Source organism: Bidens hawaiensis, unplaced genomic scaffold (assembly GCF_021521415.1).
Source record: "Bidens hawaiensis isolate Kalapana, Puna unplaced genomic scaffold, B.hawaiensis_p1.1 tig00005061_1, whole genome shotgun sequence".
Taxonomy (NCBI): Eukaryota; Viridiplantae; Streptophyta; class Magnoliopsida; order Asterales; family Asteraceae; genus Bidens; species Bidens hawaiensis.
Genome location: NW_027491322.1, coordinates 559644 through 631732, shown reverse-complemented (window position 1 = coordinate 631732; position 72089 = coordinate 559644). Strand labels below are relative to the sequence as shown.

The 72089-nt window shown below is 34.8% G+C and overlaps 5 protein-coding genes, 2 non-coding genes and 2 pseudogenes across 7 annotated transcripts; 5 read left to right on the top strand and 4 right to left on the bottom strand.

Annotated features, from left to right (window-relative positions):
• Window positions 1-625: 625 nt before the first annotated feature.
• On the bottom strand, window positions 626-698 carry TRNAE-CUC (transfer RNA glutamic acid (anticodon CUC)). Its single transcript has one exon. It is a non-coding gene; the product is annotated as a tRNA-Glu (tRNA).
• A 12179-nt stretch (window positions 699-12877) lies between these two features.
• Window positions 12878-15480, top strand: LOC143628675 (protein kinase PVPK-1-like). Its single transcript, XM_077098200.1, has 2 exons — window positions 12878-13662; window positions 14673-15480. The coding sequence occupies exons 1-2, from the start codon at window positions 12878-12880 to the stop codon at window positions 15475-15477; spliced, it is 1590 nt and encodes a 529-aa protein (XP_076954315.1). The 3' UTR covers window positions 15478-15480.
• A 2063-nt stretch (window positions 15481-17543) lies between these two features.
• LOC143628745 (putative pentatricopeptide repeat-containing protein At3g01580 pseudogene) lies at window positions 17544-19636 on the bottom strand (annotated as a pseudogene).
• A 4170-nt stretch (window positions 19637-23806) lies between these two features.
• Window positions 23807-28481, top strand: LOC143628674 (SUPPRESSOR OF GAMMA RESPONSE 1-like). The gene is made up of 6 exons (XM_077098199.1): window positions 23807-23821; window positions 25550-25682; window positions 25794-25980; window positions 26824-27317; window positions 28042-28341; window positions 28428-28481. Exons 1-6 carry the CDS (start codon window positions 23814-23816, stop codon window positions 28479-28481), a joined length of 1176 nt encoding a protein of 391 aa, XP_076954314.1. The 5' UTR covers window positions 23807-23813.
• A 653-nt stretch (window positions 28482-29134) lies between these two features.
• Window positions 29135-30332, bottom strand: LOC143628744 (uncharacterized). The gene has a single exon (XM_077098244.1). It carries the CDS (start codon window positions 30330-30332, stop codon window positions 29238-29240), a length of 1095 nt encoding a protein of 364 aa, XP_076954359.1. The 3' UTR covers window positions 29135-29237.
• Window positions 30333-41456: 11124 nt separating this feature from the next.
• LOC143628743 (uncharacterized) lies at window positions 41457-43324 on the bottom strand. The gene is made up of 2 exons (XM_077098243.1): window positions 42960-43324; window positions 41457-41830 (listed from the first exon to the last, which is right to left on the bottom strand). Exons 1-2 carry the CDS (start codon window positions 43317-43319, stop codon window positions 41669-41671), a joined length of 522 nt encoding a protein of 173 aa, XP_076954358.1. The 5' UTR covers window positions 43320-43324; the 3' UTR covers window positions 41457-41668.
• A 3270-nt stretch (window positions 43325-46594) lies between these two features.
• Window positions 46595-52354, top strand: LOC143628804 (protein SIEVE ELEMENT OCCLUSION B-like). Its single transcript, XM_077098289.1, has 7 exons — window positions 46595-47296; window positions 47902-48006; window positions 48100-48548; window positions 48617-48732; window positions 49977-50119; window positions 50243-50734; window positions 51707-52354. The coding sequence occupies exons 1-7, from the start codon at window positions 46622-46624 to the stop codon at window positions 52352-52354; spliced, it is 2628 nt and encodes an 875-aa protein (XP_076954404.1). The 5' UTR covers window positions 46595-46621.
• A 1146-nt stretch (window positions 52355-53500) lies between these two features.
• TRNAT-UGU (transfer RNA threonine (anticodon UGU)) lies at window positions 53501-53572 on the top strand. Its single transcript has one exon. It is a non-coding gene; the product is annotated as a tRNA-Thr (tRNA).
• An 11717-nt stretch (window positions 53573-65289) lies between these two features.
• LOC143628673 (protein LOW PHOTOSYNTHETIC EFFICIENCY 1, chloroplastic pseudogene) overlaps window positions 65290-72089 on the top strand; it is a 7079-nt pseudogene continuing 279 nt past the window's right edge.

Here is a 72089-nt window from a genome sequence, read left to right as displayed (position 1 = left end):
AATGAGAGAACACTGCATTTGTTATTTTTCTTTCGTGTTCATTTAGTTATTAAAGTTTTTGCCCCTGTCCATTTATTTAATAGTTCGTGTCCATTTATTTATTTTATGAACGAATATAATCAAACTTTTGGTATTTCTAAATGATTTTAGGGTGGTGTACGTGTATACAATTTTTTTTTTGTGAATATCTAAATGATTTTTGTATACAATTAAATTTACTTATTTATATTGCTAAATTATCAGGTTAATTTGTAGCTTGTTTATTACACTTTATTATGTATCATCAAATGGTTGTGACTACCAAATGAATCGTTTGGCTGTAAAAAAAATAAAAATAAAGAATATAAAGAAAATTAATTCCGTCAAAGGGACTTGAAGTGTTGAACCCGTCAAGGATCCTAACCAACTAGACTACAACGAAGTAGTTGAAATCAGGAACATTTTATATCAATTCCTGTAAAATTAATGGTGTGTTATTATTACTTTGATGAAAAGGAGGAACATTTTATATCAATTTCTGTAAAATTAATGGTGTGTTGTTATTACTTTGATGAGAAGGAGTAAATTCGATAATCACATAATATTCTACATAAGGTGTCTAAGTTGCCAATATCAAAAAAATTAATTCCGTTGCCGGGAGTCGAACCCGGGTCTCTAGAGTGAGAGCCGAGTATCCTAACCAACTAGACTACAACGGATTTGTAATTTAGACGTGAAGTAGCTTCTAATATCTAAGTTCTTGTATCAGGTTAACTACCTCATTAGGAAATCACAGTCCATCATATGTTACCTGTTTATAAAACACATTCACATGTTTCATGATTAGAAGCTTTACCAAACCCAAGCAAGAACCATGTGCTAATTATCGTCTAACATTCGTTTGCGTCATCATCGATAGACTCTGCACTTATAACATGTTCATCAAACTCGGTGGATGTCAAAACGGGTAGCAATCAAAAGCCAATTTTCGTTATAACCAACATACTAGAAAATACTACAAGTCAAAATACTAGAAAATTTTCAAACCATACATAATTACATATTATGTTTATAGTCACAGATTGCATTTATATTACTTTGAAATATAGTCCTTATAATATTTATACTCACATGTTGCATTTATGTTACTCTTGACTTTGATAAATGGCCTATGAGAAAAATAAAAATATGTATTACTATGATACATAACTTTCTCTTGTTGTTATGGTCACTTGACTGTGAACGCGTATATTACACATAAAATAATAAGGGCAACCGCTTAACCCGTAACTTTTTTACAAGCGTGACACTGATGCTGAATATGTAGTAGATCCGCCGTGGTACCATAATCAAGGCCGCACTCACAGACCATACTCAACTATGAGCAATGCACATCTGATTCCACCATAGTATCAAATTAATAACATACATTAAATTCTTACAGCACAACGTGCATAAAAGGTCAATCACCATGCCTTGACTAAAAGGATAATTCGACTCATTAAAGAGGCAATCAATACTTTGTAGCGAACTATAAACATCACTACAAATGTCATATATGGTGCTAACTCGGGTTTGTTTAAGTTCATTATAGAACTAAAGCAAGACTCTGGAAAGTTCTAAGAGCATGTTTGAAACTAAGTTTGAAAAATGTTTATTGGCTTATTGTTTTTTTCATAAAGCCATTTTGAAAAGCAAGGACTTTGAGCTTTTGGAAAACTCCTTTTTAACCTTTTCAAACAACTAAAATGAAAAAGATTTTTGTGATTACCAGACACATTTTAACTTATTGGTTTTTTGAAAACACCAATAAGCCAATAAGCATTTTTTAAACTCAATCCCAAACATGCTTAATGAAAAAGTAAACAAAAATGTCCATAATCAACTAAAAATAGTAAAATAATAATAATAATAATAGCAAATGACACGTAACATTCAAACTTATTTAAAAAGTAAATATGTCTAGTATGAGCTAAAATAAAAACTGACTTACCATCAATGGCGAAACTTGGACTAAGACACCGGGAGGACCGGACTTAAAATGTATACAAAAATTCACAAACAATGGGGGGCCGGACTCAAATTTTCGGCCAAAAACGCCTAAATTTACACTACGCATAAAAAATGTCGGACGAAAACGAATAAATTTACACTACTACGCGAAAAAACCGGGGGGGGGGGGGGGGGGGACCCCGGCCCTGACTAAGCTTCGTCATTGCGTACCATAAATGTTATTTTTTTTAATAGAAAATAAAGTGATGCAATTATAATAGAGAGACAGGTAAGCGTACAACAAGCTGCGTCACCACCCCTTTTGAATGACAAGTCCGATCCATACCATTAATCGCGCTATACAACCACGACCATAAACCGTCTGCAATAGAATCACAACAAGGTTAAATTATAAAAAGAGCTCGAAAGAGTCGAGCTCAAGCTCTCCCTCATAAAGTTAAAATGAGCTGAGCTCGAGTCTTGACGAAAAGTCTATGGTGAAATTATACAGTTTATGCGCTTATAAATTATTATTGTTCAACTGTAAGTTTGTTTATGTTCGTTGGTTAATGAACGAACACAAATAAAGATTTCCGCTCGATTAACTAAATGAGCGAAAGCAAGCATAGGTCATTTTAGTTAAATTTGTTCGTTAATGTTTATTTGTTTATGTTAGTTCACTAAAGGTTTTCAATATTAATTTTTAAAGATTTTCTAATCCTATCATATAGATTTAAGCAAATTCATTAGTTATGTAACAAAAATACACATGAATATTAAGTGATTAATTTATATGTAGATTAACAATTTGAATATGAATATGAATGTTAAAAGACACCAGCACAAACTTGGTAGCCATACTGAACCATTGACACCGAGTGTTCTTCATTAACCAAATCATATAAAGCATGGTTTGTGTTCGTTTGTGTCCCTTCGTTAGTGTTCACGAACAAGTTCATTTTCTTAATAAGCGAACACAAATAAAAAGAAATTCTTGGGGTGGGTGCCCGTCAATCATTCTCTTGTCTATTAAAAGTTAACGAACAAACATAATCAAGGCCTTGTTCGATTTGATTTGTTTATAGCCGTTGTATTTGTAATTTACTAATTTACGGCCCTCTTACTTTGCAATTGTATTTTTACTTGAGAGTTAAAATTTATTATTGGGCCGGTATTTAGGCTAAACCCAACAGGCTTGGATGCTGCAAAAGGGAGCTGGCTATGGGTCAATCGGGCCGATCTGCCAAAGACTATACTCCTTTTGAGCCCAATCTGGCCTGTTCCTGGCCCAGCCTTTAGTCGTAGACTCGTAGGTAAATTTAAACACTTTTACACTTGATATTGAAACAAGAGTTAGAGGTGCGTAAATCAGGTTTTTCAAATACTCGGATTCGGGTATGGAGTCGGGTTCAGGTATGGCTGGGCATTGGAAAATCGGGTATTGGCAATACCCGGGTCTGTGTCTAGGTATTGGCTCTAAAAACCATACCTTATGTATCCGGTTTGGGTCGGGTATTCTAAAATTGGGTATTTGAATACCCAATTTTCGGGTATTGAACAAACCCTATTTCGTTTTTTTTGTGAATGCGATTTTTATAATATATGGAGTGATTTAAAGTGTTACAAGTGAAAGAGAAAGATTTTCTACATATTTGAAAATTTTCTATAGCACCCATAAAATTTTTTTATATATATTTTGTGAGTGAATAAGAAAATGTAATGATAAGGGTAAAAAAAAGTATTATTTAATTGAAAGGAATATAGAAAATGCTTTGATTTTTAGTTTAGTTTTTTATATGAAGATAGAAGAAAGGATGAGAATGCTCTAAATAATAAATTTAGAGGGAGTCTTTTTATAACTTGAAAAACGGATATATTTTTTTTACAGTCAATGAATCCTCCAAAAAAGCTATTGGCTAAATTCACCACATCAAGATACATTCGTCTTTTAATTAGGGGGAAACTCTCACCAAAGGCCAACGCCCGTGACGCTCGCCCAAAGACACAACAGTGTAGTGAGATAGAACTCGTTCAATTCAATAGTCCAACTAATGAGCACCACTTACTCGCCTAGTCTCCCATCATCATCCTGCTGTCTCTGAAACTAAATGTTGGGGCAGGAATCGAATCTGGATCAAATGAAACACCAAGTCTCTTCCTTACTGCTCCACCACCAGCTCATTAGCGAAAAAACCAATACTAAGTACTTAGTGGTATGTATAATAATGATATAGTATTAATATGGATGTTTGTAGCAATGCAATTAGTATATATTGCTTGTATTATAAAATTTTATCATTATCGTGGGTTGAGTTAAAATAAGAAGTTAGGTTTTTGTAGGAATGATAAGAAGTATTTTGGCCCATTGATTTTGAATTTTGATGGTTGAGATTAGTTTGAGAGAAAATCAAGTATGAAATAAGGGGAAGGGTATAAAAGAAATAACACATATGTGTTGACTTTCTCTCTTCTCATGCAAAGCACATATCAATTTCCTCAATCATTTTAAAACGTTCATAACTTTTTATTACGACATTGTTTTTGAATTTTTTTTTCATAATAACGAGTGTTTTTTTATCTTTAATATGAGTACCATATTGTTATAAAAAAATAAAAAAAATTTAGTGGGTTTTTTATACATTGTGTTATATGCTTAGGTCATTGTATTTTACGAATTGTGTTTTAACATTGTGTTTTTTTATTCATTGTGTTTTTTTTATAAGTGTGTTATTTCATTGTGTTATAGTGTATGGCCATTGTGTTTTTTTATTCATTGTGTTATATGTTATGGTCATTGTGTTTTTCTTAATTGTGTTTTATCAAACTTGGGTTTTCTCGTTGTGTTTTTGGTAGCTTCTGCTCATTGTGTTTTAGCATAGCGTTGAGTTTTTTTTCTTGTAACCCGTTTTCAATTAATTAATTGTGTTTTAAAAAAAAAGCTGAAGTGTGTTTTTTATTTTTCTCTTCAGACTGTGTTTTTAACATAGATTGTTTTATTTCTATTCACTTTCAAAATGAGTGCGTCATTAATTCCATCAAAGGAGAATTGCACTATGTATTCCTCGTCCTTTGAAAAGGGAGCTCGTTAAAAAACAAAATAACATGAGTGAAAAACGTAATTTGTTGAAAAACACGAAGGTGGTTAGGTGTTGATGGGATAGCGGTGGCGGTGGAGTGGTGCCGGTGGGTTTCTTGAGATCTAGGGTTCTAAGACAAGAAGGTGGGTTTTTGAAAATCATGTGATATGACTAAAATACCCTCTCCTTAGCCTTCCTAGCAAAATGAAACTTCCTCTTTGAACTCAACCCTCGTTATCGTATCAAAATTATCTTATTGTTATAGTGATTCAAAAATTCTCTTATTATCATGTAATTGTATTGTTTTTTATGCAAAAGTTTTGTTTTAATAAAAGTTCGAAAAAAAATTATTATCTTTCTTGAAAAGGTGTCAGGTTGACGTGTTTTAAGGTTCAGTTAAAGCCAGAAAAAATTTGTAATGATATGCGATCGTTGAAAGTATAACATTATGCAATTAAGTCACGCATTTAATATTGAAACGTTTTAGTTGCAAACTTTCGGTTTACATATCAGTTCGAGCTCATATTCTAAAATTTTAATACAAATCTTTTTTTTTCTCAACAAACCCCATTAAAAACATTAAAATAGTTTTTTGAGACACGTAAAAATAGATCAAGGCATTTGGATTAAGAATCTAGTGGTTGAGACTAAACGTTTCTAAAAAGTGTGAGGTGTCTTTTTACATAGTCTAGTATCCTATTTTAATGATATGCCTTATTTTAAAGATTTTTCACACTTCTCACAATGTAACTAGCGACACTCCTAAGACTTAACACAAGTTAGGTGACAATACATACGACTATATTGTGTGTAAGCTATAAGGTATAGGTGACAATACACAAGTTAGGTCACATTCATGAATATTATGATGTCACAACCTGATATGTTTATATGTTATGATAAGATATGAAGTTATTTTTTGTCGTGATATGTTTTGTTGCTGTAAGAATAAATATAGTATTTATATATTTATTTATATGACTGTCATTATCATTTATATAATATTATATCAAAATATTAATTATATTTTATTATATATTAGTTTGGAAATTATTGATGGTCTATATTACCCGTAATTAACTAATAAAGGGTTTCCTCTTGTGTGTACATAAAGAGAGATAAAAATTAACATCATAACCTAATCACACAAGCATAACAACTTTGTGTGCCTCCGCTCCTAAAACCGGGTTCCTCTCAAGAACCCTAATCTTCATCCTTAACTATGCATCCTAAAGGGGAACTCGACCAAGCTGACAGCCATGCCCTCTACATCTTATCTCTGCTGCGATTATTATTCTCCCTGCTGTAACAGGTTCATAGGTTTAATATTTAACATGTTTTCTATTGCTTACATGAAAATATGATCAACGGTTGCGGCTGTTTAAATAGAACTCACTCGACGTAATTGACTTTTGACGTAATTGTTGGTATGCCAAAGCCAGTGAGGAGTGCATCAGCAGGCTATCCACGCTAGAGACTGGCATCCATTAAGAAGCTTTATGTTGAACCATTGTTATGTTTTAAAGACCTTGTGATATGATTAATCATTAATGTGTTACGACTTTGTATGTTTCCGTTGCTTATGTTTTAAATAAAAATTCTTTGGTTTAAGAACTATGTCTTATGAGTAAATTCAACCGTCGAAAAATATCTAGTTTTGGTGGTGTAGCTTTTGATAGCGTGAAAATAAATGGGTGTGGTGTAGCTACACCATAAACCTTACTATTAATGCAATTAGTTGTCACACAAAAGATTATATCATTTCATATTCAAAGTTTCAAACATTATATTATTCAATATAAAATGAAATTAGTTATCATATTCAAACATTATATTATTCAGATATAAACTTGACTGGCCCCTTGCACTTGACTGGCTGGTTGAACTTCAGTGCCAACATAAAGTTGACCACCATTCACAAAATATTCATTCGGTAAAACAACAGGTCCAGTCACATTAATTTGATCACTGACCAGGGGCGGACCCACATAGTGTGGATCGGGGTCCCGGGACACCAATGTTTTTTAAAAATTTATTAGAAGCGGTATATTAAATTTTTTGAGGACCCCATAAGATTTAATACTTGGAACCCATACTATTAATGTTGATGTGGTCTGGTGGAAATTCCCTTGTTTTATCTTTGAAAGGTCATGGGTTCAAGTCTTACAAGGCTCAGTTTTTGGTTTTTTGTGTTAATTTTTAGTGTTAATCAATCATTTGATTGCTAATGTTGCAATGATAACTTTGGAAACATTCAAACACCTCTAAAATACATATCATTGTTTTCAACTTTATGCATGGTTTTCTTTAGAAACATTCAAACACTTTAAAATATCAGTTTTATTTTTCACTAGTTTAAGTTAATGGTTTTCAACACATGCTTATGAAAGGGTGGATCTAGGTTCTATCTCAAAAATGTTTAAGAAAGGGAAAACAAAGTGTTTATGTGTCAACCCGACCCATTTTGACCCGTTCAGGTAGTGATGATTGAAAAGAAAGTTTTATTATGATATTGTTTTTTATTATGTTCTTCGCCTCGACCCGACCTGAACAACGACCGACCCGAAAAATTTGAACACCGAAAATATGGGACCCCATTGGCAAAAAATCCTGGGTCCGCCACTGTCACTGACAACATCCTTGGTGTTTTTCATTGTCATCTTCCACAAAATATTTACTAGGAAAGACAACAACAGGACCACAGGGACAACAATTGGACTAAAGATAACGAAAACCGGGGTAGATATAACCAGACTGGTTATTATACACACTAGGATGACCCCAGCCACCGGAAGCAGCGCTACGACGGTCACGATCTGTAATATTGATGGTTTTTGGACCAGGTTGGTGGAATGATCGTTTGTATGTTTGAAAGAGAGAATACTATTGATGATGAGAAATGAAGGTGTGAAGGGCTTTATATAGAAGTGTGGGACAAGTGTGTTAGAGAAATAATAAATTTAATTATGCATTTTTGGTATTTCAAGTTTTTTTTTAACTTAAATAAAAATGTTAGAGTTGTTAAAAGCAACATATAGTATTAAATTTTATAATTCACCACTTGTGGCCTGGTGATAGAAGCCTAGGAAGGCTTAGGTTCTTTAGTAGAGACTCAAGTTTGATTTTTATTTAGTATCACCTTTTTATGGATTATAATAATGAAGGATTTGAGCTAGGTCTTGTAAGGCTGTTAGTTTGAATCCCGAGCCTACCTAGGTTTTCGTCCCATCGTGTATTACGCAGAGAGTTATGCTCTTGTGGCGGCACAGCGACTATGGGTTTCGGTGGAACACCCAAGCCAAACTCTAAATCGGTATGGGCCCGGTTAAGACAACATAGTCTGGTCAGAATGGGACAATGAGGTTCTCCAATTTAGAGAGCGCGGTGACATAAACAAAGAAAGTCACCGTTTTAAAAAATGAAATTTAAATTTTATAGTTTCTTTTACATGAACATGAAGCTCCGAAAAATAGTGGCAAAGGATAATGGTCTCCCCGTGTTTTCTTTTTTGCTTAGTAGTGAAAATTTATGTATTTTCACCCGTGAATTTTTATACGTAATGTATATTAACTCCTTTTCATCTAAAAATTTGAGCCCCCCACCTCCCACGTTTTCGTTCAAGATTCGTCACTACCGAAAATATTAAGCAAAACACTAAACTAATTATTTTAACACTATAGTTTTTGAACGAGAGCAATTACACTAAACTAATTATTTTAACACTATAGTTAAAACATTTATAATGTAAGAATAATTACTCTAATGTTACTAATATTAACAGAAGAAAAGGATTAAATGAACTCAAGTCAATCAACCATTTGAGGTAAGCCGCTTTACATTTATTGCATTTTCTTTTTCGTACGTTAAAAGGTAAAATTAACCACCTCTCTTTTTAACTAATTTCTTTAAGCAACTTCATGCTCATAGAATTTTACAAGGGTTTAATGGGGAACTTAAGTGAAACTATTAAAGCATGTCTTTTTACATGTAAAAAAATAATATAAAACTTGATTTCACATGTAAAATATTAGTTTTAGTATAAACTTTTTTGGAGTTTTTGCTTATAAATACATGTAGAAGATATTCCAATAAAAAATTTTAATTTTGTAAAAAATATTGTTTTTTTTTACCTTTTTAAACTGTTTATAAAAAGGATTTCTACATGTGCTTTTATGTAAACACTCAAAAGATTATGTAAATTTGTTTTTACATGAAAATGATTTTTTTTTAAATGTAAAAGGCATGGTTTCTCAGTTTCTCACGTTTCTATGGTTTCCTTTTTAAATCTGCATCTAGAACCTTAATATTTTTTAATACATTACTTTTTTTAAATTATACTATAAAATACAGAAATTTTTAATCCTTGATTATAGTGCAATTTTTCTATTTTGAATAAAAATAACTGCAATACATAAACAATGTTATTTGTAGCATTTGGGTACTCATACCATCAATGTTGACTATTTGCATAGCCCATCCAGAAACTCACAACTTTATTTTTAGCTGACGTTGTGGAGACTTCACAAGAGATCACATATCCTAATCCCACATAAACACACCTAACTATGGAGTTTTCATATGCTCCACAACCAACTAAGCTCAAAACGTGTTGATAATTTGAGAGACGGGACATTTTTTTATGAATCAAAAACCTCTCCTATCCATGGTTAATGTAAAATTTGCCTATGGTGTTACATTTGGCCGTGTTAGTCTTCTATATGTTGTTACATTATTAATCATCCAAAATCCATAGATCAACGTGTTCATATTACATATGTGTGATATCTTATTACAGATATGTAATATTATGCCGTTACATTTGTCGAGTCACATGCTTAGGAAAACGTTAAAATATAAAAAAAGACAAAAATGAGATGTGCGAGAATGATTTGTGGAAAAAAAAACCTAAAAACGTTCAAGATAAATAATTTAAAAAACATAACTCAAAATATAAATAAAAACAAAAAAAGTAAAAAAGCAAAAACGTTTCCCTCGTCTTACTCGTTAAAAAAAAGACAGACAAAAAAAAAGACACGGTGACAAAACAAGCAAAAAGCACAATGATAAATAAAAAAGACACGATAGATCGCAAAAAATATAACACAATATTGAGTAATATAATGTAATATCAAGGAAAAAAATACAATGCCAAGTAAAAAAGACACAATCAGACAATCAGTGACGAAAAAAACGCATTGATAAATAAAAAGACGCAATGATATTTTTTTCCTCCACATTGTGTCGCTTTTTTTATCGAGGAAGACCGGGGGGGAGCATTTTACCTTTTTAATTTATGATTTTCAAGTTTTTAGAAGTTTTTATTATGACCACAAATTATTCTCATTTTTATCCCCATTTATAGAATAATTTGACCTTCCAATTACATATGCATATACATCTAATCTAATCTAACTATTATATTATCTAATCTAATCTAATTATTATATTAAAGCAACATGGTTTTCATATGACCTTTAATTAAGCTATCCACATAAGATTCTTTTTAAAATTATAATTTTACACCTAATAAATTATTTAATTTTAATCTACTTATTTATATTATTAAAACAAAATCATTCTTCCATAAGGTATGCTATTATGAATCCATAAGATAAAAATATGCTATATATATTAAACATATTTTTAGAATATAAATATATTTTAATATGTTTTGAGACGACAAGGTATGTTATTGCGTATATTATTAAATTTAACTTTTTTGTTGTATTTTTTTTAACCACCCGTGTATTGCATGAACTATATCCTAGTATACAATTATACATTAAAAGATCAATTTCTCGTATACATACACTCAAAATATCAAATTGAAAAAAAAAATCAAAACCTTACTGCTCAGTGCTCCATTTACATCTTAAAACCTAATAAATTTCAGATGACAAGCACAATTTTAAGTTCATGAAGAAACTATATTTAATTTCATACAACTCAAAATTTACAAATCAATCAATCAACCAACGTTGGTTACATGTTTGCTAACATGACCGGTCAACACATCAGACATTGGTTACGCATCCGGCGTCGGTCAACACATCAGGCAAACACCGTTGGTTTTGTGTTGCGTCAGATACTTATTATGCATACGGTGCTGGTAATGTGTTCGATGTTGGTTAACATGACCGGTAGGTTATGGTCGTCGTGATAAATCCCAGTTCTTCTCATAAATGTGAATCATTTCGAAAAATTCTATGAATCAAGCCTACTCTCAAGTTCAAAATCCCTTACAAATTCCAATTCTTTTAAATTCTACCCCTTTAGAGCATTCCCATCCAACTTAAAATCCATAATTACAATAAAAATCACTACATTTTATCTCTCATTTTCAATTAAACAAAAAATTTTTTATACTTTTATCATTGTCTTTACACTCTCATTCACTCATAACTACCCTCATATTATATTAAAAAAATTTATAGCATGCTACACGAATTTTTCAAATATACAGAAAAATCACTGTAATTTCTCTTTCATCCCACGACACCCAAAATCACTCCCTATATCAAAATCAACCCCTTTGAATAGCAAAACTGATCCTACTGAAAACAAAGTTATCGTTCTTTGGCATCATTGGTTACTGTGCACGACCCGCTAAACTCTTTTCAGAAACGTAATAGCATCGGGGGCAAGAGACCCAAATGTATCGAAAGTAAAAGGAATGAAGGCGTGTTGATTCTCAACACATGTCTTCTCGTGTTTAGCAATTTTTCTTGCTTCTGTCTTTAGCACGGCCTGCCTAGCAACAAACCCGGTGTCCTTAAGCCCGACAAGAGGGGACACCCCAGTAAGGCCCACACCCCTATATTATAAAAACCACACTCACAAAATATACGGGATGGATTGTGAATGCTCTTAAAAAAACTTAAAATTTTAAATCAAACGTACCATGTAAAGTTTTATAAAAACTTGAAACACTAGGGAGGCAATGTGTAAATATATATGAACAAAATCCGTCTTTTCATATTAAGCATTCCCATCTCTTCCCCGAACTTAAAATCCAAAATTACATTAAAAATTACTACCTTTTATCTCTCGATTTCAATTAAACAATAATACTTTTATACTTTTATCATCGTCTTTGCACTCTCATTCTCTCACAACCACCCTTAAAATATATTAAAAAATTTATAGGATACTACATAAACTTTTCAAATATACAGAAAAAATCAATCTACTTTCCCTTTCATCCCACACCACTCAAAATCACTCCTATGTCATAAAAACCACACTCACAAAATATACCGGATGGATCATGAATATGCTCTTAAAAAAACTTAAATTTCGAATAAACATACCATGCAAAGTTTTATAAAAACTTGAAACACTAGGGAGGCCATGTGTAAACATACATGAACAAAATCCGTCTTTCCATATTGCCTTTGCTTGTAAACTTGTAATACGCAAACTACTTGTATAGTGAGAATGAGAGTGAACCCACATTCTTTATACCTCTAATTACAAAACCCACAAATGATTCAATAAAATCACCCAAAATCCCTTCTGGGTCTTGATCTTCATCTTGTTTCCAAACACCCACAACCCATTACTCATCAAAATCACCCAATTTACTCACTTTCTTTAACTCCTCATGAATCTTTAATCAGGTACGCATTTTGAACCATATTAACAATAAATTCGTCATTTTGATTCGTTTTTCGTTAAAGATTTAATTGATCAATTGGACCCATGAATGTGCTTGATAAGAATTTGATAAGAATTTAAAGATTAATTGATCAATTGGACCCAAATTGACAATTAGGGTTTTGTTGCAGGGTGCATTTGTGCTTGATTCAATTGTGGTTGAAGTTGTTTAGATGGATTTTAATAATAATAATAATAAGTCTGCAACCCATTCTGTTTGCAGTTCAAGATTTTCATACAAAACCACTTTTGATTACACCCCGAAAGACGGTCCGGGCCCAGGTGAGGCCCGTGGGCCAGGTTACGGGTTCCATCTGAGTCCACAAAACAGTTTATATTCAAATACACATTTTACAGAAGCTAAAGAAAGTTTTAGTACAGAACTGACAGAAGTTAGTGAGTTTTCGAGTACGTTGGAGAAGAGCGTTGAAAACGGGCTAACTAGTGTGTCGGGTGAGGGTGATTATGATGGGAGTAATAAGACGAGTATATATCGGGAGAGTACGGGGAGTGATGTAAGCGATGATAGCAGCTCGAGTGGTTATAGTAGTGCGGTTTATAAGCCGCACAAGCAGAATGATACGCGGTGGGAAGCGATACGAGTTGTGAGGGCGAAAAGTGAAACGGGCTCGTTGGAAATGAGGCATTTTAGGCAGTTGAAGAGGTTGGGGTGTGGGGATATTGGAAGTGTGTATCTTTCTGAGTTGATCGGTACGGGGAGTTATTTTGCTATGAAAGTGATGGATAAAGCGGCTTTAGCAAGTAGGAATAAGCTTTTGCGGGCCCAGACCGAAAAGGAAATTTTGCAGTCGTTGGATCACCCGTTTTTGCCGACTTTGTATGCTCATTTTGACACCGAGAAGTTGTCTTGTTTGGTGATGGAGTATTGTAATGGTGGAGATTTGCATGCTCTCCGACAAAGGCAGCCCCGGAAGTATTTTTCCGAGCATGCAGCCAGGTTAGTGATCTTCCATTTGTGCTTTTGGTTGTAGTTTTTCTTGAACGGGTCAAAATGGGCCTGGTCGGGTTGGGTTTGGTTATAGGTGACTGATATGACCCATTTACTTGTAAATGGGCCGATTCTAGTTATGTTTTGTATAGTCAAACGGGATATATAGAAAAACGAATAGTTGAAAAGAAATGTGTCAAAACGGGCTGGGTTAGATAGAGGTGTCCACTATGACTCGTTTACATGTGAATGGGCCGGTTCTGGTTGTGTTTTAGATAGTCAAACGAGTAATATGGAAATGACATAGTCAAACAAGCAATATGGAAAAAGCAGAGTTAAAAAGAAACAGGTCAAAACGAGCTGGGTCGGGTTGGGTTAGAGGCGTCCATTTTGACCTTATGTTTTGCATAGTCAAATGGGTAATATAGAAAAATAATAGTAAAAAGAAATGGGTCAAAACGGGCAGGGTCGGGCTGGGTTAGAGATTTTTGTTATGACCCATTTACATGTGAGTGGGCTAATTCCAGTTATGTTCTGTATGGTCAAACATAAAATGTAGAAAAGTAATAGTTATAAGAAACGGGCCAATTCGGGCTGGGTTGGGTTCGGTTAGAGGTGTCCAGTATGACCTGTTTACATGTAAATGGGCCGATTTTAGCTATGCTTTATCTAGTCAAAACTCAAATGGGTAAATATAGAAAAAGAATAGCTAAAAAAGAAACGCGTCAAAACGGGCTGGGTCGATTGGGTTAGAGGTGCCCATTATGACCCATTTACATGTGAATGGGTCGATTCTAGTTATTTTTTTAATATTCGAACGGGTAATATAGAAAAAGAAACAGGTCAACACGGGCTGAGTTAGAGACTTAGAGGTGTTCGTTATGATCCATTTGAACGGGCCAATTCTAGTTATGTTTTATATAGACATACGGGCCAAAGTCTTAAAAGTTTTCTTCTGGCCCATTTTGCACTGCTGGTTTCCACATTAATGGTTTAATTGCGGTGAATTCTTTGTATAGGTTTTATGTAGCAGAAGTCCTCCTTGCTTTGGAGTATTTGCATATGCTGGGGATCATTTACCGAGACCTTAAACCTGAAAACGTGTTAGTCCGAGAAGACGGTCACATAATGCTCTCGGATTTTGATCTCTCTTTAAGATGCGTTGTGAACCCGAAACTGGTTAGATTCATGACCCCTACTGTGGAACCAAAAGCCTCAGGTTCATGCATCCAGCCCGCTTGTCTTGAGCCAGCCTGCCTGATCCAACCGTCATGTTTCGGTCCCCGGTTCACAAACAGTAAACCGAAGAAAGAAAGACTATACAAACCCAAGACCGAGGTTTACAACCAAATGATCCCACTTCCGGAACTCATAGCCGAACCAACAAGTGCACGGTCCATGTCGTTTGTCGGGACCCACGAGTATCTAGCTCCCGAAATAATAAAGGGCGAGGGGCACGGGAGTGCGGTTGATTGGTGGACATTTGGGGTGTTTCTTTACGAGCTTTTGTTCGGGAAAACACCGTTTAAAGGGGAGAGTGATCGGGCCACTTTGTTTAACGTTGTCGGGCACCCGTTGAAGTTTCCCGAAACGCCTTCGGTTAGCTTTGCGGCTCGGGATTTGATTCGGGGGTTGTTGGTTAAAGAACCGCAGCACCGGCTTGCTTACCGAAGAGGGGCGACGGAGATTAAACAGCACCCGTTTTTTCAGAGCGTGAATTGGGCGTTGATCCGGTGTACGACGCCACCGGATGTGCCGGTTGGGTTGGCAGGGGATGTGGAGGTGAAGTCTTCTGGTAGCTACTTAGAAGTTGATTTCTTTTAGGGTTAAAAAGGATTGAAATTTGTAAAGAATTTGGTGGGAAATTGCATCCAATGTGTCTGTGTTTTAGTGAAGTTTTTGTACATGCACACCTAATAGAACTTGTCATATCAATCGTTTCGACTTTTAAAATAACCGTTCAAGTTAAATGGGTCATTTAGTTTTGGCGTTTATAGTTAAACAACCTTTGGGTTTCACTTTTTAATTATTCGATCCGACTTAGCTGCGTCGAGACCGAATATATTTTTATATTATATAATCTTGAAAAATATGATAAATAGTATAACAAGCCCAACTTTGCACTTGGCTGGTAGCGGTTCTAACTAAAGGGGTATTTGTTTTTAACGGGCCGCGACTAACGAATGTTAACTCCGTTAGTGATTTGCTGACGTGGACCTTCTTCTCCGGCCGGAAACCTGCCGGAAACCCGCAACTCGCCTCCATTCTCCCTAATATCATCACACCGTCTCCCTCCCTCTTCAAAACACATCGGAAATTTGAAAATGAAGTACATTACGTCTTCTTCCATGGCCAATCCCTAGATACCAAACCCTATTTTATTTTCAAAAATTCGAAATCAATGTTACACGATCTACAAAATAAGCATAGGGCTTTTGTTAAGGGGGTCAAAACGAGTCGAATGAAGTGTCAATTACCTCGAATGACGCAAGATTGACGAGGATGGACTTTGCCGGAGACAACGGCGACACGTCGGTTAGGTTTCGTATGAGGGGAAAGATAGAGAGAGAGAAGGCGTAACAATATTAGGGAGAATGGAGGTGAGTTACAGGTTTCCGGCCGGAGAAGAAGGTCCACGTCAGCAAATCACTAACGAGGTTAACATCCGTTAGTCGCGGCCTGTTAAAAACAAATACCCCTTTAGTTAGGACCGCCACCAGCCATGTGCAAAGTTGGGTCTGTTATTTACCAATAGGTGATAGTTGGGATTATTTAGAACCAATTTTCCTATTAAAAACCAACTTGTAAAGTTTGTGTTCTTTAGACATTGGCCACAAAAGTTTTAACACCTTTACATGTTGGTCTTTTAAACTTTAGTTTTCTTTAAACTCTTATCACCGAAGTTTCACATATTTACCTGTTTGACCCTCAACGTATACGCTTTTACAATAAACTTAGACTTTCAAGTTTCTAACTCTTGACAAAAAGCTTTTAGATTTTCAACTTTGGTAACAATACTTTCATCAGTAATGAACCAAACCGATACCGATTGTATTCCCGTTGCAATGCACGGTGGCTTTCGAACATGTAATGTGTTTAACGCGCTCCGTTGCAACGCACTGGTAGAAATACTTGTTTAAAATTATTTACATGTCTATATACACAATACACAGTTACAATCTACCTAAACTACATTTTGGTACAGTTGACACTAGATTTTATTGCTAAACAATTGCACAACTTGATTACAATCTAGATCTTGTGGGCATGAAAGTATTTAATTTAGGTATATTGGTTTTTATTAATCCCAACTATTATATTTCGGTCACTACCGGTCCTAACTAACGGATTGGCTGATGACGGTCCTAACTTTTAACTTATTTGTTCCTAACGGTCCGCCTGACAAAATCCTAACGTCGTTAGTTTCAGGTACCGGAAAACGTATTTGGCCACTCAATTTTTTTCCTGAAAGCTCAACATTTTCGTCCCAAACATCTTGGTAACTTTGTATCGGACCTTTAGGAACCTTTTTCTAGTAAAAGCCCCAATTCCGGAAACCCTAGAACCATCGTCGGAATCCGTTGATGGTGCTCAAATGGTGGTAGTTGGTTGGCGGTGAGTCAATTGCTGGTGGTGGCGGTGTTCAGGTGGTGTTTTCCAGCAACAAATTTGACTTTTTCCGGCCAAAACGTTTTTCTAGCGACATGAAACTAATGGCGTTCGGATTTTGTTAGTCGCGGACCATTAGAAAAAAATACGTTAAAAGTTGGAACCGTCAGTAGCCAATTCATTAGTTGGGACCAACAATGACCAAAAGACAATAGTTGGGATTAATAAAAACCAACATACCTTTAATTTACAATATTAACAATACAAGTTTTTAATCACTTCTATCACCTATAAAAAAAATTTAAAAATCATACAAACAACCTTCTTCCTTTGTCATCACTTCCAATGATCTAAGCAGCCCATGAATGATATCAACTTGAGGGTGAAACCTATCATTTGCAGTAAAACTATGAACCTCATTATTAACCTCAATCACACTTTGACCATGCACTTTAGTCAAACTATTTCTTTCAATTCTATCTCTAACTTTCTCCAAATTATCCCACTCTTTATTCACAGCATGCATATTTGACAACAATATAAAGTACCCAACATCACTAGAATCACACAATAACAAATTACTTGCTGCAATCTCCCCTAGCTTTGTGTTACCATGAATCCTACACGCGCCCAATAGCGCCCCCCAAATATGCGCCCCGGGTCGTCCCGTCATGTTATTAATAACACCAATCGCGGTATCCAAATCCCCTGTTCGCCCGAACAAATCCACCATTATTCCATAATGATTCGACTCGGGCTTTAATTGATATTTATGTAACATAATGTTGTAAAGCTCTATACCTTCTTTTATCAAGCCTGCATGACTGCAAGCTGATAAAACCGAAAGAAACGTCACGTTATTCGGTTTTATGTTCGAAATATTCACCATGTGGTTAAATAGTTTTAAAGCTTCATTCTCTTTTCCATGAACTCCGTAACTTGAAATCATCGAGCTCCAAATGACAACATCTTTGTTTTTAGTAAATTCGAATACTTTAACCGCGTCACATAAGCTACCGCATTTTGAGTATGATTCGATAAGCGAAGACCTAATGAAACTATTATCTTCAAACACGCGTTTAACTACATAACCGTGAAGACATAAAGCCTGTTTAAGAATACCTAACGATGAACCAGCTGCGAATATTTTCACCGTAAGATTGACACATGGCGTGATTTGATTCGACAACATTTTGACAAAAAACTCAACTGATTCATCCATCATACCATTGTGTACACATCCAGTTATCAAAGCCATCCAAGAAACTGCATCTTTTTTAGGCGTTTTATCAAACAGTTTAATAGCTTCATTCGGTGAAGAACACATCATATACATATCAATCAACGATGTCGAAACCAACACATCCATCTCAAACCCTAATCTTGCAGCAATTTCATGTATTTTCATACCTTGTTCCAAGCTACAAGCGGATTCACACGCTTGAACTGCACTTATAACCGACGCTGAATTCGGTTCAACCGACTTACACATCATCTCATTAAAAACATTAATCGCGTCATCAGCAAGATCATTATGCGCATAGCAAGAAACCATAGAAGCCCATGAAATCACATCTTTATGTTCCATTTTTCTAAATATCATTTCAGCAGCATTAACATAACCGGATTTCGAATAAACGTTTAGTAAAGCGTTACACACCGTTAAATCACTATCAAATCCCATTTTAATCACAAATCCATGAACACATGCCATAGCATCCGGTAACCGAGCCGAAGCAGAAATAACGCTAACGAGTGTTACCGAATCCGGACTTACACGCGCATCCATTAACATACGTAAAAACAACCCTAACGCTAAATCCGAATCACCGTTTTTTCGGTACCTGGTTATAATATGTGTCCACATAACAACATCCGGTTTCGGGTACTCCTGGAAAACTCTTGACGCCTCATCGACTAGCCCGTTTTTCGAATACATGTCAATCAAAGCAGACCCAACAAACAAATTAACACCCATCTCATAACTCTTTTTCACAAGCCCATGAATCATTCTTCCATAAGTAACATCCAACAATCCCGAACACGCGTTTAACGCAATCGATATCGTGGCCTGATCAGGGTTTTGAAGAGGTATCATGTCATGAAACATTTGCAGAGTTTCTACATAAAGTTTTTGCCTATAATAACATTTCAGAATAGAGTTCCATACATATACTGTTCTTTGAGGCGTTTCGTCAAACACCTTGTGTGCGGTTTCGAATACGGCGTGTTTTGCATAGGAATTCCGCAATTTAGAGGCAATGAAGCTGTATTGAATAAACCCTGTTTTGATTATGAGAGAATGTACTTGTGTCACTGAGCTGTGATTGCTGCATAATCTGTAAAGATCAAGAATTAACTCCTTTGTTTTCATGAGAATAAGTGGAAAGTTTAAAAGCTACTAACTTGATTGGTGTAAGCGGGTAAGATTAATATTATTAAATATTAATCTATCAACATTACTACTATGAAATTGAATGCCTTTGATCGTTCATTGTTCATATATTTTGCAACTATTTTACGACGGGAAACTTTTTGTCATCAGCTTTACCGACCAAAGGTCAAAAAGCATGACCAAAATGTTGGCAAGCAAATCTATATATAGTGTTGACCGTTGACTTACAAAACAAATATCATTATTTAACGGCTAATGAAATCCTTCAAATGGACTATTAGCTAAATTCGTCACCACACAAAGATACATTCGCTTTCCGATCTGGGAAACCCTCACATAAGGTTAATGTCCGTGAACACTCGCCTGAAGACACGACAGTGCAGTGAGATAAAGTCTGTTCAATTCAAGGATCCAACTAGTGAACGCCTAGTCTTCCATCATCACCTGGTGCCAAAGAAACTAAACGATTGATCGAGGCCGGTTAATGCTTGAAATTTACATCATTTTTTAGATTTCCACAATCACCAACATGCCGTTTGAATCAACCCCCCCCCCCCCCCCCTATTTCTTTTTTCTCAACTTCATGGCCGCCCATAGTAAGATGTATCTTGAGGAGATATCGGACCTCGTAAGTGAACATCGAAGGGAGGCCACACCAAGTGCTCATAAATTACCATATAATGGATGCCTCATAGAAAATAATAATTTTCCACAAAATAGCTATTTTTTAAATAGTTTATGAAAATATATCTAATTGATATAAAAATTACATAATAAGTCACTCGGGGATAGATGTAATCACACTTCTCTTCACGTCTTACAAATAGCTTTGTTATTTATGTAATTTGTTGTGTCTGGTTGTTATACTGATTAGAATTAGACGCGGAACATCTAATATCAACCAATTTTCCTTTTCTATCAATTTTCCTTTTCTATCACTTTAATTAAAATTTAAATAAGTGTATTGTCTACAAGGACTTAAAACATTAAACCTATATAAAAAGTGTGTGTTTGAAAATCCAAATGATTTATCCAACTCAAACAATATTGCGGATTACCAAATTTGGTATTTGTATCGATTGGTACTGGTCAGTACCGAAATCAGTATGACGGTACCAAATCGGTACCAAAGTTTTGTGTTTTGGTATCGGTATGATACCTGTACGGTATCGGTATTTTCGAAATTTTACCTTCAATACTGGTTCTGTACCGTTATCGAACCGAATATTTTGGTATCGGTATAAAAATTTGCAATTTTCGAGATCAGCATTTTCGATACCATCGCTGCACAATATGTCATGTTTATTCTCTTCCACTTACACATGTAGTCCCACAAAATCTAAAGCCATTAGGCTGCGTACTATGGTGGGGGGCTTCGAAGCCCCTCCACAGCGCCACGTTGGCAGTGGGGGCATCGAAGCCCCAGGGCATAGTGCCTGTCTATGGTGAGGGGGCTTCAAAGCCCAACCTTTTTTATTTTATTTTTTTATATAAAACAAAAAAACCAATACAAATAAAAATAAAAAACATACAAATAAAAATAAAAACCCTACAAATAAAAATAGAAATGTTCGGGTTTGGGTTCGGTGTTGAGCTTCAACTCGTGTTCGGGTTCGGGTTCGAGTTAGGAATCATGATTTGGTGCGAAGATAAATGTTGTGAAGATGGTTAAATTTGGTGTGAATATAAAAGTTGTTTGAGTAAAATTGAGAAAAATGTTTGAATTTATATAAAAATGTTATTTTATTTTTTTTTAAACGGCTAGTAGACCGTTGGTGGTGGGCCCCCCACCTCACCCCCCACCCACCGCGCCCATCGTCCCCTCCACCCTTCCCCCCTCCGCGCCCCTCTATGATGTTTGGAGCCCATCGCGCCCCTCTCCCCACTCCTTTCGCGCCCATAATGCATAGTCCTAAGCTTAAATTCTGCTTCCATGTGTTTGCCTTTATAAAACCAGAAGTTAATATTTTGTCCTCTTTTAACAAGTTGTTTATGCAACAAAAAAAAATGGAATCCAAGAACAATCTAAAGGTTGTTTGTGTAATATGTTAAAAGGCTTTGTTGTGGCCAGGTTTCCATGTAAAATTACTTGGAGAACAAGGGTTATTGGTCCCTACAATTTCCCCTCCGTTCCTAACAATTGTAAGGTTCGGATTTAGGCTTGGAAATTTTAGTAATAGAATATTTAATTATTTAGTTTCTTTTTTTTTTATAATTTCTTTTTGTTTAAAATCTGGAAGCATGAGAAATAAATGTAATTACACATATTTCAGAATATGATCTTATAAAAATAAAAATCACTCAATTATTATTTTATATATAATAATTTTGAATTTTGGTGCCGCAAAGTCCCCATCCGTCCACTTCGCGGCATCTTATTGGTGGCATTTTGTTTTTTTAGTTTTGGTCCGTAACGTACGTCACAAACATCGATCGAAAACCAATTTTATTTTGTTTTAGTTATAATATCGTAATGAATGTGACGGAAACTAACCGAGTTCGCGTAAACTCAATGCATTTTGTTTTAGTTTTGGTACGTAACGAAAACCAACCGAATGCTGGTTTTGTTAGTTCCGGTACCGTAATGAACGTGACGGAAACCGACTAGATCCGCATAGATTGATCACCTCAACATCCAGGATCGATAATGGTTAGGTTTTACCAACGATCGATTTTAGTGACCGACGCCACCCCATTGGTCCACCTCAATATATATATTTTAGTTCCAATAAGATACGCAATTGAATTCGTGTCGACTTACTGTCTCAACACTCAAGACCGATAACGTTTGAGTTTTAGTATCGCCCGACCAACCTGTCCCGACGCAACGCACCGGATAAAACACTAGTTCCAAACAATTGAAAGATCAAGAGTTGATGGAGGTATAATCGAAAATAAATAATCAAATATGAATTAAAGATTTAAACGTCCTCAACTCCTTAAGAATGGAGCCCTTAAATATAAAGGGACCAGGCTTCAGGTTATTTTTTAAAGCGGAGCCACACCTGTCTCGATCTTCAATTTTTTTTTTAAATCAAGCTTAAATAATTTCATGAGTTTTACCAATTATTACTTTATAAAAACAAATATTATTATAAATATATATTCTTTCCTTCAAAATAATTTAGTAGCTACATTTCTCTGTATTTTTTTGGGAACGACAACGGTTTATGTTTATGCCACCGTATTTCTTAAATTGAAGAGCCCCGTTGCTCCACGCCAACTTCAAAGTTTGGCATGAGCATGCCCCCTGGAAACCCTACTGCTGGTTGACCTTTGACAGTCGTTGTGCCCAGGCCTGGCCCAAAGGGAGGGCGACGGACCTAGACTCACGCTTCTGAGAGGCCCATAATTGTTAAAAAATTAAATTTATGTTTTACATATAATTTTGTTTAACACAAAGGCCTATTAAATGACTCTTTGGTCGAATGAAAAATGTTCTAGACTATAGAAACAAAGGTCATGGGTTTAATTCCCATGATTAGTGTTCATTTTTTATTTATAGAAAAAAAAACTTTCATTTGTGTTTTATATGTCATTTTAGTAACCTGTTTATTATTATTTGTTTATTTTGGACATTTTGAAGACAACCTTATCGGTAAAATCGTTAGATTATCTATTACATAATGGAGAACGTGACTTTAGGAACCCATTTTTTCCCCCATCCCATGCCCCAAAATTTTAAGGGGTTCTCAAAAACGGCACTAGTTTTGCCACCACACAAGAGCTGAACCCTCTGACGTAATATCAGCCGGGAGGAAACCCGAGCTCGAGAGTCAAAATGACAACCTTACACAAACTCTACCTCCAATCCTTCGTTTTTCATAAAAGTCACAATAACTAATTTCTTTTAACTATTTACCAAAAAAAACTGAAAAAAAAAAAAAAATCCTAATTCTCAAAAAATATATGGAGTTCCTAGCCTGAGGCTCGGATGACATGCCTCTCGTAAATTTCCCGCTCATATCCGTGTTATTCCAGTTCCACGCGCATACAATAAACACGCGCTTACACTCTCTTCATCACTACATGTACATTACTTGCTTCTGTAGAGAAGAATAAGAAGAAGAAAGGAGGAAATTGCATTGTTTTTCACTCGTAATTAATTTATTATTAAATAATCTTCCTTCCTTCAATCGATCTTTACTTTCCAATAATGGCCAAGTAAGTTGTTGTTGTTGTTGTTATTATTATTATTATTATTAATGTTGTAAACCTTTCGATTTCTTTCCTTTCCGATCACCGTCAGCTGCGATGATGATTTTTACTTTTTTAGGGTTTCGTCTATTGATTTTAATCGTGTGTGTGTGTGTGATTGATTACATTAACCTAAATTGAGACTTTTGATCATTGGTGTATAATAATAATAATAACTAATTTTTTTATATGTTAGGGGTGTGTATGTGTCGGTTCGGTTTTGGTTTTCGACTAAAACCGAACCAAAAACTGAAATATTGTTTTTGAGTTTTTGAAAACAGTTCAGTTTCGGTTTTTTTTCTTAATAATAATAATAACTAATTTTTTATATGCTAGGGGTGTGTATGTGTCGGTTTGGTTTCAGTTTCAGTTTTGGGCTAAAACAGAACAAAAACCGAAATGCTGTTTTTGAGTTTTTGAAAACTGTTCGGTTTAGGTTTTTTTCTTAATAATAATAATAATAACTAATTTTTTATATGCTAGGGGTGTGTATGTGTCGGTTTGGTTTCAGTTTCAGTTTTGGGCTAAAACAGAACAAAAACCGAAATGCTGTTTTTGAGTTTTTGAAAACTGTTCGGTTTAGGTTTTTTTTCTTAATAATAATAATAATAAGAATAATAACAACTAATTTTTTATATGTTAGGGGCGTGCATGAGTTGGTTTGGTTTCAGTTTTGGGCTAAAACCGAACCAAAAACCGAAATGTTGTTTGAGTTTTTGAAAACTGTTCGGTTTTGGTTTTTGATGTTTGGGATTGAAAGTTTTGGCTTAAAGAAAAAGGTTGGGAAAAAGGTGATGAATTTGGGATAAAAATATTTGTTAGTTAATAATTAATTGATTATTATACATTTGGCCTGTAATATTTGGGTTAAAGTTTAAACTATATATTTATCAAGCTCGGCTCGAGCTAGTGTAGTAACTTACACGAGCCAAAGCACGGTCCCAGCTCAGCTGTGGAGTGTGAAATAATATATAGAATCCAAAAGAGGTTAAACATAAAAATGCATAAGGCTCGATGAGCCTAAACGGGCTTGTTCGAGCCTTTTATCATTCCAAGCTTGAGTAGCTCACGAGCAGGTTGGCTTATTGCAAGTTGCAACCCCTAACTGTTATAAATTACTTAAAATTTAAAATAAAAAATTAAAAACTATAAGTTTAGCTCTGCTTTTTCGGTCTTAGGGGGTGTTTGGGATTGCTTATTTTCACCAACTTATAACTTATTAACCTTGTGAAAGGTATAAGGTGTTTGGGATTGCTTTTGGTGTGAGGGAGGAAAGTTAATAAGTTACACTTTTGTAACTTATTGAAAAGTTATAGAGTTTTAAAAAGGAATCCCAAACACCCCCTAGTTACATGCAAAAGCGAAATCGAACTGATAGTTTGGTTTTTACGAAAACCTAAAACGAAACCGTTAGTTTTTTTCTTTTTTTTGGTTCGGTTATTTTGGTTTGGCTTTAACGGCTTCATGCACACCCCTAGTATATGTTAAGAGGCATTTGAGTTATAGACTAATAGTCAAATGGTTTACTGAACTAAGCATGTAACATCAAACTTTCCTTCTGATTATTTTTACTCTTTAGTGAGTATTGAGCACCAAATTATCATGCCAATTATTATTATATAATACATTTGGTGATATATTTAAGCTTTAGCTAGCATCATTCATATATAATCATCTATCTTTTAAATATTGTAGAAGCTGGATTGTTAATGGTAGAACTTTAGCAAGAAAGGTTAAAACACCTGGTCTTCGTATAACGCAACAGGTCAAAGACTGCGGTGCAAATAAAGAGTGCCCCAAATGCCATTACAAGATCGATAATAGTGATGTAAGAAAGCTTCCATCTTTTCGTAATCTGTTGCAGTTGCATACGCTTGATTTTATAAAATATAAATACAAAATTCATGTCTTGTATGCAACTATGCATTTTATATGACAGGTGACGGTTGAGTGGCCCGGGCTTCCAATGGGTGTGAAATTTGAACCAAGTGATGCTGAGCTTTTACAACATTTAGCAGCCAAATCTGGTGTCGGGAATGAAATGCCGCATCAATTCATTGATGAATTTATTCCTACACTTGATAAAGATGAAGGAATATGCTACAAACACCCTGAAAATCTTCCTGGTGAGCAGAGAAATTGTGATGTAGTGTTTTCAGTTTTTATTAGGGATGGAAATGTGGGTGGGTCGAATGGGTTGGGTAACGGGTCAAAAGTCAAAACTGGTTCGGGTCAGTGGTACTTTGTTTGCTGCAGGTCTGGTTGGGTTTACCGGTTCAAGATTTTTATACATATTTAGTGTTACAAAAAGTTCTGTTTTTATGCATGTTTAGTATCAAATATGATTACAGAAACTATATTATTTAATAATAATCTAATACTTGAATAAATTGATTTATGAGGTTTCATGCATTATAAAACACTTTGGGGGTGACTTTCGACTTTTGTGACCCATTTGATCTGTTTCTTTTTAAGCTAGTATTTACATAACTTGAATCAGCCTATTTATTAGGGATGTATGAAACTGAAAAACCTAACTAGTAACTGAAATAACTGAAGCCAAACAAAAATTCGACGGCTTGGCTTTATGCTGTCGTAAAAACTGAATCTTCAGTTAGGTTTCAACTTTGCGTGCAGTTAAAACAGAAAAAAACAAATCGATTTTATGGATTTTCATTTTTATCTTTGAATGCTAAGTAATTTATAAGAGTTTAATAAATAGTGTAACCTGGATATATTGGGCCCAAATGTATAATAATCAATTAATCATTAATTGACAAAAAGATTTGGTCCCAAATTCATTATTTTGGGCCAACTTTCTGGCCCAACAATTTTAAGTCCAAATGATAAAACCGAAACCGAATGGTTTTAAAAACTCAAGAACCAATTTTCTGTTTATCATTTGGCGTGTCATCGCGATTACTGAACTGAGAAACTTTCTTTTTTCTACTTTTGACTTAATATTGCAGGTGCTAGAAAAGACGGAAACAGTGTTCATTTCTTTTACAGGACCTCAAACGCATACACGACTGGTCAAAGAAAGCGTCGCAAGATCTGTCAAGAATCAAGTTTGACCAAGGATGTTCGCTGGCATAAAACCGGGAAGACAAAAGCTGTTATGCAGAATGGAGTCCAAATAGGCTGCAAGAAGATAATGGTCCTTTATGGGGTTGGTACTGGGGGTTCAAAACCTTATAAGTTGAACTGGGTCATGCATCAATATCATCTAGGAACCGTTGAAGATGAACAAGATGGTCAATTTGTAGTTGCAAAAATATTCTATCAGTCACAGAAAGATGCTGAGAAGGCAGATAATAATGTTGTAGTTGAAAAAGTAGATGCATGGATGAATTCAACGAGTCCAAAAACTCCAAAAATCGACACGCCTGATCCATGTAGGTCAGGAAAGTTGGTTTCTTGTGATGATGTTAACAATGATAATGCTGATCAGTCACCATTACAGGTTGGTATATGACTGTATTCATCTTACTTGTGGATTTCCACCCATTTAATTCATAGATAAATTGGTATATAAATGTTAGTTGATAAATAAGTTAGAAGAATATATATAAAAAATAAGAGTTAATTACACGGATGGTCTTTCTGGTATGGACATATTGCAAGTTGTTTATTAAGTTTGAAAAATTACACATATGGTAATTATTTCGAAAGCGTTACAAGGATGGTTCTTGGAATGGATGAACATTTGTTTTTCCAGTTAAGCGCATGTGAGATGACTAAAATACCCTTACTAATAAAAGACAAAAAAAAATAGTTATAGAATAATAGGTTATGTGACTTAAGTTATATACTATATTATTATTACTTAATGTTTTAGCAGTAGGGGTATTTTAGTCATGTCATACGTACTTGACTGGAGAAACTAACGTTCATTTCTAAGGATCATTCGTGTTATGCTTTCGAAATAGTTGGGACTTGGGACTAAACGTGTAATTGTTCAAACTTAAGGACCAAACTTGCAATATGGACATACTGCAGGGACCGTCTGACTATCCGAGTAATTAACTCAGACCATAAAACATGCTATATATTTCAGTGGCCCGTTTCGACCAGTTTCAACCCAAACGCATTAGGACCTACTCATCTTAGCACTTCTAGTTCTTGTTTTAATTAACTGGTGATTTTTGTGTGACAAGGCTGACTGTTTTTATTGTATGCCGAGTTAGGAATCTGTGTGGTGTATTGAGCAAACATACCTTCCTTCGGCTTCTAATGCTGTTAATAAGAATAATGTGGAGTTACTCATATGGGAAGATGATTCACAAGCGGATGATTTAGATGCATTCAATGACTCATTGTTCGGCAATGAGAATCTTGATACTAATGACTTTATTGGTGATTCAAGGCCGAATAACGCACCTCAATCAGGATCGAATGTCAATGCTGACTGTGCACCTGGTGCAAGTTCTCAATATGATGATCTTGAGAATCTGGACTTGGGTTCTTTACCAGATTTCAACCTTACTGTAAGCCCAAATAACCACTTCTTTTAACCTGATTTGAGACTTTAATCGTTATAAATGCTAATTTTGTATTTGTAACATGCATGCAGGACTTGCAGTTTTCATCACAAGACAGCATTTTTTGGTGTAGAGAATGGAAATGATTGGTCGATACGGAGATATTCATCTTGGTTATATTATTATTTAAAATCCTGAAAAGAAACTTAAGGTATGATATGATGATCCTATGGAACGAGGCTCTGATTTTGTGTATTGTGCAGTGTTGTAGAGCAAGTATGTAATGGTAACTAGCAACTCTTATGGTTTAATGGTTGTTTGTTTTGGCTTTATAACTCTCTTTTTAACTTATTGTGACAAGTACATTTGTGAATTTTGACCCGTTGACTTGTAAATTTGTTTGTTTCGGTTGTGTTTCAACTTTTAAGTCAAGGGCTCAAATGACAATTGATGCTTCGGGATATCGCTTTGGGTAAAACTAATTTATTTACATTTTAATAATGAGAGTTGAGTTGAATGAAACTTGAAATTTTGTAAATTAGTTGAGCCCTTACAAGATGTTGACCTGACTCAAGCTTGAGTTTGACTCAGTGTTGACTTTGACTCTATATAATAAGTTTTACATGTTTTGTTTTGGACCCGCCACTGGTTTTTACCATCCATGGTTTTATATTTGACCCGAACTCATTTTGACCCGTCAATCTTAACACGTATAATAACGCCGAAAAAAATTCAAAAACTAATAAACTTCATATAAAACTAACCAAAAAACCAACATTTAAAACTAGAGATGAATCAAATGTACGCAACTAAAACCGTCACAGCCCGAAGGAAGGCAAGAACCACAGTGGTAGCATGGCGGGACGTGGTGGCGGGTAACTAAAGCAGCCACGGTGGAACACTCAACCATCTTCCCGAACGCAATTTCCCGGCAAAAGATAAATATACTTATCAGCATTCTTCAACAAATGCGAAGGCAGATGAACCGCGGAATACGAATGGGGAATGGGGCCCATCTTCCCGATCAGCTCCCGAAACGTGTACTCCTCGGGAAGCATATCGTACAAGTCCGCCCCGTTACATATCACTTTCTGGATCCGTTTCGGGTCAAGGTAATGCGAAAACCGCACTCTATCAGTATGACTATAAGCTTTCATCTTGAACACAAAATCACTAACCTTCCTAAAGCAAAAACTACAATGCCAACCCGAATCCGCCAACAAATAATCGCTCTGTCGATAATGCATGTATCGAGTCGTCCCCTTTCGATACTGATGAACCGACGCCCTCCAACTCTTCCGATCCAAATTAAACTCGAATGAGTACAAATAATTATTCAAATTCAAATGCACAATCGGGGGCGGCCCGTCACACCACCGCAACAAATCAATCGTGCGACCACTCGGGATCTCATCGACATCCGACATTATCAACAAATCGTCGTCCTCAATACCCGCTATCCTCAAAAGATGATCCAACCCCACCCGTTGATACGCCTCTTCGACAAACGGGTTCTCACCTTTCTTGAACCGACCCCCGATCGTCCCGTAAGTCAATCTCGGCTCGATAAAGTCAAACTTATCGCGATTCATCCCAAAGTTTAACCGTTTCGGGATACCCGTGAACGTAGAATTCGATTCTAAAACCACAAACTGGGTAATGTAGGGGTATAACTCCCTCCATCGGATCGTAAGCATGTCGATTTCGTTGCTGAATAGGACGGCGTCGTACACGCGCCTCGGGTAGTCCCGGAGGGTCCAACCATGAAGGGTGCATAGAGATTGCATTGAAACGTTTGCATGGTAATAATGTGTGAGGTGAATAAAGGGTTTGGGTGGTGACTGCCATAGTGGCCGGAGGAAGTAGGTGACTTTTTGGCCGTGAAGGTATATTCCGGCGAATATTGTTGGAATCAAAATGAATAATATTATGAATGTTTTTAGTTCTAAACCTCGTATCATGCATAGGATTCTTGACATTCTGCTTGTCACCTGCATATTACAAAAACTTCAAAATAATAATAATAAGGAAAAATGTTTTTTATTGGTCCCAACTTTTTCATTTTTGCCGGCGCTGGTCCCAACTTTCATTTTGGCTGGCAACGGTCCCAACTTCAACATTCGTTGCTTCCACCAGTCCGCGACTGACGGAGCACTAACTCAGTTATGTTTTTGCTTACGTGTCAATCTGAGTTGTCAAAAACATATTACGTGGCAGCCACCGTGGATTATTGGTTTAGGAAAAATGGTTTTTATTGGTCCCAACTTTTTCATTTTTGCCGACGCTGGTCCCAACTTTCATTTTGGCTAGCAACGGTCCCAACTTCAACATTCGTTGCTCCCACCAGTCCGCGACTGACGGAGCACTAACTCCGTTATGTTTTTGCTTATGTGTCAATCTGAGTTGTCAAAAACATATTATGTGGCAGCCACCATGGATTATTGGTTTATTACGTGACAGCCACCAGAACCCTAACTCTTCAACGCTCACTCAAAACCACCGGATCCGCCCTCTCCGTCTTCGCTTCCGGCGAACCCCTCGCTGTCGCCGACCAAACTCCCGTCATCCTCCTCCCCACCCCTTCCTCCACCTCCACCAAACCCCCTTCATTCCACCGCCACCAACCCCCACCACCACCGCCAGCGCCATCGACCCGGTCTCCATCTGTTGCTAGCTCAAAACCCAGATCGGTTCCGGCAGCCGCCGTTAACCTCCATCAATGAACCTGTTTTAAATCAATGAACCTGTTTTAAATCGAATCTGATTTGAAGAGGAATTGGATGCGTACCGGTAAGACCAAGGGCGAATTTGGTGATGATGGTGCCGGTGATGGCGAATCTAACGAGGAGCGGCCAGTTTCGGTTGAACTCTCGCTTGAAGATTACAGGCCATGGATCGAACTTCGTCATTCTCTCTTTCTATGTGTGTTGTGTGGCGACTCAGTGGTGTTTGTGTATGAAGGGGGTTTGGTGGAGGTGGAGGAAGGGGTGGGGAGGAGGACGGCGGGAGTTTGGTCGGCGACAGCGAGGGGTTCGCCGGAAGCGAAGACGGAGATGGCGGATCCGGTGGTTTTGAGTGAGCGTTGAAGAGTTAGGGTTCTGGTGGCTGCCACGTAATAAACCAATAATCCACGGTGGCTGCCACGTAATATGTTTTTGACAACTCAGATTGACACGTAAGCAAAAACATAACGGAGTTAGTGCTCCGTTAGTCGCGGACTGGTGGAAGCAACGAATGTTGAAGTTGGGACCGTTGCCAGCCAAAATGAAAGTTGGGACCAGCGCCGGCAAAAATGAAAAAGTTGGGACCAATAAAAACCATTTTTCCTAAACCAATAATCCACGGTGCTGCCACGTAATATGTTTTTGACAACTCAGATTGACACGTAAGCAAAAACATAACGGAGTTAGTGCTCCGTCAGTCGCGGACTGGTGGAAGCAACGAATGTTGAAGTTGGGACTGTTGCCAGCCAAAATGAAAGTTGGGACCAGCGCCATCAAAAATGAAAAAGTTTAGACCAATAAAAACCATTTTTCCTAATAATAATAATAATATGACTCAAACACCTATTTATATAAATATGATACTAATACTTATCTAGACGTGTAACATTGTAACAATTCCATAATAAAACTAAAACAAACTTTATCTTCTACCTCTTGATTTATTTCAAATCCGATTAGGATTTAATCCTGTAGTCAGTGTCACGTATGCAGTGGACTTTAAGTAGCCCACCCCTCTCACGTCTTGTTCTTTTGTTATATTCTTGTATCTTCCTTGGGGTTCAAGTCACATTAGCCGACAGCCCGACACCACCTATCAAAATATTAGGTCTTTGGGCTTTTTTAGTTTAACGCCCTTTTATGCAGTGGACTTTAAGTAGCCACCCACCCACCCACCCTTAAAATCGGTTATTTCCTAATCATTGTTTTCGATTTTAATTTAAATGAATTCCTTTATTTAAAAATAATGACTTTAGATAAAGCAATACAAATAATCACTAACTTAGTCTAGTGATGAGACATGGGATGGATAAAATATATGAGAAAAAAAATAAAATTAGATGTTCAAAATAAAGAAAAATAGAAAAAATAATATGACTCAGAACACCTATTTATAAAAATATTAGACCTAAACTAAATACAGATAACTCGTTTAAATATGATTACTAATACTTATCTAAACTAACAATTCCATAATGAAACCAAAACAAACTTTATCTTCTATCTTTTTATTTATCTTGAACCCATCTCAAGCCAGATTAAGATTAAACCCTTTAGTCATTGTCACGTATGCAGTGGACTTTCCTAATCATTTTTTCCAGTTATGGTTTAAATAAAGCAGCACAAAAATAAATAGCAAAGATTTACTTTTACTAAACGATAAATCAAACTACTAAAAAATTACATTTATGTTACACCATCTATCCTTTTGTAAAAAGGAGCTATCGTGCGACTTTTAAACCCGAATAGGATTCACGTATGAGTGGACTTTAACTGGTTCACCTTGAAAATCAGTTATTTCCTAATTATTGTTTCCAATTTTAATTTAAATGAATTCCTCTATTTAAAAATAATAACTTTAGATAAATAACACAAATATCACAAATATAAATAACAAACCAAAATTTATTTTTGCTACATGATAAAACAAACTGCTAAAAAAAATTACATTTGTTTTTATATTGTTTCAAACGGTCAAGAGTCCGTTTTCGCCAGTTATGGGGCCGGCACCCTGATTTAATAGTCAAGGCGCTGTGCTCAGGGCGTTATACGCCTACATGTACAAGGGCTCTGGCCCACAACAACCGTCTTATTTTATTATTATTATTATTATTATTACTGAAATTTGACAAACCTTGCAACAGATTTCATCGTTCCTCTTGGAAGTCTCATAATCATCAACCTTCATGAGGGATCAAATCAAACAACACATAAAATTATTAAACCTTATAGAAATTGAAACCTTGATAAAACCCTGTGTTCATCCGACCAGATAGATCTTTAGGGGATCATTGTTCCTTAATCTAATCAAACTTCCAGATTATTATTATTATTATTATTATTATTATTATTATTATTATTATTATTATTATGTGATGCATTGTGTTTGCCTCTAAAGAATGGCCATTGAAATAAGAACAAACAATGAAATAGATATTTATTAGAGGTTATTGGTTGATAATAATAATAATAATAATAATAATAATAATAATAATAATAATAATAATAATAATAATAATAAGTATTGAATAGGTGATATTTGAAATGTATCTAAGGGCAGTTGATTAAGGGAAACCGTTATCTCATTATCCCCACGTTGAACAGGATAGGGTTGTTGGGGTCTAGTTTTTGGGGAATTTTTAAATATAAAAATTCAATTTAAATTTTTTTTGAACTCATATGTAAAAGATTTTGAATCTCTCATATATCCAACTTAATCTGCCTTTTATTTAAATAAAATAAAACATATCATTACTAGTAATAACAAATAAGAACTTTGATGTCGTAAAGTTATCATTGGGTTACTTTGCGGCACACTATCGGTTCTCGACATTTTGTTCTTTTATTTATTTTTGTTTCTTATTCTCGGTGGCGTAAAGAACGTAACGAAAACGACCGGATGCCATTTTTTTTGTTTTAGCTATCGCAACCTTTTGTTTTAGTTCGCCTAGACTTTTTGTCCTTCGTTTTAGTTCTGTCACCTAACGAAGGTAACGAAAACCGACTAAATGTCAATTTTGTTGATTTTTTTCTTTTTAGTACCGGTACCGTAACAAAAGTGTCGCAAACCAATTGAATTTGCGTAGATTCAACGCCTCAATGATCAGGATTGACAACGCTTGGGTTTTACCAACGTTCGAGTTTCACCGATAGATGTTACCTCATTGATCCACCTCAATTTTACTTTTTTTTTTTGTTTTATTTTAGGTTTTAGTTCCGGTACCATAATGCTTGTAACCGAAACCAACCAAATTCGATTCAATTTACTGCCTCAACGCCATATTGACAATGTTTGGATTTACCATCGCCCGAGTTTTACCGACTATGCCCGGCGCAACGCGCTGGGTAAAACTCTAGTTTATATGAATATAAAAACATCTGTGACGTGCACCGGAACTCGAAGTCTAAATGATGTGGAGGAGGGTCGGACAAGAGGAGATGGACTTGCTCGGGTTGTGGAGCTCAAGTCCGTGAGCTTGGTTTGTGACTACAGACAGACGGGGTGGGAGCGTGGGACACCACTCTCACATACACATATATATATATACATTGTATAAATACAGCTCAAGTTATTCAAGAGCTTAATGATGGATAGATATTAAGGGTTATTAACCATTTATCCACTTCTTTATTGTAATTTGATCCTTTTGTGTTAAAAAAAGTAAAAATAAAAAATTTAAGGATAGAGATCCTTAAGTGATATAATAAAAAAAAAATTATGAATGCTCAAGTGATGTTAACAAATTCACTCTACGTCGTCTCCCCCAACTCTCCAATAGAAAGTTTGCTCAACTAATAACGTCACTCTAATGTTGTAGAGATCACTGGTACACCAAACGTGTCACTAATTCAAAGACACTAATCACCTTGCAAACATTTCATCATCCAAGAAAATGAGCACCTCTTCAACCCACTATATCAAAATAGTGGTCTTTACAGTTCTTCAACACCTCATTATGTCAAGATAGTAAGATCTCTCAACTCAATATCAAACTATGTTAAGATCGTGTTTCCTCACAACTCAACTATACACTATGTCAAGATCGCGTTACCTCACAACTCAACATCACGCTAGATGACAAGAGCGAGTTTATCATTTGAGTTGATTTTGTGAGGGAAAAAAATGCAAAAAAATGGCTGTATTGAGTTGAAAGTCTTATAAAATGTATTTTTATGCATATACATTTTTTTAAATTTCAAAAAGCAAAAGGAAAAATCGACAAAAAGGTAAATTTGGAGTGAGAAATAGGGAAGTCGGTGTCGTCAATGAAGAGGCTGGGAGGGACGATATGGACAATTATAACTAAATGTGTGACATTTGAGCCAAAACAAGGTACACCTCAGTACGTAATTACCGATTAAGCAAATAAACGCCTTTTGCGTAACAAACGAACGATCAACCGAACGGGTCGGGTTATGACCTAGATATCTCGGGGGGCCATTTATAAGTGATATACGATCTATACAAGCTAAAATATTAGAAATATGATCTTAGTTTGATAGCAAACAAGTTAACCGAAAACATGCTCGTTTAACCACCCGCTATAGATTTAAACGCGAAAGATAGTTACAAACCAAACATTGTATCATCCGTTAAGCCGAAAAAGACTTACCAAACACTTATTTGAAATGTTTTAAGCGATCCGTGAAAATATTTTTGATTTTTACAAACATATAGTATGTTTTTATAATTTTACACAAAACTAGCCGAAAAACATTCGTTTTCGCGCTGTTTAACGCACCCGATAAGTTTTTCGCGCCAAAAACCGAACCCGAACTAAATTTGGACCGGGCTTTTCGTGTTTGGGCTTGAGAAATCAGAAACTTGGCCCAAAGTGGGCCCATGATGGTCCGATCGCAGCAGCAGCCCCCCCTTTTTATTCTCACATTTAAACTAGATACAAGATATTTTCAACATTATTTCTTGAAAATTCTGGACATAAACTTCTTCTCCAGCCAAAAACTCAAGAAACCCTAAGGTAAACAACTTAAATAAGCTACTTTTACACTTGTTTAAACTTGTTTAATACCATAAAAACATGTCTTGGTTACTAAAAATCATTCCTAACCGTGTAAAAATCCTAAAAATGGTCCATAAACATGTTTTGATCAGGAGGTCCGTTTGATATCCAAAAACTGCTCAGCAACAGTCGGACAAGTGGGGAATGTTGGGGTGAACCAGAAAAGTTTGGGTTGAGCCGGATCTAAGCGTTGGCTAGGTAAGCGCCCTGTAGTAAGAGGTGGAATAATCGAGAATCCCGAGTAACAGGCCAGGCCGCTAAAGTAGCTAAAGTAGTGATAAATCCTGTTAATAAAATGGGTCCAAAAAATTTCCAAGAATTAGAATTTAGAAATATAAATTGAAATTTTTTCTTCTTTCAAATTTCAAAAGCTGGTGTATTCGGCGGCTCCCTATTTAGTGCTATGCATGGTTCTTTGGTAACCTTTAGTTTGATCAGGGAAACCACAGAAAATGAATCTGCTATACACATGGTAAGGAACCTGTTTTGATAGTTTTTTTGGCCATAAACACGGATTAAAGGGTTGAAACGACGTTTTTACGGTTCAAAAGTTCGTTTTTGTGCACTAGCCGAAACCCTAAGTTAAGGGCTGTTATGTTGATGAAAAATTGCTTGGTTTGTGATATAGGACTTGTACCTAGCCTGCTTAGAAGCACAAGAACCTGAAAACTTGATTAAAAAGTCAGAAACGAGCCAAACCCGCTAAAGTAATGCCGAAACACTCGCTTACGGGCTATTTAGGTTAAGATTGTTATGTGCATATTGTTAGGACTTGAAATTTTGCAGGGACATCAGGGACCATGTCAATAAGTCCCTGTTTAATTTTGGTAATTTTTCGACCATCCGAGAATATTTGGCGAATTTATTACCGAATTGGGACGTTTATTTGAGAAAAATAGCTAAAATACTTCAAAAATTATGAAATTTTTCTGGGAACTCAGATTTGATGTATTTTGATTACATATGAATTTTGGGATCATTTGGAGAAGTTTAAAGGTATTTTGTTTATTTGCGTTCGTGTGAATTTTTACAGCCGAATTTGGGCCGAAAAGAATATCGCACGAGCTTTTTACATTCTGGAATTGATACATATTGATTTGGGACATGAATTGAGCATTCAGGAATTTTTGGTGAATTTTTGGAAATTTTTTGGAGTAAATGGACGATTTTCAGACGAAATATAGCTGATAAAATGAATTTTTATAAATTAATAAATCAGTAAATAAATTCCAGAAATATTTTTATAAAAATCTACATATTTTAATTGATAAGTGGTTAAATTTTCATAATTTAATGATTAACGGTTAATTAATTATGCTAATCTGAATATTAAACAAATTCAGTTTTTATAACAACCGGCAAGTTCATGACTAGTGAACCTGTGGGAATATCAAAACACCAAGACTGATCAAAAATCATATTTTTGGACTAATTAAGTGAAAATGAACTTTTCTATGGAAAACCTGGACAATCCAGATGGGTTGTGCGCGTTTCTTCTCAAATCAAACTGAATAAACGGAAACGGGCCCCGTGGCTAATCCGGGACCCTATTAGGTGATCCTTCCTTATAACTTAATCATTTTAGTAACCAATACATTTACCCAAGCTTATTTTCCCGTAACTATTTTCTGAACGTGTAAACGAACAACTTGGCCCAGCTGGGAAAACGAGAACCTGAGCCAAGTTCAGTTTTAAGTATTAGACATTGAACAACATCACAACCTAAGCCTATTGCCACTTTTTGGGCATTCCAACTATACCCAGATTAGTTATACAGCCCAGTTTAGTATTGAGATTATAATAATATTAAAATATTAATATTATTATAATATTGATTATAGGAACTACTGATAGCGGACCGAACAAACCACGAGCTGATACAGTACTGAATATCTACTAAACCGTGAGTTTCATGACCCCACTTTTAAACTGTTTTACGAGTTTTTGGGGTGAAAAGCATGTTTGCTTATATCTATATACTTATCTGAAACATGTGATGATGTGAATTATCTAAGTGCTAACACACGAAAGTCCCCACGATCACAGTGATTAACTTCGAGCCGGTGGCTTGTGAATAGTACTATTGGTTTGACAAACCCAAACGGAGCCGACACGGTTTTGCCGAGACACCAAACCGTTTGCACCTGACCATAATTTTTACGAACCAGCTATGTAGTGTTAGACATAGCTACCGGGGCATGTGGTGGGCGGAAAGGGACCACAGTGGTTGATTGAGCGTGGGAAATGGAGGCACGCAGCACGAACAGTCCAGGCTTCACTGTAGCTTAGCATAATTACATCACATACATCATTTACATACATACATACTTATTTCATGATTACAAGTGTTGACTTGTGAATACTCATTACTGATTTCTTGAAACTCGTGAAACTCACCAACTCTAGTAGTTGACCCGTTTTAAACTGCTTTTCAGGTGTACCTAAATTGGAATGATTTGGTGACCTGTTACTTGCCTGAGGTGTGTGATTGATGCTACGTGAATAGAAGCAAGGGCGATAGTAGTAAGAATGTATAGTTAACGAACTAGTTTTGGTTTGTATCGCCTAGACTGTAAAACAATGATAGAACGAAGAAATGTAATATATTGTAAATTAGTTTGTAATGTTTATTTATAAACAATGTGTTGATATCAGAGGTGTCTGTTACATTCCCGTTTTACGCTTCCGCATTGTGCTAGTCGGGGTGTGACAAAATGATACTTATAATTTTCACTTTTGTTACCGGTATCACTTGCATTCACATGAATAATTATGAGCGAAATAAAGAAACATACCTTCCCTAAGAGCAAAATCAGATGTAAATCAATGATGCTTATATAAGTGGGTTTTTGGAAAAGAAAGTAAAGAAGTAGTTGTTTGTGCGTCTTGGATGCATCAAAAGAAATTTTTTTAATTCCGTGACAGTTACAACAATGTCCGAGTGCAATATAGAGTTAATTACACAAATACTTAATGTGGTTTACCTATATTACAAATTATCAACTCTACACTATATTTTGAAACCAATTAAACTGGCCATCCACACTAGGCAATACTAGTGTTACCTGAAACAAACTGCTTGAATCATTCTTGTCATTTTAGAAAATTAATAACCAAACTTGCAATATAGCCGTTATGAAGTCGATATATCGGTGATATATTGGTTATCGGTCCCTTGGCGATATATAAGTCAGAATATCGGTACCGATAATATCAACGATATTGACCAATATAGGACTAGTATTTGACCGATATATCACCGATATTCCCGACATCAGTGTTTTAAGTCTTAATTATCAACTTTTAGGTGGTGTTTATTTTTTGTCTGAAGATCTTCCTGGCCTCTTATGTCTGCGCCGCGCAGACCACACGCAGACCTTTAGGCTCGCAGACTGTTTGTTTTTCTGAAGACATTTCATTAAAAAACGTCTTCACGCCCTCTTATCCTAAAAGACATTGACCTTCCTCTATTCAAGTCTTCTGCATCTTCTGTCTCATTCAAAACCCTAGCCCCCTTTTATTCTACCATCTCCTCCCCTTCATCTGCCACCTCCAGCCATAGCTGCCACCTCCACCACCGTCTACCATCTACCTTGACATGTTTATTTCTTCAAGATTTGATAGTCTATTCACCATTATTGTAATTGCTCTATTATTACTAGTTTACTGTTGAATAAAGTTTGTAGAATGTTTAGATTTATGAATGTGTTGTTGTTTGATTTTTTGTTAAACCGTACAATTATTACTAGTTTGTTGCTGAATAAAATTTGTAAAAGGTTTATGAATGTGTTGCTTGATTTTTGTTTTAAAAAATCGGTTTATTTAATTCTGTTTATTATAGCAGTGTGCAGACGTTAAAAAACAAACAGTTTTCTTATTCCAGACTGCAGAGATTTGGTCCACGTCTTCTGTTGCAGATGTTTGCAGATATGGTCCGCAGACTGCAGACATTTTACCTCTAAAAAAACAAATAGCAACTTAATGTTCATTGTTATTGTTTTAAGTCTTTATCAATTCTTATAGCATTCTTGCTATGATTGTTAGTGTTTTGCAATTTGCAGAATGTTAATTTGTTAATGGTAGAAGAATATACTAAATTATTAGAGTTAAATTGCTATATATGAATTTTACATGATATTAAAATTATCCATATATCCGACCGATATTTCACCACGATAACCGATATCTCAAATATCGGTCCTTGACCGATATCCAATATTTTTCCGTATTAACTGCTTAGATCTACACTATATTTTGATAAAGTTAAGCTGATATCAACACAACACTACACAATCTGAATCAATTTAAGAATTCAAAATCTGGCAACCAGCTAAAACCAACAATGAAATTTAAGCAAGATATCTTATGTAATACACCATTTTGGTCATCACTACAGGCAAATATGATTCCATAGTTCTTAAACAAATAATCGGAATAGCAAATATGATTGCTGGGGTTAAAACAATAATCTATGTTTTCCATTATTAAAAAATCGAAGATTTAATGGATTGAAATATATACTTTTGGAAGACTTCTTTCGTTTCGCCATTGCCTTTTTAGCTGGCATTTTTTATTTCACCTGTTTGACCCGTTTGATATCTAAACGCAATAATCAAACACTCGATGTTTGAAAACAAAAACCATCGCCAACTTATAATTACCATAATCCATTAAAATATCAAAGCTATGCAGTCGATATCGCTGATATATCAAGGATATATCGGTTATCGGTCCCTTGATAAAATATCGGTCAGAATATCAGTACCGATAATATCGGCGATATTGACCGATATTCCCGATATGAGTGTTTTAAGTTTTGATTATCAGTTTTTAGTGTTCAATGTAAGTGTTTTCTATCTTAATGGGTTCCTACTTGCTATGATTGTTAGTGTTTTACAAGTTACAAAAGGTTAATTTGTTAATGATAGGAGAGCATACTAAATTATTAGTGTTAAATTTCTATACATATATGAATTTTACATGATATTAAAATTACCGATATCCCAGTGATATCTCACCGTGATAACCGATCTCTCAGATATCGGTACTTGACCGATATCCAATATTTTTCAACATTAACTGCTTAATATCAAAGAAACCAAAAGCCATTGCTACACCAGCCCATTTTCCACTTACCATATCTTGCAAATACGACTCGTTTTGAAAGTCAACTGGTATCTTTGTCTGCAAAGTTGCTAAACAGGGGAACGAACCACTAAAGCGAAACTCATTCGTCATATTTACAGCTTAGATCCTTAACAAACTGTAAACATGACCGATGAACAAGAATCTCTAAATCAACAAATTTTTACAATATCTCAAATTACATTCATTTCAAACCACCCTTGAACAAGATCAACAAAGTTATTCTACCCTAATTCCTTACACGGGCTCAATCACGGTTGATATTCATATAGTTGGCAGTCAATGAATCTAACTATAGCCACTAAACAAAAATATATAACACAACAGATTCTTGGTTAACAGAGACTTACTCACTTTCTACATTGTGACCGGTTTCTTCTACAGAAAACGAATCCGAAACCTTTCTTCTAGCTCCAAGTTAGCCTACAGCCACGGTTAAAAACCTCAGTCTTCTAACAGCAATGTGATTAGCTCTCGTGGCGATGATTCCCATATTGGTAGGTCGATAAATGGCTGCTTCAACCGTTGTTCTTCTGCATCACATAAGGCTTCAACAGAATCGCATAATCTTGAAATTTCATTAATAGTGGCTTCCTGAGCTTCAACCTGCAAAGTAAACAAATTTCCCATAAATCACATACAAAGTTACAAACCCCTAAAGAAAGACACTGAATTTTCGGGGTGTGTGAGAAACCGAAAAAACCAAACCAGAACAAAAAACGACGGTTTGGTTTTATGTTTTTGAAAAAACCAAACTTACAGTTCGGTTTTGGTTTTGCATGTAATAAAATTCGAATATATAGATTTTCATAACGTATTTTTTACTTGTAGTTTATAAGAATTTAACAAATACGCAACTCAAATATTTTAGCCCAAATGTATATTAAGCATTAATCAAATAGTTATTATTTATTAATTAACAAAAGGATTTAGACCCAAATTCATTATTTTTGGCTTACCTTTTTTTTTTTGGTCCAAAATTTTCAAACTCAAATGCCTAAACCAAAAAAACCAAACCGAAATTACGGAATTTCAAATTTTAATTTTTATTTAAAACTTAATAGATTTGTAACTCAAATATTTTAGACAAAATGTATAACAAACAATAATTAACAAAATTATTTACACCCAAATTCATTATTTTTGGCCAAGTTTTTATTTTTTTCGGCTCAAGATGCTCAAGCTCAAACGGCAAAACCGAACCCAAGCCAAAAAACCAAAACAACTGAAACCGAGAACGATTTTCAAAATTTCGAAAACCGAAGTTTCGGTTTTGGTTCGCTTTTAGCCTAAAACTGACCCAAACCGAACGCAAACCAAAAAACCAAAACAACTGAAACCGAACGATTTTCAAAATTTCGAAAACCAAAGTTTCGGTTTTGGTTCGCTTTTAGCCTAAAACCGACCCAAACCGAACCCAAACCAAAAAACCAAAGCAACTGAAACCGAACGATTTTCAAAATTTCGAAAACCGAAGTTTCGGTTTTGGTTCGCTTTTAACCTAAAACCGACCAAACCGAACCGTGCACATCCCAACCGAATGCCCAATTCACAGCCCTAAACCCCCAAAAAAAAACCTAAATCCAAAATTGAATAAATTTCTAAATCTCAACAAAAAATCAACAACAATTACCGAAAACCAAGACACTAATTCTACAAACCCAGCTTCAAAACCCATTTACAAACTCCCAATTTCAAAACCCTAGGGCTAACAAAACCACAATAAACAATATACCTGAGCCAGCAGTGTACCAGCAAGCTCCTGATAACTATCACCCAACGAACCGCCATTCAAATTAGACACCGTGTCATCCACCACAGGCTGTACGGCAACCACCGGTTGATTTTGTGTCCGTTCTTGTAATGCACGCAAGGTGTTCGACAAAAGTTCCCAGTGAGCAATTTCTTGCTGGTACTTTGTTTTCAGCTTTAGTAACAAACCCTTCTTTCTTTCTGCTCGGGCTTTTGCTTCGGCTGCCGGATCCGGCGGTGGGTCGGCGGCGGCGACGGTGGATTCGGGTCGGAGTCGCTTCGGGCGACGGTAGATGAAGCCGTCGTCGTTGACGAGTTCCCAGTCGTCTTCGTTGATTTCCATTGAAGTTGAGAGTTTAATAATTTGGATTTGGATTTGGATTTGGATTTGGATTACAGGGAAAATGTGAATTTGGTGATAAATGTTTAAACCCCACTTTTGGATTTTGGATGTTACAAATTTGGGAGTTTTTCAAATGTTTCAAAAATTAAGATAATTTGTATCGTGATTTGTGGAAAACCCTCACATAAAACCGTTAGCGTTAATGAACACTCGCCTAGAGGTATGATAATACGGTGAGATAAAACATGTTCAGTTCAAGGATCCGATTATTAGACTTTATTTATTCACCTAGTCTACCATTATCTCCTGGTGTCGCCGAAACTAAATGATAGGAGCAGAGATCGAACATGGGTCGCATGGAGCACCTAGTCTCTTTTTTACGACTCCACCACCAGCTCATTGCTTCAACTAGGGGTGTTAAGGAAATCCGAAATCTGGAAAAAAAAAATAAAACCGAAACCCGAATAATCCGATCCGAAATCACTCCATTTGTTAATTTTAAGTAAGTTATCACTGGGAAAAATACAACGGATCTTACACTCAGTCATATCTGTCTTTGAATTAGGTCGGTAGGTAATGTCATGCAACTAATCCAAATAATAAATTCGTTAATGTTCAAATACAACCGTATTCGGATTTCAGGTCGGATCGATTCGAATACCCGAGTAACTAATTCAGATTTGGATTGGATTCAGATAGGGATTTAAAAAAACAATTCGGATAGTTTCAGATTATTCGGATATCCGAAGAATCTATTTTATGTTTTATAATTTACGGTCGATATTGTCGTTCCTGACCGAATCCGCATAGGTCCGCAGCCGAAACACACAAATTTTGGTTTTCATTAATATGTTAATTTCTTGTATATGAGTTATGGCAATTACTTTTTGGATTAGATTCGATGTTGTAACCCGATACCGACCGAATTCGTGTTAGTTCACTGCCGCAACATGCAAGTTTTGTTTTTCTAAATAAGTTTATTTGTTGTATTTGATCATTAACGAATTTATTATTTGGTTTAGTTGAAGGGAAATGGTTGTTAGGTTGACCCTTTAGCGATGACATGTCGTCAGAAAAGGTCGCCCTATAACGACGACAATTGTTAGTGTCAAAAGTGATGCGGATGAGACTTGTAGCGACGGCATGTTTGAAAAATGCTATACCGACTACATTTTGGTTAGTGTTAGCGCTAGTCGACGTATCATATAAAGATTCGGTATCTTGAGGATGTTGCTAATCAAAGTTCATCACAATCACGGACTTATGACTTATGAGTGTGAAAGAAGGTGAGAATATAAGGAGTAGAATATTTATACACACAAACTTCAAAGTCTCAAATGTAAAATAGTTAAAAGATAATAATTGCATAGTTTGTGATCAAGACATAAACCAATTATTTCATTTTCAAATTTCAAAAACAACATATTCTGTTAAGTTACGTCACGACAAAAATTCAGTCGTTAACTCGTTATCAGTTAGGTTCATAACGGTAACAACAATAAAGTGAAAAAAAGTAAACGATGATAATATTATTGAAACATGTATAGCTCATGATAAAGAAACATATTTAAAATGACGTGAAGTCAGTTGGTAAAACCCACGCAATGCTCTTGTAAAAGATCCAATAGTCCGATACATAATGAATACGAATACGCTTATTTTGCAAATGATTCATATAATCAAGTGCACCATTCCTTGATTGCAACAAGCACCAACATGTCTATAGTATCACCACTTGAATTGCTTTCTTTTCTAATTAATGTCCACCTATAGTCAAGTGTATCTTTTGGAGATCTCGTACTTAAAAAGCGAGCACCGGAGGAATACCACACCAGATATACATGAATTGTCATATAACTAAAGTCACATAACATGATATTAAAATGTGATCCGTCGATTCTGGTTTCTCTCCACATAATAGACACATGTTTTTTTTTTTGGTTAAATTATAAAATAAAAGTGGTAAAAATTAGTAAGAGAAGAATAAAAGAAAGAAAAGAAGAAAAAAAAAACTTACCATTTAATAATCTCGAGTGTCAACACTGCTAACAAAATTCAGTGTAAAGGCTCATACAAAAATAAATATAATAATAATAACACTAAAAACAAAAAAAATCATTTTGGATGTCACTACTTTTATGATTCCATTATATCCGAGTAAGCTTCATCCGAATCTAGAAATATCTTCCCCTACTCTTGGAATATAATATGTCAGTTTAGACTTTAGACTTAGTAATGATAATAATAATAATAATAATAATAGTATATTTTGATATTAATAATATTAATATTAATTAAGTAGTAAACCAATACCCTTTCTAATTATATTCCCAAACATTAATAAACCAGATGTTTGGATCACAAAAGGCTAACCTTATTTTACTATTAGGAGTCATATATTTAGTTAAAACCTTAAAGCTTTACCCTGCAATACTATATTAATACAATGAAAAAGTTGTGTCTACATAAAATACACATCTAGGCCTTTAAACGAATCGAATGAACACGAACAAGGGCGTGCTCATATTCGTACATTTAACTTTAAATGAACACAAACACTTAATCGGACAAATATTTGTGTTCATGTCCATTCGTTTAATTAAAAATGAAAATGTTCCGTGTTCGTATTCCTTTATGTTCGTTCATTTAAAATCTTAACGAATAGTTCACGAACATAAATGAACAGTAAATAAACATATATGAACATACGTAAACGAACACAAACAAACAAATATAAAACATATTAGGGTGATATAATTTGGAAAATACAATTATTTTCTATTAATATGTAAACAAACATAAACAAACGTTCACAATTATAAATGAACTAACGAAACATGTGTTCATGTCCGTTCATTTAATTAAATAACCACAAACTTTTTCATCATGTTCATTCGCTTATTAAATGAATGAACATAAGCGAACTTCCCGTCTAACGGTTCACAAACAGTTCACTGAACGTTTGGTTCAGTTACAGGCCTACACATCTTTAAAAGTGTAAACATGCTTATGCAATATGCCAAAATGGCTGCATGAAACACACCATTCATTCTTTCCAACTTGCTTACAGATTCTTGGACTCCAAATGATAAAAAGTGTAAAAAAAAATAGAGTCTAAACCACAAAAGTGACAATCTTGAAATTAACAATATGTTTTTTTGACCCCATTTGAAGCAAGGAAGTAGATTCAGTTATCAAAACCACTTTATTCGGTTTTTTAACAAGTATTTAAACCCTGCGACTAACTCATAGGATCACCACAACCAAGCTGCATATCATTAAACCAACTTTGTTGCATCAAAATGGACCAATCACTGTCCAATTACACCAACCAATCCTCACCGTCTTTGATCCCCGAGAAACGCCTCTTAACCGCCACCAACCCGTTAGCTACAACCACCAACCCGTTGGCGACAACAGCCAACCCGTTTACAACAACAGCCAACCCGTTAACAACCACCACCAACCCGTTTACTGGGGCTGTCAATTCAACAATGACACCGTTGCAGCCGCAACTACCAATCCAGCAGCACCAACAGCAGCCACTTGTGGGTCCCATGACTAACCCAGCATCACAACAGTTGATGGGGCTGGTGCAAAACCCAATGCACCAGCAACCATCACAACAGTTGCTGGGGCTGATGCAAAACTCAATGCACCAGCACCCGCAACAGCTGATGGGACCCAAAGGCAACCCGATGCTGAACTCGATGATTAATCCAATGCATGCCCCGAGGCACCATGAGATGACGGGTCCCATGCATATTAATCCAATGATGCACCAGCTGGACCGAGGTGAAAGAAACTCGATCTTTAGCGCTTCGGATGATAATGTTATCATGAAGCAAGTGCTTGATACTCATCTACCTGATGGCACTGAGGTTGATGTCAAGCCGCTTGTCCAAATTGTCGAAGAAATCCTTCGACATGCCACTATTAACGCTGGCATTACTCATGCAGATGCTTCTACTTCACTGGTAGTATTATTATTATTATTATTATTATTATTATTATTATTATTATTATTTTATTTTTTTCGTTACCATTATTATTATCAAGGTTGAAAAAGTCGCTAGCCGAACCCTAGGTGGCCGACTGAGGAGTTGGATGTACTCGGAGTACTGAGAGAGTACTTGGACATGACATATATAGAGAGAGAATTAATTTTTGGATATTATATATATGTCAAATATCAATATATATAAGAGAAATACATTTTTATTTACTAAATTATTCTAAAAATTGCTAATCATTAATTAAAAAATTGATATCGGTTCTTTAATATTATAGAAATACAAATATGTTTTATTCTTTTAAGTCAAAATCCACTCAAGTTGACCGACTAGATCTGATTCTGGCTAAGGTTGACCACATTTGATCGATTATTAGTAACTAGGTGGATTTAAAGAAATCACCTCGACGCCATACCTTATAGCGATTACTCGAGGAGTACTAGGCATTCTAAACCTACTTTTACAACATTATTAGTGTTATTATTATTGTTACTGTTACTGAGTTATGATTATTATTATTATTATTACTAATGTTACAACATGATTGTGGTTCTTCAAATTATTTTTAGGTTGCACACACTGATGTAGGCAAACTGGACAGCAAATCTCACCAAACCAACACAGTTGTGATGCTTAACATATTGTCACATGTGATTGACAGGCTTGCTTGTGAGGTTTGATCTCAAAACTATACATATATCAATCAATATTCTCATTAAACCAACACGCGATAAAAACAGATTTTATGAACCATTAATATGTTACAGATGTCATTCAAGTGCTTAACCGGCGGTGATGGACACTCTATCGCACTTTCGCTATTCCACACTGTCGGGAACTACCACTGGGACGCCAAGCTGGCGCTGATCCTTGCAGCATTTGCTCTAAACTTTGGTGAATTCTGGCTTCTAGCTCAAATCTATTCGTCAAACCAACTTGCAAAATCAATGGCTATTCTTAGACAAGTGCCTATGATCATGGAGCATTCGGCACCTCTTAAGCCGAGATTTGATGCACTCAACAAACTCATTCATTCGGTTATTGAGTTGACTCAGTGCATTATCCAGTTTAAGGAGCTTCCATCGATGTATGTTAGTTCTGAAGTACCGGCTATGGCTAGAGCATTGAATACCGTCCCAAAGGCGGTTTATTGGAATGTTAGAGGGCTTGTTGCTTGTGCTGCAATGATCACTAGCCTGACCAGCATGGGACATGAGTAAATATTAAATAATATTTTAATGTTCTAATAATAATAATTCATATTAACAAGTTTAATGACTTTAGGTATGGGATATCATCAACTGAGATGCAGTCATGGGAACTATCTTCCTTACTACTCAAGATCAACCATCTGCTTGACTTTCTCAAGAAACAACTCGAAGAATGTCACCGTATTATAGGTATGTTATCGATATATATATATATATATATATATATATATATTGGGGTGGGTTAAAATAAAAAGAGGTAGTTTTCTAGGAAGAGTAAGAACAAAACATAGCCACATGTTAATCAATGGTTGGGATTTAAATTTACCAAAAACCGACATATAGTTTCCTAGAATTACTCTTTCACTTTTATAACCGACGTAGTTTCCTATAATTATTCTTTTACCATAGATTATGATGCCACATGTCAAAAATCTATTGGTTCTTATCATTCTTAGGAAACTCCTTATTTTTATTTGAACCATTTTCTATATATATATATATATATATAGGCAAAGTATATAATGAAAACCCATTTGAGTTGTGAAAACCCACGAAAACCCTATGTAACATCGGTTTTTTTTTGTTACATGTAATATATGTTATAACATTTAATACAAAACATCGAAACATTAAAAAAAAATTGTTTTGCTATTTTTTATCATTTTTTTACTAATTTTTTTATATGTTTTTAGAAGAGAGAAAAAGTTATATATATATTAACATTTTTTATTAGCTTTAATTGTGGACCACACAATTTAATCTTTAATTAAAAACATGAGAATGAGTTTTTAGAGTTTTCACAACTCAAGTGGGTTTTTATTTTAACCTAACCCTATATATATATATATATATATAATAGGGTAAGGATCCTAAGAGAACCCTTTGCAAATTGAGAACTTTGAGAATCATTTTGGACCACTAAAGAAAACCTCTAAAAAATATTTAAAAAATGATAAAACAAAAAAAAAAGAAAATTTTAAAAAAGTAAATAAACCAAAATTCTTATATTTCATTCCGGTTTCATAAAAAAAGCGTATTATACCTATACGCATGTGTATAATTTCATTAAATCTCTAGTTACGTAATGTACACATATGTATATTATCATTTACCTTAAATAATACATATGTGTATAAAAAACATGTGTGCACATATATGTGCGTATTATACATATATGTATAATTTAGCTAAACCGAGATTTTTTTTATGAAAACGGGATGATAAATAAGAATTTTTGTTTTTTTTATTTTTTTTTATTTTTGTTTTATGATTTTTTTTTTATTTTTTTGGGTTTTTTGTGGTTCAAATGGTTGCCATTGTTCTTAATTTTCAAATAGTTCTCACGTGATCCTGATCATATATATATATATATATATATATATATATATTAATAAATGTAAAGATTAATATAGGCTCTTGTTTGATTGATGCAGAAGAGAGGAAGGAGCTTGATTTCAGAAACTCGTTTAGTCAGCTTTTTGATACGGTCCATATCGACAACATGAAGATCCTCAGGATCTTGCTTAACCCGAAGGACGACCCGCTACCACTTTTTGATGGGACTACTAAACAAAGGGTAAGAGAAATATTTAAAATTTACATATATATTTTTTTTATAAATATAAATGTACCTGGTATAATTCCATTTATAGCAGAGTTATTGGTTGAGGCGCTTTTAAATATTTTTTTTGTTAAATAGGTCAACCTTGAAGTTCTAAGGAAAAGGAATGTGTTGTTGTTGATATCCGGGCTAGACATGTCGCGCGATGAGCTGTCAATACTTGAGCAAATTTACAGTGAGTCACGTGTTCAAGGATCGAGGTTGGATGCTTTGTACGATGTGGTGTGGGTCCCGATCGTGGACCCATATGTCGATTACACGGATGCAATGCATGTCCAGTTTGAGGATATGAAGAATAGTATGCCGTGGTACTCGGTTAACCACCCTTCGAATATTGACCGGGCGGTTAAGAGGTCGATTGGAGACAGGTGGCACTTTCGGAACAAGCCTATCCTTGTGGTTTTGGACCCACAAGGTAGGGAGTTGAGCCCAAACGCGTTGCACATGATGTGGATTTGGGGAAGCACTGCCTTCCCATTTACCACCGCCAAAGAGGAAGCATTGTGGAAGGATGAAACTTGGAGGCTAGAGTTGCTAGTTAGTGGCATGGACCCTAACATACTCAACTGGGTAAGTTCTATTTAGTGGCGGTCTGGCGGACCCAAGAAAAAATTTCACAGGGATCACAATTTTATAGGGTCTATAGAAATTTTAACATATATATACCTTTTAAAAAGTAAAATTCACAAGAGTCGACTGAGCTCTATACTCAAAGTGTGGGTCCGCCAATGGTTCTATTTTTAACATTTTATCCTCCTATGATAGATACTAGAGGTGCATAAATGGGCCCGAGTAGAAGCTCGGTCCAAGCCCGTTCTTACGCTTTGCCCCATTCTAAGCATGGCCAGGTCCTCGACCTAGGTTGGTCCAAGACCTATCCAGGCCCGTTCTTAAGGTTAGCCTGCTCCTAGGACCGGCCCGGTCTTTGGCCGCTTAGGACCAGTCCTGGCATAGCCTGCTTAAGGTTGTGCCTAATTAGGTCTAAGCTTAGGAATGTGCATGAAACCAGACGGTAACCAGAATAACCAACGTATTCAAACTGAGATAACTAACCCCATAAAAAACCAACAGTTTGGTTTTATATTTTTTCTTATTTTCAAAAACTGATTTTTCAGTTTAGTTTAGGTTTTGCTATCAACCAGAAAAACTGAAACGAACAGGAAAAAAAAAGACTCAAAAAACTAGATTTTATGTGATTTATAAGAAATTAATAAATGCTGTAGTCCAAAAGTTCAGGTTCAAATGTGTAACAATCAATTCATCTTTTATAAACAAAAGAGTTAGACCCAAAGTTTCAGGCCCAAATTCATTATTTTGGATTTTTTTTTTACCAAAAATGTCAAGCCCGAATGGTAAAACCGCAACCAAACTGTACCCATTGTAAAAACTAAAAACCAAGAATTTAAATTCAAAACCGAAAGGTATTCAAAAACCCAAAAACAGAATTTTCGAATTTATGATTCGGTTTGAGTCTAAAACCGACTCATGCGCATCCCCACATGCGCGTTTTTAATAGTTTAGTGTATATACTTTATGCTTTAGGTAAGAGATGACAAATACATCTTCTTGTATGGAGGCGACGACATCAAGTGGATCCGCGAGTTCACAAGGGCCGCAAAGGCCATGGCGAACGCTGCAGGCATTTTGCTAGAGATGGCGTATGTTGGCAAAAGCAAAAAGCGAGAAAACGTTCGTAGAGCGATTTCCACCATCAATGTAGAAAAACTCAGTTACTGCTGGCAAGACACCACTCTCATATGGTTCTTCTGGACGCGGTTAGAAAGCATGTTGTTCTCCAAACTCCAACTTAAACGAGCCGATCATCACGACCAAGACCCCATAATGCTGCAAATCAAGAAACTCCTGAGCTATGACAAAGATGGCTCATGGGCTTTGCTCTGTAAAGGGTCACATGTGTTGACTAGTGGTCATGGGTCAACTATGTGGCAAACTCCTGCTGACTTTGACTTATGGAAGGACAATATTCCTTCAAGGGGTTTTGATTTGTCATTTAAGGAGTACCATGATAAGCTTCATGGTGAAGCGAATAACTGTTGTCGGTTTGAGTTTCCCTATGCGGCGGGTAGGATCCCTGATGACATGCGGTGTCCTGAGTGCCATCGCGTGATGGAGAAGCACGTTGCTTTCCTTTGTTGTCATGATCAAGCTGGCCTACTCGAACCTTATTGATCAATCAACCTCTGATTCTGGTTGTTATTATTATTATTATTATTATTATTATGAAAAATAAAAAGTGGCAAATGATTGTTGATGTGTTTAATTTGTGTTAAGAATAAGGTTATATATAGTGTGTGAAGAGTGTAAAAAATTTAGTGTAATATGATGGGTCTAAACTAATGTATGAGTTAGACCTTCTTTGATGTAATAAGATGTTTTATGAATATTAAATAAAGCTTGAATGCATGGGAGATAACTATGAACGTGTATGTTTCTTGCCAAGATAAATTAGATTAAACCTTATTATGTATAAATACATGTTTCAGGATCAAATAAAAATCATCTTAATATGAAAACAGTGAGAACCAATTTGGTGTTATTGTTAGGTTTGTTTTTATAAGTGTTTGATGTTAGTTTTTATTCGTATTTGCTGATTTCCGATTATGAGACGTTATAAATATTTGTTAATTTACATTTTGTCGTTATTATTTGGTTTTTTCTTTTGCTGTATAAGTATTTGTTGTTATTATTTTGTTGCTAATTTTGATTCTTTTGTTGTTATTGTTTGGTTTTTTCTTTGTTATTATAAAGCATTGATTATGTAGATTGGTATTGTAGTTTGTATTGTTTTTTACGTTCTCATTTTTTATAGATTGGTATTGTTTCCTAGGTTCTCATGTTAAGAATATTTTGCAGAACCTTCCCATAAACACATAATTCATTTTCAGTTTTTGATTAAAAATGAAAAACATTAAATCTAATAGTTGTTATCCACATTTTTCATCTTTTCAAAATGATCTTTACATCTCCGGTCGAAACATTTTTGAAGAACTCTTTCTCAATGTAATAAATGCCACAATCGTTCGTGTATTCATCACCAATTCGATTACACAATTTTGACTTCAGTACTTCACATGTTTTTTAAGCAAAACATCTCTCGACAGTACTAGTCATTGCAACCGGTAAGACTAATGCTAACTTCAGTAAATGATTAACCAACGAAAATGAAATATGTTTTTTGTTTCAACCACCATATTCACAAGATTAAATATACCATTTAAGCTGTCAAATCTTTTATCTCCTTTCAAAATGTTGGGGATGTTTCAGTTTCTAAATTTTATAGTTTATGAGTTATTATAACAAAACAGGTGCAACAAAGCCCCTATAGCTCAGTGGTAGAGCGCCAGTCTTGTAAACTGGAGGTCTGTAGTTCGATCCTGCATGGGGGCATTCTTTTATTTAAATCACTTCTTTAATTCAAAATCCTCTTCCGTCGAATTTTTGTTGCATTTGAATATTTTTTTTTATATACAGAATGTTCTGGATTATGAGATATGATATAACTTATTAAAAAAAATAGTGTTTACCTCAAAACAGAGGGCAAACAGGCAACAAGCTGCATCACAAGCTCTTCTGGATTTGATTTACGAAGTCATTTTGGGAGGTGAAGTATTTTGTTAATTTTAGTTTCATTTACTTCCATTTATGTAGCTTTTGTTAAGACAAAGTTTCATTTGATATTAAGTTGTTATACAATTGACATCTGAAGATCTGATCCATTGGCATATATAGAACACTAACACTGTGAGTTGAAACATCAAATTTAAATGAATTGGTTTTATTTAAATCCGAATTATGCGTATGGATTTAACGGTCTTTTGTATGATAAGTAAGTTATTTATGCTTTAAGTGCATATGCAATGGCAAATGGTGGAAACTGGAAACCAGTTGATTAATGATTTTGTTGGTTAACATGAATCGGAAGGGCTCAAATCTTTAAGGGTGGTCCAGCAGTAAGCATTTGGTTCCAATCCGGCAAATGTCTCAGGTTCGAATCTTGTTTTCACTGGTTTCCTACCATAAAGGGTATTGGTGGGTCCGGTTATGGGTTCTCATGGTTTACTCAAAAAATGTATGTGGAAGGCTCAATGATGCCAGTTTTGAAGTACTTTCATATGAATTGAAATATCATATTTTCTTGATATTCGTCCATTCTATTTAGTCTATTGATTTTAGGGCTCGTGTTCATGGCAAAAGAAGTATAACCGGGATTCATATCTGCAGACTATGATAAAAGCAGTAATTAGTTGATGAATCCTGTGGTTTGGCATGCTTTTAGAAGTGTGTATGTTTGAATTTCATGGCTATATGATTTCATATATTCTTTGTGATTAAAGAGGCTAGATTTTTGCTTATAGGCAATGGGTTGCAGTTGAATTATAAAAAAAGTTGCATGATAATAGTGTAGAAGAGACATAAGGCTGCTTATAATTTTAAGTCTTTATTCTTCGCGAGTCTTGACACGATAGATTCCCATTTTCCCAAATGATTCTTTGATTGCTGTATGTGATGCACATTAGCATAAATGCGTAACCATTAACCGATGCCCAAGTTTCTGATTTAGCAAGTGTTGCTCATATATACATATTGTTTTAATTGTGATACATAATATGGTTACGTAACTCACTCTCGTTACCTCTTGCATTATACAGTTCAACTCTAACTTGGGAATTTTGTGGTCAAACTATGGAAATGCATTCACATTCCTTCAATGGTGATTGACCAATTTATAAAGTCAATGAGTAGTCATATTGTCAACTTGCAATTGTTGAAAGGTAGTAAATCAAAGTCTTATTATTTATTACTTTCTTTTTGAGAGTTGTTTGTATGGATAAATTAAATCCCATATTTCTCTCCCTAGTTTATATCTACACCTCACACATTTCTCTTATTTCCTATCATTCATTATGTAAACAAGTTTAAATCATTTTCATCCACATTACATTATATGAATAATCACTCTTTAAGTCTTTATCATCCACATTTAAACTTTGAGAACTAATGCAATTTTCAAATATTCAAACAAAACATCTCATTTTCGCGCATAATGGCACGTCGAATGCTACTTCTCGCTCTCATTCCCATTGCAATCATCGGCTTTGTCACCGCAGCCGATACACCAACAAGCTCCCCGAAAGCATCACCACCAAGCGGTTCCCCAAAGGGCTCAACACCCTCACCATCCGCTCGTCCTAAACCAGCCAATGCCCCGTCTCCATCTAATGGTTCCCCGGCTAGTTCTCCACCCGCGTCTTCACCCACCAAAAGCAATGATGGTTCATCACCCAGCCCGTCTGCGGCTGAATCCACCGCTAGCCCCCCAGCACCTGATTCGGATGCTGGGGCAATAGAAGCGGCTGATGCTCCGGATTTTGAAGAAGCCGAAGCATCGGAGGGTGAGGATTTAGACGCCGAACTTGAAGAGGATACCGCACATGCCTTGAAGGCGTCTTTCGTGTCCGGTGCGGCTGCCATTGCTGGATTCTTCTTTTTCTAGATTATGATTTGATACAATGCATGTAAAAAAAAGGATTATGATCTTACAAATTTAGGGAACATGTGAAGTATGTAAATGGAAAATCAACATTGGAAGTTATTATAGTTTAATTCTTTTTATTCATGTTATAATGATTCAAAAGATTTTGGGATTTTGCATGCATGAAACTAAAAATGTACGTTAATCCGAATTTTGGATATCCGATAATGTGACATTTGTCAATTTCAGATTATTTCATACTTGTATTCTTAATGTAAACCCGACCCGTTTTGTATCCCGAACCTTTCGATATTATCAAAATGATGAATTTTATGTTACATATTTGTTTTATAGTTGTCGGGCATAAAAAAAACACCATTTTCGGTTCTTAAAATGCCCCGAAAACACTCAAAACAAATTCAAGGGACAAAAACTACCAAAATAGAGACTTGAATGACCCATTTGTAGTTTGTGCTTTCTTGGGTCTATAACCAACCCATTTTCATGTTAGCTTGATTGGATTACTTGAAAAAACTTATCATCTTGGCTTTAGAATATTAGAAAATGAAAGAACAAGTTATTTGTTTATCTATCTATTTGGCATTTTGTATGAACAATTGTTGTGTTATTTATGATAATATGGATTTAAATGAGTTGTTTAAATATTGTAACTTTATAGTGTCGTTGTGCAATGAGCAATCATGTCGCACCTCGACGTTTCCGCCTTCATTGCTCATTGCACAACGACACTATAAAGTTATTATTTAATATCTTATAAAAAATTTCCAAAAAACTTGAATTCTGAAAAAAAAAAATTATTATTTAATATCTTATAAAAAATTTCCAAAAAACTTGATATATGAGATAATAGTTCAGATATTTTCAAAAAATTACTTATTCATTTATGTTTTTCTTTATCAAGAAAATACAACTGTTCAAAAAATTTGGGACTAGCTCGGGAAAAGCTCGTCTAAAATCGGATCAAAGGAGTTGAGTCTGAACCCACGTAAGCACGCTCGTTGGCTCGCTCATTAGCTAACTCGTCTAAATTAAAGCATAAATTTTCATATTACGTAATAAAGCATGTCTTGTGCTAAGATGGCATTAAGAAAACTTATCCACGACATTTATCTTCGAGCCTAAGCACACTCTAGCTTGGCTTAAGGGCATCTGTAATGGCCCATTACAGATGCCCTTAAGCCAAGCTAGAGTGTGCTTAGGCTCGAAGATAAATGTCGTGGATAAGTTTTCTTAATGCCATCTTAGCACAAGACATGCTTTATTACGTAATATGAAAATTTATGCTTTAATTTAGACGAGTTAGCTAATGAGCGAGCCAACGAGCGTGCTTACGTGGGTTCAGACTCAACTCCTTTGATCCGATTTTAGACGAGCTTTTCCCGAGCTAGTCCCAAATTTTTTGAACAGTTGTATTTTCTTGATAAAGAAAAACATAAATGAATAAGTAATTTTTTGAAAATATCTGAACTATTATCTCATATATCAAGTTTTTTGGAAATTTTTTATAAGATATTAAATAATAATTTTTTTTTTCAGAATTCACATGTTGGCCTGAAAGTTATTATTTACTTTCAGGCCAACATGTGAATACTTTATTATATTTTAATTTAATAGTAGATGAAATGCGGTTTTCGTTCACGTGTTTTATCCAAATATGCAGTTTTAGTTCAACAGTTTTAAATTTGTGATTTTCGTTCCTATGGTTTCATTTCATTTGCAATTAAACATGGATTCACTAATCTCGTTAAGTCTGGTTGTTAAACCCATCAGCGTGTCCTTCACGTGAGGGGCAATTTTGTCCTTTTTTTTCAAAATACTCCCTAGTCCCTCACGTTAGGGGCTTGCGAATTAGGATTGAGGTTTATTTGGGGAAAAATGACAAAATTGTCCCTCACGTGAAGGACATGCTGATGGTTTAACGACCAGACTTAACGGGATTAGTGAATTCGGGTTTAATTGCAAGTGAAATGAAACCAAAGGGACGAAAATCGCAAATTTGGAACTATTGGTCTAAAACCATAGATTTGAACAAACCACAAGGACGAAAACCGTAGTTTACTCTTAATAGCATATATAAATTGAAGGCTTTAGTTTTAGCCTAGGTCATTCTTATAGTTTTAATTCTTAATGCATTTAGGCTATTCGATGTGGAGTCTTTTATCAAGCGCCATAGGCCAAGTCAACAACCAAAAAAGGCGCCAAGCCACACCACCTAGTTATTGTCATTGCCATCCGTTTTTACCTTTCTGCGCCATTCCTTTGGTGGCCCATCCCTTTTTGGTGAGTGAGGTCCACTTCAAACTCACCAATTATATGGAAACACACGCACATTTATTTACTTTTTATTGCCTTTCTTTTATTTTAAATATTAGTAACCAAGTTAACCCACAAACGCTTAAATTAATATATGGCGAGTTATTGCGCGCCCGAGCGTCTACGTGGCATTGATGAGGCGCGACAACTAGTCTTGCTAATTATTCCATAACGCATAGCCTAAAAGGGTTGTTTAGAGTAAGGTAGCTTGGTTTACTTTAGAGTTATGTCTGTTATCCATGATCCCCTAGTGACAGTGAACTGAAAAGACGTCGAACGGTCATTGTTCTATATATTGTGTGACAAAAAATGTCAAGTATTTTCTAACAATACTTGAAAAAGGTGTAAACTCTTATACTCAGCAGCGGGATTCTACTCTTTTTTAAAAAGATTACTAGATGGAGAATTTTCATCTAAGAGATCGATTCCCAATTAGGTTATTCATTTGCTCTTGATGACAAAGATTAAAGACTATTGTGTCAACAATCGGCAGTGGATAGATGACGGTTTGTGGGAATGGAGGCGATCCCATGGCCGGCTGGTCCTGCTACAAGAACAATGATTAGAAGTGAACAAGTGTAATCAAGTGTTTAGTTAATCGTCTCGTCTCTTGTAAAGAGAAATGGGACAAATAAAGAACCATATACAAAAACAAAGATTGTGAAATCAAACAAATGCTAGGTGGTTATGATTAAACATTTAAACCAACAAAGCCGCTAAACAAATGCCGTAGAATAATAAATGTACAACTAGTTTTTGTTAGAAAACAAATTAATGAGATGTGGTCCTACCATTCCAAAGAATTTGAAGAGGGATGTCAGATTACATGTGGCACTAAAAAATGACATCTAGAAGGATAAAATCGATGTTGCTTGTTTTCCGTTTTTCTTATGTATCGGAAAAGTTAAAATATAAAAAGGGACAAATTGAGAAATATGAGATAGATTTGTAGCCATACAAAAAGCCTCTAAAATAAAAAATTTGTAAAAAATAATAAAAAAATAATAACTCAAAATATAAATAAAAAACGAAAAAATTTAAAAAACCAAAATGTTTTCCCCGTCATTCTCGTTCAAAAAAAACGCCGAAAAGAGGCAATGCCGAGAAAAAAGACACAATGCCGAAAATGAGCAAACAACACAATGATAAATAAAAAAAGGCATAAATATGTCGCAAAATATAACATAATGACAAACAAAATATAATAAATGTTAAGTAATATATCACAATATCAAGAAAAATAAGACACAATCAATGACGAAAATAAACAAAAAACACAATGATAAATAGAAAGACACAATGATCTTTTTTCCTCAACTTTGTGTCTTTTTTTTTTAATGAGGAAGACGGTAGAAACATTTTTGTGTTTTTACATTTTCTATTTTTTATTAAGTTTTGAGTTATGATTTTTTTATTAATTTTTCACTATTTTTTGGCGGGGTTTCTTTTTTATGGCTGCAAATCCTATCATCCATCTCATTTTTGTTCTCCTTTATAGATTAACCTGACTCATTAAACACAACTTTTTAATCAAATATATACTAGTTCAAAAGCTTAATTTTGTTAATAGTGTTTTAGGTTAGACAACCAGGGTTGTTGATCCATATGCTATTGCTATATTAGCATGAATTTTTTTTTTTTGTTTTTAACAGAAAACTTTACACCGATTATCCTAAATTACTCCTCTCGCCTAAATCCAAGTATTCGTATCGATAATTTCATTTTAACTTCAAAATGTGTTGTTTATACCTTTTCATTTTCCTTTCTAATATGATTTTTAATATAATATACTGTGTAAATAAACAAATGAAAAGGCTTATTAATATCACGGTAAAAGTAGCATTGCTCTTTTATTTCGAGTGGTATACTATCATGAGACCCACTAGTTTGACTCTTGCCAACAAAAACGACTTTGTTTTTTTAATATGTCGGTGCTTTATTAAAGTTAACAGACATGTGAATAACAATAGTATATTTATATAGTAGGTTTTTTACATTGGCTAAATTTAAACATTAAAATTGGGAGAAGACAAATATATGTCGCCTATTTTATACCTTTATTGGGATAAGTAAGGTTTCCTGTTTAACATCCAAGAAAATAAAAATTACATTAAACGTTGATATGCACTTGCTGGCCTGAAACCTTGTTAGATCTGAATTTTTAAAAAAAAGAACTTATATGCATTTTTATTAAAACAATAAGTATATTTAGTGTTTAAACTCAATTATATAACCATTAGCTTAGTCTAGTGGTATTACTCATAACCAAAAGATTATGGGTTTTAGTCTCATTTGAGGCATGTTTAATCATATTTTTATACAAAAGTTTTTTGCACAACCTAAATTATAACCAAGTAAATCCATATTAAAATTAAATTGTTTAAACCCAATAAAATACTTCTTTTACTTAAGGCTCAAAAAAATTTTCGTCTTCAACCCAATTTTTTTTTTTCTTTTTCGGAGCCGGCATTGTGCACTTGCAATGGATTAAAGAACAATCTCACTAATTTCTTTTAGAAAAGTGTTTAAATCCAAGAAATCTCGTATCATTATGTTTTTACCACATATTAAACTATGAAGATAAGCACGTTCACTCAGGCCCGGCCCATAAAGTGGGGCAGGAAGGTCGACGACCCAAGGCCCAATATTTTTTAGGGCCCATAAATTTTTTCACATTTATATTATAATATTATATAATGTATAAACCTCTGTAAACTAATAAACATCAATTAGTTTAAGTGTATGTTTGGCAAAACTAGCTGGTGGCTATTAGCTGGAAGCTGTAGCTGGTAGCTGTAGCTTTTTAGATCTATTTAGGTGTCTGGCAGAGCAGCTGGAGCTTTTTAGATATATTTAGGTATTTGGCAGAGTAGCTGGAGCTTTTAATAAAACTAATTGGGTGCCAGCACGGTGCAACGGAGGTGCGCACGCAACCTGACATAAACCGCATAATCAGTGTTGGTACGTGATTCACTCGATATTAGTGCACGCATAACCCGAATGCAGACGTGTACTTCGTGCAAAGGCGGTAAGCGTGTAATCGGTGGCGAAAATCAAGAAACAAAGCTAAACTATACAGTAATTTCAAATAGATAATTTTTTAAACCAATCTCTTTTGATCTGAAACCCTTTCCGACCCGACATCGTTATAATCTAAAACATGTTTTAACCTGGCCACTTTCGACTCAAAACCGTACCAACATGAATCGAACTAAATTAACCATTTTTTATCGACTCGTTCCAACCGTAATTTGGTCTTACACATGACCCGATCTCGTCTGACTCGACTTGCTGCCAATTATAACCGGTAAAGAAGTATATCAATATCATACTCAAATTAAAGAGAATAAAATGCTCTTTTTTATGATGTAATTTATTTTAAAAAAAATATTAACGTGTGAAAAAGTTATGGACTTTTAAAGAGTCATGGGGGTAGTTAGTTTTGAATAAGGGTAAAATATGTAACTATTATATAAATTAACAAAAGTTGATGAAAGTTCAAGTACCAAACTTGTAAATTCAAATGTAAAAGCTAGGACTGAGTACGGTTCGGTTCGGTTATTAGGCAAAACCCAAACCGAAACCTAAGTAACCGGTTATTTGAATATGCAAACCTTTCGGTTTTTGATTTTTTAGTTTTTCGGTTAATTTCGGTTTCGGTTTGGTTATTTTCAGTTTTTTTACAATTACGTGTTGACATTGGAAAAAGAAAATAAAAAACAAAAAATAAAAATGCATATTTTAAGCTTGTATAAGAGCGTGTTGGAGTACCTCAGTCCACATATATATTGAATTCAAAAAACAAAAATAGGCACGTGTTACATGGAACTATACGAATACAAAGTTGCTAAATAGAGTTTAAAAATTAAAAAGCATTAAAACTTTAGTCCCGATCTTAATTCATCATCTTATATATTTATCTTAAAAGTTTAGTGTATTCCTCATCATCTTGATAATCTTTATCATCATAATCAATCGGTTTGGTTTGGTTTTTTTCGGTTTTTTAAAAATGGATAACCGAATCGAAACCGAAATTTTGATTTTTCAAAAAAACAAAAAATTAACCGTTGGTTAATGCTTTGGTTCGGTTTTTTCGGTGCGGTCTTTTCGGTTAATTTGGATTCGATTCGGTTAATTCGGTTTTCTAAGTATAAGCTTCTAGTTTTTTTCTCAAATGCCAGTAGTAGTAGCGTTTAAAAAATGAGCTTTTTCTCCAAAATTAAAAGCTTCTAGCTCCTTCAACCAAACAAAGCTTTTAATTAAGTTTGAAGCCCCTAAAAATTCCTAAAAGCTACTTTCCAAACATACCCTAAATGGTAAAAACCTGTTCCATTTATACAAAATTCTCAGTTTGTTCTCAGTTTGAAACTTATCGATAAAAGCCTATTCGTTTATAATTCCTCACGAGTTTTACTTTTAGTCGCATCGTTTTTTATTTTTTTATTATTTAAAGAACAAAAAGGCTTTTGATTTAAAAAAAAAGGTTATGAGATATATTTAATAGTTGGTTCCTATTTTGAAAATACATCAAACTATGTATTGCGTAGCGGAAGTATTTCTTGATTAAAATATCCATTTATAGAAAACTCGGGAATTAAACACCCGATGTTGTCTTACAAAAAGTTAAGGTGATAAACATTAATATAAATATTTTACATATTAAAAGAAACTGGGCAATCAGATGCGTCTAATGGCTATGTCCTCCCTCTTCTACTGCATCTTTCTACTGGTTACCTTACCTGTAAAACAATTTATAAAATACACCAGGGACAATTGCTGGTGAACAAGCTGACACTAAATCATTTATATAAGCTTTTAACTTCACTCGTAAGTCGTAACAAGTCAGCGGTCATGTGACCGACGTACCAAATATATCACATAATCAAACCCTAACGGCCCTATAGAACGGCTCAATGAGTAGGAACATGATGCTAAGCGTGACGGGCTTTGCCTACCCTTTGACCACATATGAATGGATCCAGACACACATATCTTGTCTGAGAGCTCGGGAATACTAAAGTTTTAGGGTTCTATAACCCATGTAAACTTTTGACTCATTTAAATAGTATAAAAGAGTTGGACATATTCACCTTTTGATGAGTTGCTCAATTAACAACTTCTCTGTATTTGATGAACGATTACCTTGAACCTATAGTTCGAGAATAATAGTTTAATAATTTATCTAGATTATATGATCTAGCTTCAGACCTTTAGTCTAGTTAAATAGCTTTAATTCTTGACAGAATATTTTTTTGTTAAAATGGTACTTTAGGCCTCTAGTGTATAAAATCATACCTTTTGATATTGGCGTTTCTTCCTATATAAGAAATCATCAAAATTCTATGATTTTTCATCTATAAGAAATTGTGTTCATAAAACTTCTATTTTTCCTCATTTAGAAAAAAGTCAATTGACAATAGCCTTTCTATGCAAAACTTTATAGTTCTTAATAGTAAAGAAACGCTTATTTTTGGAAAACTTTATATATATAAAAAAAAACTTATATATACACTTTCCAAGGTTAGACTATACCCTCTACTAAGATCTAAGTTATGAGTTGAAATATCTTAAACATAACCCTTACCTAAAAATGGGTATAACGCTTAAGGACAAACAAGTAGCGCTTTGAAGAAACGTAGGGTGTCGAGGTATGAAACTTCAGAACTCCGGAGTGGCGTCGGTATAGCATAGGAGAAAATGGGAGTGGTTTGGTGTTTGGGATAAATAGAAATGAACTCATAATTTTAGGAAACTTAATTGATAAGCACGATGTGTTACTTGAACTCGACATGTGTCATTTTTGTGATGACTCGTGTTATTATGTGATGACATGTGGCGACACATGTCATTCCCTTTGATTAATCGTCAATCATGTATCAATCCATCCGATTAGTCATCAGCTATGTGTCAATTTCATCCGATTAATCATCAACCATGTGTCCATTTCCTATATTTATTTTAGCTAAATAACTAACTGGTCCTTCAACTTTCAAAATTGTCAAAGTTGGTATCGAAATTTTTCTATATGTTACATAGATTTTTCCAGCTACCAAAACCTAAACCGTCAAACACTCGGGTGAAAATATGTGAAAAAAATGAAACTAAAATAGAAAAGAAATAAAAATAATGATATTATAAGAACCCTAGCTACAATTCTAACTCCTTAATCTCTAATATGTTATTTAACTAACTTTTTTTTCTTTTGCTAATGATACTTATTATTATTTTACCATTCATATAAAATGATATTAACTAGAATTCTAGAAACGAAATATATAAATTATGAACTCGTGATGAAGGTCAATTCCGAATTAGGTAACGTGGGATGGAAAATATATGGAGTAAATAAAAATGAAAATGAAGCCGATTATAAAATATGACATATATGAATACAAAGAAGTTGTCCGATTATGACTTATTTTTCGATTTTGCTATTATCATGTATAGAGAGAAAAATGTTGATGTACTTCTTGACGGTAGTTGCTAGTGTGAAATTTATTAAAGTATTTTGTTGGTACGTAAAAGAAATAGAGAAAAAAAGTTAAATAAAAATACTTTTTAAAGTATTCAAAAGTCGTTGATATATAGTTTTGTCATTTTCCTTAAAACCGTGCAACATAAACGGGTATTTATTTTATCTTGTTTCATTTCATCACCTCTTTTCATCGATGTGCAAACATTTCAAAATTTTATTTTCGACAGTGTCCATTTCATTATCATCATTCATGGAATTGACTACAGAAGCTCATTTCTCGGCAAATATGACACATCGGTTCGGTCTGTTACAATACTGGTACGGTACTCGTGATACATCCGTTCGCTAAAGCAACCAGTGACGAACCCAAAAAGTATTTTATCGTGAGAGTTAGAAATTTTTGAAAGTAGGTTGTCTTTCGCTATTATATAAAAAAATATTTCAATCGGGTTCGGGTCAAGTCTCGTAATTAACAGATAAAATTAAAATTTAAACAATCTAATAATAAAATTAGCAGCAAGTTTTAATATGCAAGTTAATATTAACATACATAGTAACATTTAAATACTCAAGTATTATACCAAATAACTAACAGATAAATCATATAGTCTAATCGACTAATAATAATATGATAATTCATCTAGCAAGTGATCAACTAATAAGGTAAAATTTAGAGAAAAAGTCAAAAAAAAAAAAAGGAATGACTGAATTAAGGATACGTTATCAATGAGCTTTCAGTAATTCAGTGCCACACAAATGCTTCTCGACTTCACAAGATTAGCAACGTTGTTCCAGTCTGGTAAAAAATTGAGAGAGTTCGTAATGACTAATGACGTGCGAGAGTACGGTGATGTGTAAGAAAGTTTAATGACTTAAATATAATTAATAGATAATAGAAATTGAAGGACTAGTCTTGCAATACTTGTAAGTTGTAATTAGTCAGAGTCATTCTTGTAATTAGATAACGAACTGTTGGTTGGTTGTTGTACTTAACCCAGTGGCGGATCCAGGAATTTTTTTTAGGTGGTTCCCTCTTAATTTATAAGGTGGTTCCTACGCGTCTTCTATATATCCGTACACTATTATTTCGAAACTCGGGTGGTTCCGGGGAACCACCCGTTTGTATGCTGGATCCGCCAATGACTTAACCACCGGTTGAACTAATAAACGCTACGCTAAAGTTTGGATATTTTCTCTCTGTTTTCTCTATTCTCACTTTTACCTATCATAACGGAATTTTGGATGTTAATGAGCTTTCTTCAGTTTACCACTTTCGAATTCACAAATTTCATGTCCAATTTTGACTTTTATGCTTGTTTGGTAACAACTAATGTTAAGTGTTTTTCAAAATTCTTTGACAATTGATTAATTTCCATTACCCCCAAATTATGGTGGTTTTATTTGACTTTGAATTAAGAGTGTATTGTATAACCTTTCACTTTCAATCCGGTGCACTTTTTCTACAATTCTTTTTCTTTTGTTTTGTGATGCATCAATCAGGGATTCATACTTTGGTAATTACATCAACCATATTGTCAAATTAAACATATTTATATAACAAGGTCAAATTATTTTATAAATTAGGACACAAATATAAGAAGGATTTATAGCAAAAAAAAAAAAAACCCTAAAAAATAATAAAAAACTAATAAAAAAAATAATAACCCAAAATTTTAATAAAAAACGAAAAATGTAAAAACACAAAAATGTTCCACCGCCTTTCTCGTTCTCACAAACAAAAAAAGTCACAATTTTGAGTGAAAAAGATCATTGTGTCTTTTTGTTTATCATTGTGTTTTGGGTTTATTTTTGTCATTGATTGTGTCTTTTTTTCTTGATATCGTGTTATATTACTCGACATTATGTCATATTCTGTTCGTCATTGTGTTATATTTTGCGATCTATTGCGTTTTTTTTTTGTTTATCATTGTGTTTGTTCATTCTCAGCATTGTGTTTATTCGTCATTTTTTTTTGGAACGGGAATGACGGGGGAAACATTTTGGTTTTTTTTAATGTTTTTCGTTTTTTATTTATATATTGAGTTATGATTTTCTTATTATTATTATTTTTTTTAATTTTCTTCTGATATGTTTTTTTTATGTGAGTACAAATACTTCTCACACTTCTTATTTTTTTTATTTTGGTCTCCCTTTACATTTTAACTTTACCCTAATATAACATAGATTCCAACAATTATAGTTGGAAACGTCATATTTAAAATATCCAATTGATCACTTATTTTCATGGTAAACTTGATTGTAGTTGATTATCATAAATTATAAGGTAACTATAAAACTAATAACCAATATTATTAACATATGATTAGATGTTGCCCTTATTAGGGCTGGTCATTAAACCCCTAGGAGGGGTTATGTATCCCATACATTGTATACATATGTTTACATATACGCATTTAGATTTATAACGATCATTCTTGGCTTGATCATTTGACGGTAGTCCCTAGGGCATACGTCTTGAGATCTCATCTAATATTTTGCTGTGGGGCCCGCATATTGCCAAAGTATCACAAGCGCGGAGAAGCGGAGCATATCCTTAACTCCTTTAATACATTAATACTGAGACTAGTATCTTACTATGATCATCTTCGTGTCAACTTGTGAATGAAATTAAATAAGATAAATTTAATAAGTTTTAAAGAGTTAATTACATGGATGCTCCCTGTGTATTGCACGGATTTCATGTTTTGTTCCTAACTTTGAAAAATTACATGCATGTTCCCTGATATTTTGATGCGGGTAACACTTGTGGTCATTTAACTAGATGACATTAAGTTTTTTTGAGTTTGTAAATTAGGATATTGGTAGATAGTCAGCTCAGGTTTCCGGCTTTCGCCGAAGTTCTCATTTTTCTGGTTAAATACGCCACCTACATTTCTAGAGATGTTGCAACAGAACTTTGTGAGGTTAGTTGTGACTATGATTATGAATTCCTAATTTGATTACTCTAAATTGTAATGGGTTTACATAATGGAGATGGTCACCGCCGGTTTGATTACCGAAAAAGATGAAAGTGTAAACAGTTGAGTGGCTGAGCCTAAGGTCTATTTATTATTTAATGTTTTATTTGTTTATTATTTAATACTGAGGGTATAAAAGTAATTTTATACACCCTTAACTAGAAAAACTAACGATCATCCACACTAGGAAGCATTGATATTACCTGCATTAAAGTATCAGGAAGCATGCATATAATTTTTCAAAGTTAAAACTAAATGTGAAATCCGTACAAACCACTGGGAACAACAATGCAATTAACTCGTCGTAAATTTCCTCAACATTTGACCCACGACTCTACCAAGATTTGAAAAGAAAGAGAGCCCACTTTGTTAATGGGTCAATCAAGTTGCAGTATTACTGGCCCAATCCAATTCACAGTCCTTAAAAGCTAATTAACTTATTTGATATACGAGGTAAAAATAGTAAATGATAAAACTAGCTTTTAAACTCGTGTTTTACATTGGATTTGTCAAATAAAAAAAAATAAAGTTTATTATTTAAAATAAAGATATAAAATTCAAGGTAAAAAATAAAATATGTAGTATAAACAATAAGAATGCTAGAATCTCAAATTTACATTCATGTGGGAAATAAAGAGACGGGCTAAATATTGATTATATGATAGGTGTTTATGAAGTAAAAAAAAAGGAATTAACGGTTTTCAAAAAAAGTAAACAACTCGGATTTATAATTTTTCAGCAAAAAACATGAATTGTATGACTCCAAATTTTTTAGGTTTTTAACTAATCATGGTTTTAATGTTTAAAAGTTATTTTAGAATGATTATGTTTAGAATATTAAATTTAAGATTCAAAATTAAATAATCACATAATTGAAATTTTAAAGTAAATAGCATAATTAAAACTTTATAAATATATGAAGTGAGAAGCATTGCATAATTCAAACTGAATTCACGAGTCAATATTGTTAAAAATGTTGATTTCTTTAATAAAAACTAAGGTATACATTCAGCATAATTATATTTTAGATATTAAATTGATATAAATGGTCATTAATGTGTGCATAATATTTTCAAATATATTGAAAATGTGGTAATTCGTGGGTCAAACTATTTTCACCCATGACCTATGAATAACATGGATTAAATATAAGATAGATTAGAAAATTTATGCTAAGATTGAATGTGGTTAGAACAATTAAGAATAATTATTTTTATTTATTAGTATGTTGAGATCATTGCTAGTGAGTCATAATGCCTTAATTTGAAACAAAAAATAAAAGGTTTGGAGTTACTACCGGCGTTAAGGTGGTTGTGTGGTATTTGAAGGTGATTTGTGTTCATAAACTTGACCAGAAAATTCCATTGTGAACTAATTAGGTTCTCTTACGAACAAAAATACCATGTGCTAGTTAAAGTGTCATATCATTATAATGTGGCAGTAGAGTTTTAACTAGCTCGCCGGTCAAGTTGGACGTTGCAAATTAACTAGCTGGTTATAAAGTGGAGAAAATAAAGAAAAAGAAAGATTGATTGGTTGACGGGTGATTCCATCTCTTTCTCTCTATTTAACTAGCTCACACTCTCATTATTGACATTGACTCTTTAAAAACACCTCCACATTTAACACCGAGATGCGGTGTAACCGGTGTTAATGTGCTTGTGTGGCATTAAAACCCCCCTTAGGCATTGCTAGACAACGCATGGCCTCATATAAATCATCTTTTACATCTTAATTTTATTAACTATTTTTGTAGATTTGTTTAAAAGACTAAAATATCCTCAATCATATTTTACGTCCTAATTTTATTAACTATTTAGTAGATATGGTTAAAAGACTAAAATATCCTCAAATGTATTGCTAATAACTAAAGTTAGTGACGAATTTAACGTTCATGATGATCTGACCCACTCACCTTGGAGGAAACTCATAACTGGAGAGCAAGACCGGCTCTTGAGGTGTGCGAGCCGCACCATCGGCCGAGGCACGTTTCTTTGGGGGGCAAAATTTTGTTTATATATTTAAAAAAATAAACCTTATATAATATGATTGGATTTTGATCATTTTAAAATTATCAGGCCCAAAATTTTTTTTATTCATAATCTATTTGATAAAGTTTAGTTTTAGACCCAAACCAAAATCAGAATGCCACGAGAACTTCACGAATCATCAATTAGCCATTAGCTATTACCGTATATGATTTTATTACTATTTTTGCTATATGTATTGTTATAACGTCAATTTCTTTAAAAAAATAACTTATATATATTTTATTACTTGTTAGAGCCTGCAAGCCCTTCTATTTCAGCTCAACCTACATATAAAAATTCTAAAAAACGACCCTGCTTGAAAAACCCTTACTCAACCCAAAACAAATTACTCCAAATAAAACTCAAATCTACACCCTCCCAAAATAAAAACAAGGACACACCAATTCACTTTTTGTTAAATTAATCTAAACTAACAATACAATTTTTTTTCTTTTTTTTTTCTTCCAAATAAACCCATATTATCTTTCTATTAAAAAAATAAAAACAACTTCCATTCAAATTTAACAAATTTTGTCTACTGCCCATTTGAAAGGCTGTAAAGTGGCCAGCAAACACCACACCATACCAACTACAACTAAACTACATCACTAACGATCCAACATCAAACTGAATCCTCTTTTAACACTTTCAATATTATTATCATCTGCTCAATCTCAAGGTACTTCAAACCCTAATCTTTATATTAAACCATGATATCAATAAATTTGTAAAAAAAAAATATGCAAACTTTAAGTGTATCCCCATCAAAAACTTGTTTATCAAATTACAAATCCACCCCTCATTTAAGTAGAAATCATAAGGTTTTTAGGGGTTTTAGAGGTTTTAGAACTCAATATGTTTACAAATGCTCTAAGGTTAGTATTTATCCGATTCGGGGGTCGAATCGGACCCGTTTGATTTGTCGGGTGTCCCGTTAGCTTTAGCATTTGAAGAGCAAGTAGTTGTGAGTAAAACTGAGTTGAAATCAGATGGGGTTGTTGATAATATTGTTTCCGTTGAACCGAACAAAAGTAACGGTGAAAATAGGGAGAAACGAGTCGATACACGCGCGTTAGCGGTGTGTTTACGGGCTGCAACGACCGCAGACGATGTGGAAACCGTGCTCGGTGAGAATGAGAATATGGATCTTCCGCTTCAGGTTTACAGTACGATAATTCGGGCTTTTGGGAAGGAGAAGCGGGTCGGTGCAGCTATGGCTCTTGTTGAGTGGCTGAATTTGAAGGAGCCTGGACCGAATCTGTTTATATATAATAGTGTGCTCGGTGCGATTAAGCAAGCCGAAGCGTTTAATCATGTGGAAAGCGTCTTGAATGATATGATTATGAACGGTGTGCCACCGAATGTGGTGACTTACAACACGTTAATGGGAATTGCGTTAGCACAAGGGCACGAAACGAAAGCTCTCGAGATTTTTAACGAGATAAAAACGAAGGGGTTATCGCCATCTCCCGCTTCGTATTCCACCGCGTTATTGGCTTACAGACGGATGGAAGACGGGTTCGGGGCTTTGGATTTTTATGTCGGGTTTAGAAATAGTTACGAGAAGGGCGAGATTGGGGGGAGTAATAATAATAATAATAAGAGCGAAGATTGGGAAGCCGAGTCGATGAAGTTAGAGGATTTCGTGGTCCGAATATGTTACCAAGTGATGCGAAGATGGTTGGTAAACGGTGACGATTCGAGTCAAAAAGTGTTGAGGTTGTTAACTTGTATGGACCAGGTGGGTCTGCAAACGGGCCGGTCTGAACATGAAAAGCTCATATGGGCCTGCACCCGTGACGATCATTACACGGTTGCTAAAGAGTTGTATAACCGGATACACGAAAACGGGTCGGATATCAGCTTATCAGTTTGCAACCATGTGATTTGGTTACTCGGTAAAGCTAAGAAATGGTGGGCTGCGCTTGAAATATACGAGGATTTACTCGATAAAGGACCGAAACCGAATAATATGTCGTATGAATTAATAGTTTCACATTTCAATTTTTTGTTAACTGCTGCTAGGAAAAAGGGGATATGGAAATGGGGAATTCGGTTACTCGATAAAATGCAAGAAAAAGGGTTGAAACCCGGGAGTAAAGAATGGAACTCGGTCTTGATCGCGTGTTCGAAAGCTTCCGAGCCGTCGGCTGCGATTGAAATATTCACTTGAATGATCTAAAACGGTGAAAAACCGACAATAATATCTTACGGCGCGCTTTTAAGTGTTTTGGAGAAGGGGAAGCTGTACGATAAAGCGCTTCGGGTTTGGAAACATATGGTTAAAATGGGGGTGGAACCGAATGCGTATGCGTACACGATCATGGCCTCGGTTTATGCAGCACAGGGGAAGTTTAATATTGCTGAGTCGATAATTCGTGAAATGGCGGTTTCGGGGGTTGAGTTGAGTGCGGTAACTTTTAATGCGATTATAACCGCTTGTGCAAGGAATAATGCGGGTGGTCCCGCTTACGAGTGGTTTCAGCGAATGGAGGTTGAGAAGGTTGAACCGAATGAGGTTTCGTACGAGATGTTAATCGAGGCGCTTGTGAACGATGGGAAACCGAAGGTGGCGTATGATATGCTTTTGAAGGCTCAGGTTAAGGGGCTTTGG

Excerpts from the sequence above, each read along its gene's own strand:
- LOC143628675 (XM_077098200.1), top strand. The coding sequence starts at position 12,878 with ATGGATTTTAATAATAATAATAATAAGTCTGCAACCCATTCTGTTTGC. Across the intron at positions 13,663-14,672 it reads TTTTCCGAGCATGCAGCCAG|GTTTTATGTAGCAGAAGTCC; the intron begins GTTAGTGATCTT and ends TTCTTTGTATAG.
- LOC143628674 (XM_077098199.1), top strand. Across the intron at positions 25,683-25,793 it reads ACAAGATCGATAATAGTGAT|GTGACGGTTGAGTGGCCCGG; the intron begins GTAAGAAAGCTT and ends TTTATATGACAG. Across the intron at positions 28,342-28,427 it reads TACCAGATTTCAACCTTACT|GACTTGCAGTTTTCATCACA; the intron begins GTAAGCCCAAAT and ends ACATGCATGCAG.
- LOC143628744 (XM_077098244.1), bottom strand. The coding sequence starts at position 30,332 with ATGCAGGTGACAAGCAGAATGTCAAGAATCCTATGCATGATACGAGGT.
- LOC143628743 (XM_077098243.1), bottom strand. The coding sequence starts at position 43,319 with ATGGAAATCAACGAAGACGACTGGGAACTCGTCAACGACGACGGCTTC. Across the intron at positions 41,831-42,959 it reads CTGGTACACTGCTGGCTCAG|GTTGAAGCTCAGGAAGCCAC; the intron begins GTATATTGTTTA and ends TTTACTTTGCAG.
- LOC143628804 (XM_077098289.1), top strand. The coding sequence starts at position 46,622 with ATGGACCAATCACTGTCCAATTACACCAACCAATCCTCACCGTCTTTG. Across the intron at positions 48,549-48,616 it reads CTGACCAGCATGGGACATGA|GTATGGGATATCATCAACTG; the intron begins GTAAATATTAAA and ends TAATGACTTTAG. Across the intron at positions 48,733-49,976 it reads AGAATGTCACCGTATTATAG|AAGAGAGGAAGGAGCTTGAT; the intron begins GTATGTTATCGA and ends TGATTGATGCAG.